This window comes from Neoarius graeffei, chromosome 18 (genome assembly GCF_027579695.1).
Source record: "Neoarius graeffei isolate fNeoGra1 chromosome 18, fNeoGra1.pri, whole genome shotgun sequence".
In the NCBI taxonomy this organism is placed as follows: Eukaryota; Metazoa; Chordata; class Actinopteri; order Siluriformes; family Ariidae; genus Neoarius; species Neoarius graeffei.
Window position 1 is genome coordinate 14,087,021 of NC_083586.1, and position 72,089 is coordinate 14,159,109.

General features: G+C 45.8%; 1 protein-coding gene across 1 annotated transcript; it reads right to left on the reverse strand.

The window, feature by feature from the left end:
* Window positions 1-2,678: 2,678 nt before the first annotated feature.
* Window positions 2,679-59,370, reverse strand: LOC132865947 (C-type mannose receptor 2-like). The gene is made up of 6 exons (XM_060898447.1): window positions 59,305-59,370; window positions 58,903-58,941; window positions 4,720-5,100; window positions 4,182-4,526; window positions 3,457-3,819; window positions 2,679-3,364 (listed from the first exon to the last, which is right to left on the reverse strand). The coding sequence occupies exons 2-6, from the start codon at window positions 58,937-58,939 to the stop codon at window positions 3,354-3,356; spliced, it is 1,137 nt and encodes a 378-aa protein (XP_060754430.1). The 5' UTR covers window positions 58,940-58,941; window positions 59,305-59,370; the 3' UTR covers window positions 2,679-3,353.
* Window positions 59,371-72,089: the final 12,719 nt, after the last annotated feature.

A 72,089-nucleotide genomic window follows, 5' to 3' on the forward strand; every position in this document is an offset into this window, starting at 1 on the left:
AGACCCATTAAATTAATTTATCAGTAATTTAATTGATAATTAAATTAACATATGACTGTTTATTCTCTGTTCTACTAACAATCTTGAAATTCGTGTCACATCCTCTTTTGATAATGTAGGTCATGCTCTCGCACGCCTCCTTAATTCTTGGGATGACACTTGGGATGACATTGATATTGGCTGTCTAAAAATTGTACCTGTACATACTACTAGTATCAGGTCTGATCTCTCTCCTCCAGCCCTCTAGGGATCTTTGTTGATGGTTCTTGTTCTAAACCTCAGACGGTGTATAATATTTATAATTTATAATATTTATAATACCTCTGTGGTTACTCTGTGTGTTCACTGCCTGATATTGTGCATGAGGCATACGCTCTTCCTTTCTCATTTGATTTTTGTCATCATGATTGTGGACAAATTCTCTGAATGGGTAGAAGCTTTTCCCTGTTCTCGAGAGAACACGAAGGTAGTTACTCGTATTCTGGCAAAAGAAATAATACCTAGTTATAATATAATAATAATAATACATTTTATTTATAAGCGCCTTGCAAGGTACCCAAGGACACTGAACAGTAAAACAAACAAACAATAAAAGCAGAACAATAAAATAACAACAATAAAATAATAAGAAATCAATAATAATAATTACCTCAAAAGTCACACATATTGTAAGTATCTCTCACTAAACTGGTGTTTTCACATTCCGTACCACCCTCAATCCTCCGGTATCGTAGAACGTACTAATCGAACATTGAAAGACAAACTAACTAAGGCCATGCAGGCCACAGGTTCGAAAAATTGGGTAGACTTATTGCCAGCCACTCTGGCTGAAATTCGTCTGACACTAAAAAATTATTTTGGAAGACTTTTCCCTCTCCCCTGGAAGAAGGGAACTCCGGCTCTGGGTACCTCTGATTTGAAAACACATATAGACGAGTATTCTGCAGCCCTTATAGATAAGTTGCATAAAATTTGTGTCAATATTATCTCCACCATCAGCACCCACACACCCCTTTCACGTGGGAGACAAGGTGCTGGTGCAACTTTTTAAACGATTTGGACAATTGGGAGAACCTATATATAGTGGGCCTGCAGACATAGTCGCCATTACTTTTACTGCTGTTTTAACTAATCTTTTTCCACAGTGGATCCATGCCATGCGATTGAAGAAGGCTCCATAACAAAGCTGTGTTACAATGACAAGTTTGCTATTAACGTTTTTTTCTATGTCCCTATCCAGTCTCTGTTTTCTCTTTCTCTCTCTCTCTGAGCTCTACACAGATTTGACGTGACCTGTGTGCAGCCCTGGCCGACTGAGAATCCTCAGATTACCTGCAAGACATTGTGAACAAAGACGCCCCATTTGGGACCAATCATCCTCACTACAACCATGACAGTCCTCATCACGAGTTTCATGACTACTCTACTGCTGCTCGGAGCAGGGTTACCCGCTCGAGCTGGACCTCAAGACAACATCTTCTGGCAATTCACTAACTGGACTGCATGAACACACACAAATGAAAGTTGTTATATCTGTCATCTGATGCCGTTTTCTACTATTATTACACGTCTCTATGCTCTGAAGCTCTGTATTCTTACAGGACTCTGTTCTCACTATAGGTCGATATGCCCTATAATTCCATTTTCCCTCACTGTTTTAGAACAAATTACTCTGAAGGAAGTAGCGTGTATTTGGGACAAATTAAGAGGTTTCTCTAAGCTCCGGTGAGGTGGGACGAGGGCTGATAGGGCATGCCCGCCCTCTGAGCACCAATACCTGTCAAGAAGAGCAAGGATTATCTCAAGCATATGAGTTGTATGTATGATCAGAATATTGGGGTGTGATACTAGATTACAATCTAGTATCGGGGGGGGGGGGGGTATTGTTAGATTTAAAGCCATGATTTAGGTTAGTTTTATAGCTACACATGATTTAGGATTGTTAAGACTTTATGATTTAATATTTTAGAGCTTTTTAAGATCCTTTATTATAACAGTGATTTTAAACTATCCCTGTGTAACCTGACCTTCCTCCAGTGGAGAAGACACACACTTCTTTGCTAAGACTAAACATAGTAGAATTGTCGTAAAAACATTTCGCGCTTTGACGTGCATAAATGCTGAAATTGCTGAATCGCTGATATGAATATTATTTTGCTTATGATTGAAGGTTTCATTCACACACACATATTGTAAGGTTTCATTCCTTTGTAAGGATAAATAATTGTAAATATTTATTTTTGACCAAGAAGGCAGTAATTCTTAATACTTATTCTTAATATTGTAGTTAGAATGCCAGCTAGAAGGCATTGAATTCTGTGTAACTTGTAAGTTACTGTGTGACCTTCTGTCTAAGCTAGACACATTGCTTGAGACGTGTTTTGGAACATTCTATCAGAACATGAGGTAAATGTTGATATCTGTTAGAACATCTGAAATGTATACAGGATATATTTTCACTTACACACATACATATTAATGGAATGAAGGAATTGGAATTAAGATGTGATTTGCTGACTTAGCACAAGATATCCACACACACACACACACACACACACACACACACACACACACACACACACACACCTTACACCCACCCCTCTCTGAGGTCATACACAAACACACACACATTTTACACACACACATATTCGATAGACAATACATAAACACAGCTGCCGTTTAGAGAGATTATAATTTATTATAAAAGGTTGTCTGTAAAATTTCATCTTTGGCGAGAAAACTGTGAATAAACAGCAGTGAAACCGATCTCTGGTTCTCTGTTTTTTTGCGGTGTTTTTTCGCCCCAGAATTCTGCAGGTGGCACAAGGGCATTGGTCTCGAGAAGCTGACCGTTCCAGCTCATTTGTCCAGATACACAAAAAATGCACAAAAAAAGAAACAATAAAAATGTATCACATGACACCTGTATACCCATCACCAATAATGAACATTTTAACATCACTGTATGCAGGGCGAGGTGTTCCAAACTTCCTTCATGGGTGTAAATGATCTGAATGTGGGATGTTTCCCAGATGAAAAAAATTAAAATGTCCAGAACAAACACACTGAAGAATAAAAATCCAAAGAGATTTCACCTTAATTGCCCATAAACCCTCTATTCGTAAGAAAAGCAAGCATATTATAGATAACGTTCTCTGATAATATGAAAAGATCATGCAGTATGGAGAGAGTGGAACTGACTGAGCATATTAAAAAGAAATTGTTGAAGCATCTGGATAAAGAGGATACATTTATATCAATAATGTATATAAGAGTATAAAATGAGACAGTACTGTAGATCTGATTTTGATACAGATGGTGGACCACAGCTTGTCTTCAGTCTTCATGTTCACTCAAAACATTTCTTCATCAATCATACAAAGAAAAGACAAATATTTTAATTATAATATAGAAAAAGCTTATGAGATCACATTCCGAAAAAACATTGTGACTGACCATCATAGGTAGAGCAGATGAAGTTGAGTTTGTAGCTCTGAGGCAGGTCGATCCACTGCTGCTGTCCTCCAGACTGAACTGCTCCGCTTCTCTTCTCATGGCTGCAGTCTTCATTCCATGTCCCGGTCCCCGGGGCCCAGTCCTGATAGCAGACCATGGTTCCAAAAACCCAGAACCAGATCCGCTGGGTGCAGTCGTGACGCAGGCCGAGCCACACGTGTTCAGTGGAGGCATCTTGAACCACCTCCTTCACCCAGAGCTGCATCTCCTCAGTGCGCACTGAGACCAGGTCATAATGATGATTCCTGCAGTAATTCAGAGCTTCCCGCCAGGTCAGATTCTGTTTGATCAAGATCAGTCTGTCTGGAAAAAGCAAACATTCAAGAAAAGATAAAGTGAATTTTTACAACGCAAGATAAAGTTTCACTGTTTTTTTTCCTCTCTGTGTTTAGCAGAGGAACATTAAACCAACAAATATATCTGGATATAAGAGCTTAAACGAAGGTTAATGGTATTTTTTTTCCATATCTCTGTTTTTATACAAACATTTTCATTGTTTTGTTTCTTGTAAGTTTTATCCACAGATTAATTTGCTATTGTATTTATAAAACAGAGAGTATTGAATACAGTTTATAACAATCCAATACAGCATTAGCCATCATTAAAAAACTCAAAATAAAACGAAACAAAAAAGCTCTTTGTTGAAACACCATCGTGTAACTCACTCTCATGACAGATGAATGGGAGTTTTTCTGTGCAGTTCGCATCACTCCAATAGTGTGGCTCAGACACAGACACTGCAGCACAGTTCAAACCTCCACTGGGTCCGGTAGAGCTCCAGTATCTGAATGAGGAATTACTCTGATCTGACCACTTCCAGGAGTCATAAAACAGACCAATCCAAGCAGGCTCATTTCTTGAACTTTGAATCTTTCCCCTGATCTCCTCATTCTCAGTTTGGTTCCTCACACTGACCAGGTCAGTGTGATTCTCTCGGCAGTAGGTTTGGGCATCACTCCAGGTCTTTATCTCATTAATCAATATGTATCTATCAGTATTTGTGTTCTTTTCTGAAAGACATTTAATTGACATCATGATTAACTCGTTCATGACTCAATCAGATTTCTGTCTTTTCTGCCATCAGATGAAAAATATCAAGGACAGGAAATAATACACACAGATCCTGTTTTTTTTTTTTTAATGTAAAGCCATAGATTGGCAATAAATAAATAAATGTATTAACATCTATTTGCAAGTTCTTACCTTCATAACACACAAAAGGGAATGAGAAGTTACAGGGGTAATCATGCCACTTGCCATTAGATTTGTACATTGGAACACAGAACTCAGTTCCCCCAGGTTGTCCACTTTCCCAGTTTCTGTACGTGTCTCTGTCTCTGTAGAAAGTTTGGTCTGCCAGAGACCACTGCCATTTCCCAGTGCCCCCTCTCTGTAGACCGATCCAAGCTTGCTTTGCAGTTTCCTTCTTCAGTGTGTGATCCAGCTTTATCATCTCTTCCATGTTATTGATGGAGGCCAAATCAGTGTATTTCTCTCTGCAGTAAGTCTGAGCTTCACTCCAGGTTTTATTCTCATTCACAAAGTGATAGCAGTGAGGAACATCTGCCCTGATACCACACACTACTGTGAGACACAAGAGAGACATGTTATGTGGTGCTGTACTTCTGCAGAAATGAAATATTTACGTCTGAACAATGTAATATATCATGCAAAATGAATGAATAAATAAATAAAAATGGTATTTGCTTTTCGATAAAACTTTACAATGTTCTCTTTACTTGTGATTAAGATATTTGCAAATAAAACATTTTTGTATCTTTCAAAATGTGTGAAATTGTCAGTTTCAATTTGTAAAATGGTTTTCACTTTCTCAATTTTTATTTATTTATTTTTTCTCCTAGAAGAATAGACCAACCTTCACTTTCTCTCTTTTCTCATGCTTTCAACGTTGGTAAATTTGCTCAGTAAAAATTCCACCAAAAAAACACTGTAAACTTGGCCAGACAATTTTTCCCCCTTTGCTATTGAAACAAACTAGTTTTTAAAGCCAAGATAATTTATTTGCACCTGCTCATTTTTATATTTTGAGGAACCAGAAACAGCATGTGCTGTTAAAATCTATTGACTGTAAGACAACATGAACTAACCAAACCACTAGATACCAGAGGTTTAAGCTGTGATACATGAAAGGTAGGGTGAACACATCATATGGTGAGTGGTAATGCCAGTCTAATGGAAGAAGGATTGTTCCTTCTTGATGAGGAAGGGTCCAAGGAACCTGGGTGCCAGCTTGCGAGAGATGGCCCTAAGTGGTAGGTGGCATGTGGAGAGCATAACTTGTTGACCCACTCAGTAGGTGGGTGCCTTGGAGCGATGTTTGTCAGCCTACTTCTTGGATGCGAGTGCGGAGCGAATGAGTCTTCTCCGGGCCAATGCCCACGTTCTCCTGCAGCGGTGTATAAAGGCCTGGGCTGATGGTACAGCGACCTCCTCCTCCTGGCTGGGGAACAGTGGTGGTTGGTAACCTAGTGAGCACTGGAACGGAGACAGACCTGTGGCAGAGGAAGGGACAGTGTGATGTGCATATTCGATCCACGATAGGTACTTGCTCCAAGAACTAGCATCCCTGGACACCATGCACCTGAGTGCAACCTCCAAAGCCTGGTTAGCCCATTCTGCCTGGCCATTGGTCTGTGGATGGAAGCCTGAGGAGAGACTACAGGTGGCCCCGATGAGTTTGCAGAAGGGTCTCCAGAACTGTGCAGTGAACTGAGGACCCCGGTCAGAAACTATGTCGGTAGGCAGACCATGTAGGTGGAAAATGTGGTGGATGAGTAGTTCTGCGGTCTCTTTGGCTGAGGGGAGCTTGGGCAGAGGAATGAAATGGACAGTCTTTGAAAAATGGTCAATGACAGTGAGGATGTATGTATTGCCACTTGAGTTGGGGAGTCCGGTGATGAAGTTCAGGGCGATGTGAGACCAAGGTTGATGTGGAGTAGGAAGGGGTCTGAGTAAGCTGGCAGGGGGTCAATTGGCTGTCTTGTTCCGGGAGCATGTGTTGCAGGCTGCCATGAACTCCTGGACGTCCTCCTTGATGGATGGCCACCAAAAGTGCTGCTGGATGAGAGCCAGGGTTCGGGCGGCTCCCAGATGATAGGCCAGCTTGGAACCGTGACCCCACTGCAGCACCTGAGTTCAAACATGACCAGGAACAAACAGATGGTTATGAGGAATATTCTTGGAGTTACCTTCACCGGGGTCCTGCTCCAGGGCCTTCTGCACGAGCATCTCAACTTCTAGAATAGCGGCTCCCAACAGGCAGCGTGGAGGAAGGATAGTCTTGGGTGGCTTGGACTCCTCTTGGTGGGAAGAGAACATCCTGGACAAGGTGTTGGGTTTGCTGTTCTTGGACCCTGGGTGGTAGGAGAGCATGAAGTTGAATCAGGAGAAGAAGAGAGACCAACGGGCTTGATGGGAGTTGAGACATTTGGCAGACTTGAGGTACTCCAGGTTTTTATGGTTGGTCCAGACTAGGAATGGGAGGTCAGACCCCTCGAGCCAGTGCCTCCACTCCTCCAAGGCTAGTTTCATGGCCAGTAGCTCTCAGTAGCCGATGTCGTAGTTTCGTTCAGCTGGGGATAGCCAGCAGGAAAAGAAGGAGCATGGATGGACCTTGCTGTCATTGGCCCTCTGGGATAGGATGGTTCTGACCCCTGACTCGGAGGCATCGACCTCAATGATAAACTGCTTGGTAGAATCAAGTATGGTGAGAATGGGAGCTGTGGTAAACCTGTGCTTGAGACTGGAAAAGGCTTTCTCTGCATCCTCCCCCCACTTGAACTTGGTCTTGGTCGAGGTCAGGGCTGAGAGAGGTCTGGCCACCGTGCTGAAGTTGCAGATGAAATGCCTGTAAAAGTTGGTGAACCCCAGGAAGCGCTGGAGCTCTCATCTCAAAGATGGGGTGGGCCAGTCAGCGACTGGCTCCAGCTGGAGGGGGTTCATCTGGATCTTGGCTGGTGAAATGATGAACCCCAGGAATGAGACAGAGCTTTGTTAGAACTCACTCTTCTCTGCCTTAACGAACAGTTTATTCTCCAGCAGGCCTTGAAGAACCTGCCGGACGTAACCCCAATGTTCCTCCAGGGAGCGAGAGAAAATCAAGATATTGTCCAGGTAAACAAAGACAAAAAGGTGTTAAGAAAGTCCCTCAAGACATCATTAACCAGTGCCTGGAATACCACAGGTGCATTAGTCAGGCCAAAAGGGACTACGAGGTACCCATAGTGGCCTGTGGTGGTGTTGAAGGCTGTCTTCCACTTGTCCCCTTCCCTGATCCTGACTAGGTGATAGGCATTGCGCAAGTCTAGTGTGGCAGCGGGGGCGTGGTCAAGCACCGGTCTGTGACAGGAGGGCGGAGTTGGGGAAGGTAAGTGGCAGAATCGCTTCACCTGAGTGTCATTAACCTGTGTTTTGTGTGTTCTCCCCAGTAAACCGCCCTATTTAAGGAGGGAGAGCGAGAGCAGAGGGAGAGCCGGACGAGATGCTGTGTGTGTCTCTCTCACGCTATTGAAACTGTGTTGCAACCCTGAAAAGTGTGGCAATAAAGCCGTAAAACCAACCTGATCTTTGTCCTGCCGTCCTCTGTGCTCCACCCACACGCGATTCACGCTACAGTGGTGCCGAAACCCGGGACCGTGGAGCACCTGTCCTGCAGCCCCATGGAATCCTCCCCGTTCGCGGACTTGGTCCACGCCCTCGCCACGGCCCAGCAGAGCCAGCACCAGGCGCTCGTCACACTCCGGAAGGAGCAGGAGCGCCGCTTCGAAGCCCTGGTACTGGCTCAACAAGAAGACCGTGAGGCGTTCCGGCGCCTTCTCGCGTCGGCAGGGTCCCCCAGCGCCCCGGCCGCGGGCCCATCTCCCATCACCTTGACTAAGATGGGCCCGCAGGACGACCCCGAGGCGTTCATCGCATTATTCGAACAGGTCGCCGAAGCCTCGGGGTGGCCGATGGAACAGCGCGCGGCGCGCCTCCTCCCCCTCCTGACGGGAGAGGCGCAGTTAGCCGCACTACAGCTCCCCGCCGACCACCGGCTGGCCTACGCCGACCTTCGCCGGGCTGTCCTCCAGCGCGTGGGGCGCACGCCGGAGCAGCAGCGCCAGCGCTTCCGCGCGCTGCGAATGGAGGAAGTCGGCAGCCCGTTTGCGTTCGGCCAGCAGCTCCGGGACGCCTGCTGGCGGTGGCTGAGGGCCGAAGATCACGACGCCGAGGGGATCATCGACCAGGTGGCGCTGGAGCAGTTCGTCGCCCGCCTACCCGCCGGAACCGCGGAGTGGGTCCAGTGCCACCGCCCGGCGTCGCTGGATCAGGCCGTAGGACTGGCGGAGGATCATCTGGCGGCTGTCCCGGCGGCAGGACAACGGATGTCTTCTTCTCTCTCCTCTTCTCTCTCTCTCTCTCTTCCCCCTCCTCCCGTGTCCCGTCCTCGCCCCATTCCCCCACCACGGAGGCGGGGGCCGGCCCCACCCCAGCCGGCCCGCCGCACCCGTGGTGCCCTCCCGTTTCTCCCTTCTATGTCTGTCTCTCCCCCCCCTCAGGTGAGTGACCCTCAGTCCACAGCTGCAGAGGGGAGGCCCGGGCCGGTTTGCTGGCGCTGCGGGGAACCGGGCCACCTGCAGCAACAGTGTGCCGCGATGGAGGTGGGGGCGGTGGTGCGGATCCCCGACGCGCCAGAGGCTGCCCTCGATCAGGCCGGAGCATATCGCATACCGGTAAGTGTACAAGGGGCGACCTATCAGGCGTTGGTGGATTCGGGTTGCAACCAGACCTCGAGCCGCCAAAGCCTGGTGCAAGACGAGGCATTGGGGGGAGCACAAGGGGTGAAGGTGTTGTGTGTGCACGGGGATGTTCACTGCTACCCGTTGGTGTCGGTCCACATACATTTCAGAGGGGACAAATCTATAGTGAAGGCGGCGGTTAATCCTCGCCTTACCCACTCTTTAATCTTGGGGACTGATTGGCCGGGATTCCGGGGGTTGATGGCACACCTAGTAAAGAGTGGGTCCTGCCGGTTAGCCGGGGGGGGTCCCGATGTCGTTTTGGCTGGAGCTGCGGTCGCAGGGCCGTCTACGTCATCTCCGCGACAGAGTGAGGGGCCCCCGGCTCCTCCTCTTTCTATTGGGGAATCCCTCGCGGATTTCCCACTGGAACAATCGCGAGACGAAACTCTGCGACACGCGTTTGACCAAGTGAGAGTAATCGATGGTCAAACGCTCCAGCCGAATGCCACCCCGACCTTCCCCTATTTCTCCATCTTAAAAGATAGGTTATACCGAGTGACTCAGGACACTCAGACGAAGGAGCGTGTCACCCAGTTGTTAATTCCAAAGAGCCGTCGGGAATTGGTATTCCAGGCGGCTCACTTTAATCCCATGGCGGGACACCTCGGGCAGGATAAAACACTCGCCCGGATAATGGCCCGATTCTATTGGCCGGGGATTCGCGGCGACGTCTGTAAGTGGTGTACGGCGTGCCGCGAATGCCAGTTAGTAAACCCAGCGGCTATTCCAAAAGCGCCCTTGCGCCCCCTACCATTAATCGAGACCCCGTTTGAACGAATTGGGATGGATCTCGTCGGGCCATTAGATCGGTCAACACGAGGGTACCGCTTTATATTGGTTCTGGTGGACTATGCAACGCGATACCCGGAAGCGGTGCCTCTTCGCAATATCTCCGCACGTAGTATTGCAGAGGCCCTCTTCCACGTCATCTCCCGGGTCGGAATCCCGAAAGAGATTCTGACTGATCAAGGCACCTCGTTTATGTCACGAACACTGGCCGAACTGTATGGGCTATTGGGTATTAAGCCGATCCGCACCAGCGTGTATCACCCACAAACGGACGGTTTAGTCGAACGGTTCAACCGCACCCTCAAGAATATTATCAAAAAATTCGTAAGTGAGGACGCACGTAACTGGGATAAGTGGCTCGAACCCTTGTTGTTTGCAGTGCGAGAGGTCCCCCAAGCCTCCACGGGGTTCTCCCCATTTGAATTACTGTATGGGCGTAAGCCGCGCGGCATCTTAGATGTACTGCGGGAAAATTGGGAGGAGGGACCTTCGCAGAGCAAAAATGAAATACGTTATGGATCTGCGCGCAAAACTCCACACGCTCACCCACTTAACTCAGGAGAATTTGCGGCAGGCCCAGGAACGGCAAACCCGCCTGTACAACAAGGGCACGCGCCTTAGAGAGTTCACTCCGGGAGATAAGGTACTCGTCCTGTTGCCCACGTCGAGCTCCAAATTAATCGCCAAGTGGCAAGGGCCCTTCGAGGTCACACGGCGAGTCGGGGATGTCGACTATGAGGTTAGGCGAACGGACAGGGAGGGGGCGCTACAGATCTACCACCTCAATCTGCTGAAGCTCTGGAATGAGGAGGTCCCCGTGGCGTTGGTGTCGGTAGTTCCAGAGAAGGCGGAGCTGGGGCCGGAGATCCAAAAAGGGTCATTGGCATCTCGCACCTCTCCGGTCCCCTGTGGAGACCACCTCTCCCCGACCCAACTCACGGAGGTTGCCCAGTTGCAGGCCGAGTTTTCGGATGTGTTCTCGCCCCGGCCCGGACGCACCAACCTCATAGAACACCACATAGAGACGCCCCCGGGGGTGGTAGTGCGTAGCCGACCCTATAGATTACCCGAACACAAAAAAAAGGTGGTTCGGGAAGAACTTCAGGCCATGCTCGAAATGGGCATCGTCGAGGAGTCCCACAGTGACTGGAGCAGCCCGGTGGTCTTGGTTCCTAAGGCCGACGGCTCGGTCCGGTTCTGTGTGGACTATAGAAAAGTCAATGCGGTGTCTAAATTCGACGCGTACCCAATGCCTCGTATTGATGAGCTGCTTGATCGACTAGGCACGGCTCGCTTTTACTCGACACTGGATTTGACGAAGGGATATTGGCAGATCCCCTTGACTCCATTATCCCGGGAGAAAACGGCCTTTTCCACACCGTTCGGCTTACACCAGTTCGTCACACTTCCGTTTGGGCTGTTTGGGGCGCCCGCTACGTTTCAGCGGCTGATGGACCGGATCCTCCGGCCCCACGCCACCTATGCGGCCGCTTACTTAGACGACATAATCATTTATAGTAATGACTGGCAGCGGCACCTGCAACACCTGAGGGCCGTCCTTAGGTTGCTGAGGCGGGCGGGGCTCACTGCCAACCCGAAGAAGTGTGCGATTGGGCGGGTGGAAGTACGGTATCTGGGCTTCCACTTGGGTAACGGGCAGGTGCGTCCCCAAATTAATAAGACAGCAGCGATTGCGGCCTGCCCGAGACCCAAGACCAAAAAGGGGGTGAGACAGTTCCTGGGGCTGGCTGGCTATTATCGTAGGTTCATACCTAATTATTCGGACGTCACCAGCCCGCTGACTGACCTCACTAAAAAAGGGGGCGCCAGATCCGGTCCAGTGGACGGAGCAGTGCCAGCGGGCTTTCTCTGAGGTAAAGGCTGCACTGTGTGGGGGGCCACTTTTGCACTCCCCTGACTTCTCTCTCCCCTTTGTGTTGCAGACGGATGCGTCGGACAGAGGGCTGGGGGCCGTTTTGTCCCAGCAGGTGGGGGGAGAGGACCGCCCAGTGTTGTACATCAGCCGGAAGCTGTCAGTGCGTGAGGGGCGCTACAGCACTATCGAGAAGGAGTGCCTGGCCATCAAGTGGGCGGTCCTCGCCCTCCGTTACTACCTGCTGGGGCGCTCTTTCACCCTCTGTTCGGACCACGCGCCCCTCCAGTGGCTCCACCGCATGAAGGATGCCAACGCGCGGATCACCCGTTGGTATCTGGCGCTCCAACCTTTCAACTTCAAGGTGGTCCACAGGCCGGGGGCGCAGATGGTCGTGGCGGACTTCCTCTCCCGTCAAGGGGGGGGGGAGTCGGCTGCGGGCCGGACGGGCGCCCGGCCTGAGTCGGGCGGTGGGGGTATGTGGCAGCGGGGGCGTGGTCAAGCACTGGTCTGTGACAGGAGGGCGGAGTTGGGGAAGGTAAGTGGCAGAATCGCTTCACCTGAGTGTCATTAACCTGTGTTTTGTGTGTTCTCCCCAGTAAACCGCCCTATTTAAGGAGGGAGAGCGAGAGCAGAGGGAGAGCCGGACGAGACGCTGTGTGTGTGTGTGTGTCTCTCTCACGCTATTGAAACTGTGTTGCAACCCTGAAAAGTGTGGCAATAAAGCCGTAAAACCAACCTGATCTTTGTCCTGCCGTCCTCTGTGCTCCACCCACACGCGATTCACGCTACATCTAGTTTATTGAACACCTCAGTTCCCTGGAGTAGTTCAAAGGCTGTAGTCATGAGCGGTAGTGGGTAGCGGTTCTTGACTATGATGGCGTTGAGACCTCGATAGTCAATGCAGGGGTCGAGTGACTTTCTTCTCCACGAAGAAGAATCCTGTCCCTGCTGGGGAGGAGGAAGGGCGGATGATCCCAGCTGGCAGAGACTCAGTGATGTATTTCTCCATGGCTTGTCTCTCGGTGGGGGAAAGAGAGTAGAGATGTCCCTTGGGTGGCACCATCCCTGGCAGGAGGTTGATACCATGGTCATAGGGCCTATGAGGGGGAAGGGACACTGCTCGGGTCTTACTGAAGACAGGCTTGAGGTCCAGATATTCCGGATGCACATGAGAAAGGTCGGGAAACTCACTGGCTGAGGGCTGAGGTGGTTTGGCAGGAGGCAGAGCAGAGTTCAGGTAGGAGGCCAGGCAGGAAGGACTCCAGCCTAAGATGGTGTGGTTAGTCCAGTTTAAGTGGGGGTTGTGCTGCATCAACCAGGGTAATCCAAGAATAACAGGAACGTGAGGGTTGTTCATGACATGAAGTTTTATAGTTTCGGAGTGATTGCCTGAAATCCTTAGGGTGAGCGGAGTGGTGAGGTGAGTGATGGTGGTCAAGCCAGTGCCATTGAGTGTCAGGACAGTGAGAGAGACCTCGAGGGCGAGTAACAGGATTCCGAGATCCTTGGCGGTGGTGGAGCAGATCAGGTTCCTGTCCACCCCCGAGTTGACAAGCGCCTGAAGATGGTGATGCTGGTTGTTGAGAGTGATAACAGGGAGCAACGGCCAGTCAGCAGGGGACTGGTTCAGAGCATTGCCCACCAGGGCCCCTCGATTCACTGGTGGGCTCGTCCTTTTAGCGGGCAGACTCAGCAGATGTGTCCCTGCTGACCGCAGTAGAAACAAGCCCCCGTGCACCATCGGCGCAGTTGTTCCTCAGCTGACACCCATACCTGATCTACTTGCATGGGTTCGACGGACGAGGCGGGTGGTGGAGAGGGGTTGAAGTTGTGGCAGCTCCTCTCTCTCCTCCATTGTGAACCCGCGCGTCAATACAATTGGCCAGGTCCATCAGGCTGGAGAGGTCTGACGGCAGTTCCTGCGAGACAAGTTCATCCTTGATGGCGTCAGATAAGCCATATAGGAACGCGTCAACCAGGGCACTCTCGTTCCAACCGCATGATGCTGCCAACATCCGGAACTTGATGGCATAATCCGAGGTAGATCGGGACCCCTGCCGCAGCTCCATGAGCACTCTTGCCGCCTCCCGGCCAGACAGAGAGCAGTCAAATGTTCAACTTATTTCCTCAGAGAATTCCTTGAAGCTGGAACAACAGGGCGCGTCGGCATCCCAGACCGCCGTCCCCCATTCCCTACCCGGGAGCGTTCTGTGGGGAAAGCCAGAGGTTAGAGCTCCAAGAGCAGCGAACACTGTGACAAAAAAGATCTGCAGGTACCTGGTTCTCCATTGTAGGGCTGAGGCAAAGGGAGTCTTGGTTTGTGGAGAGCGGCGGTGGCGGGAGGTGAAGAAAGAGATGGCTCAGCAGGGGTAGGCATGGCTTGGGAGTGCTGGAGTTGCGTGGCTAGGAGGTTGAGTGAGTCAGACAGGGTGGCCAGGTTCTGGGTGATCTGCCTTAGTTCCTGTTGGTGGGTCCTGAGGAGGGCTCCTTGCTGCTGCATAGCCATTCTCAAATGGTTAAGTTCCGCTGGATCCATGTTGGCCAGAACGTACTGTTAAGGGTGGCGAGATGTGGTGAGTTATGATCCAATAGCAGAACACAAACCAGAAAATCCAATGAATAAAAAAAATGATTTAGTTAAAGTAAAAAAAAAAGTCAACAAATAAAAATAGCAAAAATAATCCAGACAACAACAAGGTAGAAAAAGACCAAGTGCTAATATGAAAAAACATGAAAAAAATAGTTCAGACAACAACCATAGTGCAAAAAACAAGAAAAAAAAAGACAAAACATGAGTATAAAAAACTGTGGATAAGACTAGGCAAAACAGAGAGCAAAAATCAAGAAGCAAAAAATGGCACAGAGATGACATGAGAAACAGACAAGACATTCTGGCAAAGTCCCCTTCTGAGAATGGCCTATTTATACACAGCAGAGCAGACCAGGAAGTGAATGCCGGCAAAATGGAAGTCCCATCCCGGATCCGGATTGCGCTGAACTGGGAGATACAGTAGTAAATCTCCGGAGTGGAAGTCCAGGGCGGATCATGACAAGAACAGAATATGGCCAGGACTCTGCTGTCTACCTTCATCTTAACAACAAAGGACACTCATTTCAGGATTGCAACGTACGCATTTTAGCCAGAGAGGATCGTTGGTATGAGCGAGGAGTTAAAGAAGCCATTTTTGTCAACCTGGAATGGCCATCACTGAACAGAGGTGGGGGTCTAAGACATCATTTATCAGCCACCTACAATGCAGTCCTTGGCACCCTTCCCAGACAACTGAATGCACACCAAAACCCAGCTGTTTTCAGTGACTCACTGGAGGACAGAGAGAATCAGCATTCCATTGATCACCCTTACAGGCAATCCATTGATCATCCTAACGACTCTCAAGGCCGTTCACAACCAGCCCCCAGTGACCCACACCAACAGGATGACTCAATGACTCCTTAGGTGGGGTTTACATTAGACCGTATCAGCGGATCATCAGATTAACATTTTTAAAACGATTAGTGTGCACACAGCAACGCCAATACACGATTCGCGTGCACATAGCAACACCAATACACGGATACGCTCAGCTCCGCAGGCATCCTGCGCTCCAAATCACTCCGCCCTGAACAGCGAGTGCCCTCTGGAGGGTGCGCACTCCGGCCCTGCGCAGCTCACAGAGCGCGCGAGTATAGCGCACGAGCAGTGATTTGGGACTGAGCCGCTGTGTGTGTGATCTCAGTGCATGTCGGGCATGCGCGTCACTTACCACTTGCAAGTGGAAGGATGGCAAGCCTAAAGACAATCATAACTACACAATGGGCAGTATTTGCATCAGTATTTGCAGTATTTTCATACTTTTATATTCTTTAATGAAAGGTGATACAAGGCGGAAGTCCGCGCCGTTTTTCAGCAGTCGCATCACATGACCAACGCCAGCGAATCAGGAAGGTGGATGTCACAGTGACGTTGTCCAATGACGACGCCAGCTAGAGCTCAGCACAGCGTATCCGCGTATTCTCAATGTTTACACAGCACCGGACCAGACACGATTTGGATTGAATACGTGGACCCTGGCGGATTCCCGTTTCCCGGAGTTTCCAGGCGTTTTAATGTAAACGGACAGTGCATCCGCGAAGAAAATGAGACAGATACAGTCTAATGTAAACTTGGCCTTAGATGAGCTTTTCATCCATGAGAGGATAAATACCTGATGCTCCCTACCAGTCAGACAGAACTGAAGAAGCCTTTTGGATGAGAGGTGAAACGTCTTCAAGAATCTTCAAGCAAGTCCAGTTGCTCTCTTTTACCACCCACAGTTTACCATGACGGGCAGCAAGGTGATGTAGTGGTTAGCGCTGTCGCCTCACAGCAAGAAGGTCCGGGTTCGAGCCCCGTGGCCGGCGAGGGCCTTTCTGTGCAGAGTTTGCATGTTCTCCCCGTATTCATGTGGGTTTCCTCCGGGTGCTCCGTTTTCCCCCACAGTCCAAAGACATGCAGGTTAGGTTAACTGGTGACTCTAAATTGACCGTAGGTGTGAATGTGAGTGTGAATGGTTGTCTGTGTCTATGTGTCAGCCCTGTGATGACCTGGCGACTTGTCCAGGGTGTACCCCGCCTTTCGCCCGTAGTCAGCTGGGATAGGCTCCAGCTTGCCTGCGACCTTGTAGAACAGGATAAAGCGGCTAGAGATAATGAGTTTACCATGACCTGGATGACTGAGAATCTTCACAGACAACAGAACATGGCACTTGACCTATTTATATTTCATGCAGCTTGGAATAAATCATAGATGAGTTCATGAGAAATATTACAGTATAAGCCATGTAAAGGTGGATTGGAGACGGATGTAATTACTGATAGTGTGTTTATTATAAAAACAACAAGCAGGCATGCAAGTCGAAAACGTAAAGTAGAATCAAAAACCAGAAGACAGGCAAAAGTCATGCAAGGCACAAACAGACTAGATGAGACAGAGACAAAAGGCAGAATCCAAAATACAAACGCAAGCGGGAAACCAGAATAACAATGGAAGAGAAAGGCTTGGTAAGGTCAGACAAAAGAGTACCGAGTGCATTACTTCACAAAGTCTGTGAGAGTTCAGCGTCATTAGGCCTATTTATCAAAAGAGTTTCCTGCATTGCAAATGAGGAAAACATTTACTGCTGCTCAGAAATGATCGTGGCTATGGGGAAGCCATATTTGATGTACCACGTGACTACAGCGATAACATGCAGGACTTCAACATGATTCTAGCGGAAAACCAACTTCGTAAAATGGCGACAAACATAATGAAAACACATGGAATATTTAACCTCCACTTCACCTGCATGAAAAGTTTTCAGTCAAAGCCAATATAAAAAACCCTCAAAAAATATCAGAATTATACCACACTCATCATCTCTCCATACAAAACCCCTGTCAAAAATCATACATCAGCACTCGGGTCTGCCTGCAGTTATACCGCAACTGAAAAAGGCGCTCAAGTCAATGCAGTCATCTGACCTTAAGATCTGCTGGAAAGGTTTGTATATTAAGTCAATAAAACTGTCATGTAAGTGGCGGTAGATGGATGTAATTGCTGGAAGACTGTGTTTATTATAAAAACAATAAGCAGGCATACAAGTCCAAAGCATGAGGCAGAATCACAATTGGAAGACAAGCAAGGGTCATGTGATGTACAGAGAGGTGAGCAGAGGGAGAGAAAAAAGCCAAAATCCAACCGTTAGTCAAAACCCAGAGTAATAACACAAACAAAGGCTCGATAAGGTCAGACACGAGTGAATGGAGCGGTTACTTCCGAAAGCCTCGTTGTGTTCAGCATCCTTATGAGTGTGCGCTGATTGCACTTTAATCTGGAACAGGTGCATGGAATTAGTCCGTGAGGTGCACACTGAGTGATACAGTAGCTCACGGCTGGTGGGATGTGAGAAAAACATTATTTTAATGAATATTAAAATTAATCTATTCTGTGTAATTTGAGACACTGACACATTAAAAAGTGTTTAAAATTTATTGGATGCAATTATATTCGAGGGGTCACTGAATGTAAATATTCTCTCACTTCATGCTCATGCATTCATTGTAGAACTTATAAAGCAGAACACTTTCACCCCCCAACCTTTTTGCACAGCCGAATGTTGATTTGAATCCTTACACCTAGTTGGTACCTTGTTTTGTTGCACTGGTAATAACGCAACATTATGTGTCCTTCTGTCTCTTTATACATGAGTGAACTTATAATTGCAGAGTGTTCTCCCCAATAATTCACTTGTCTGTATAAACAGGAACAAGTAGAAAGTAGACGAGATGCCATCATTTGCTGCTTGATGGAGTTCTTTGGAAAGTCTGCAGAGGAGCTCATCAAAGACTACCAGGTAATTTTTTTACATCTTCTGATTACTCTTGTGTCCATGGTAAACATGTCTGTTCTTCAACTTATTAATCTAACCTTAATATTTGTACACAGATCTCTACAGGTCAGTAACTCATGCCATTGTGTGGGGGGAAAACTTGCCCTTTTTAATTGAGATTATCAAATGTGTAACACGGCTGTGACAAACCAGACACTCACAGATTGTGAATGAACTCAAGGTTTTAATGACAACAATGAAAAAAGACAATGTACAAAAGCCAGGCCAGGTCAATACCGAGAGATCCAAAACAGTAATGAGGGCTAGACAAATCATGGTCAGGAAACAGGCAATAGTCCAAGAACCAGGAATCAGTAGACATGGGCAATCAATATACAAGGGCTAGGCAAATCGGAATCAGGAAACAGGCGAGGATCGAAAAACCGGGAAGCAAGAGAAACAGGCAAACAAACACAAGGGCTAGGCGAAACGGGAAGAAAAAAAAACGGAAGGAAAAAAGGGTCATGAACAGGCAAACAATCAGAATAATAATGCTTAGTAGGCTCATGAAATGTAGAGGAAATACTGTGCAACAAACAAAACAAACAAAGGGGTATAAATACAGACAAACAAAAAGGTACAGGTGATGGTGATTAGAACTCAGGGGAACCATTCCTAGGAAGTGGTTCTGGGTTGGCTGATGGAGTGCACGTGGTAGTGACTGGTGTGTGAGGGGGATTGTGGGAAGTGGAGTCCTGAGTGTTGGGTGAGCCCGGAAGCGTGACAGTACACCCCCTCCAAGGAGTCCAAGAAGGCCGAGGGACTAGAACGACCACGACGACTGCCACCCACGCTGCCGGGAACACTCCTGAACGAGCCATCAGAACTGCCATGGTGCTGGACAGAGGGCTGTTGCCATGGACAACCTCTGGGACCACTGTTGAGCAGACTGCCAGGAGGGCTGGACCCATGGCACCTGGGAAGGCCCCAAGGCCGAGGTGTGGGCTTCTCTGGATGACACTGATGGAACTCCTCCACCAACACAGGATCCAGGATATCTCGTGCGGGAACCCAGCTACGCTCCTCGGGCCCATAGCCCTCCCAGTCCACTAGCTACTGCAGAATCCCTCCTCTCCTTCTGGAGTCCAGCAACCAGCAGACAGCATACCACTTCCACGTACACCGGAGGTGGGGGTGCGACATCAGGTGTGGCCTCATCCAACGGACCTGAGACAACAGGTTTCAAGAGAGATACATGAAACATGGTAATGCACAGGCAGATCTAATTTATAAGTAACCTCATTCATTCGCTGGAGAATTTTAAACAGACCAATGTATTTGGGCAATAATTTTCTACCTCCCTCCGGAAACCTGAAGTCCCGGGTCAACAGCCACACTCGGTTCCCAGGGAGGTAAGTAGGTGCATCACCTCTATGACAATCCGCCAGCCTCTTGTTTCAGCTGAGGATGTTCTCGATCCGCTGGTGGGTCTGTTCCCAGGTCTGCTCGCTCTGTTGCATCCAACCGTCAATGGTTAGGTTGTCAGAGGGCTTGGAAGATGCCATGGCATTAAGGGGGGTTGGTAATCCAGCATACATTGAAAGGGTGTGAGCCCCGTAGCAGAGCTGATTAATGAGTTTTGGGCCATTTCGGCCCAGGGCAAGTAGTTTGACCAGTCGGCTTGATTATCGTGACAGTACATTCTCAAAAACTTTCCCAGTTCTTGGTTGACCCTTTCACATTGACCATTAGACTGGGGATGGTAACCAGAGGTGAGACGAACATTAACTCCCAGTCTCTCAAAGAATGCTGACCATACATGAGGGGTGAATTGAGGCCCTCAGTCAGATACTATATCTCCTGGAATACCAAATATACAGAACACATAGTTAAAAAGGGCTACAGCAGTCTGAAAGGCAGTAGGTAGGCTAACGAAGGGAATAAATCTCACTTCTCATGAGAACCTATCAACAATGGTCAGAATGACCATGTAGTTCTGTGAGGGGGGCAAGTCAGTAACAAAGTCTACTGCTATATGTGACCATGGATGAGAAGGGACAGGCAAGGACATGAGTTTACTGGCAGGGAGAGTTTTGGGTGTTTTGCACTTTGAACAGGTAGTGCACGAGGAGACAAACCTATGGATATCTGATAGCATATTTTCCCACCAGTATCTGCCAGACAATAACTGGTGTGTATGTGTCTCTCCCGGATGGCCAGAAGTCAAAGAGGAGTGGGCCCACATAATTAATTTGTCCCTTGTTCTTGATGATTGTAGATCTGTGACAAAGGCTTGCCTTCTGCTCATGTGCTTTATTTATGCACTGAACTTACTGTAAGTTACCCACCAAAGATAAAATACACATTTGAAGTATTTCAGAAGCTCCTCCTGGAGCTTGATTTCCTGAAGTTGTCTCCCCAAGTCCAGTCTTTGTGCAACAAGCTTCTAGCATGAGTGTGTGCACAGGTGTTTCTGATCTGACTTTGTTTCACTTGAAGTTCAGAGGAAATGAAATAATTTGCTAGCGAGGCAAATCAACTCAATATTTGATACAGTCAGTTATTGCAAATGTTACTTCATATAAAGTAACAAAAATTACCAAATATGGGACACTACTGTAAATGTAAAAATTCACTTACAGTTTTATAGCTGACATATGTTGTATATTTAGCTTACTTTCCTTACATTTAGCTCATTTTTCTTTCATTTGAGATAGAAATTCGTGTAAAATATTCTATATATAATGGTTAATGTGTGTACATAAAAATAAATCTAAATGTTAAATCTAAATTGCTCACTGAGTGTAAAGCTAAATATTTAGAAAATATGCAAAAAATCTGCGTCAGTGTCATGAAGAGTGCCAATTTGTGGCAGCCTTCAAACATGGCCACCACAGACTACAATTCCCAAGCGCTACAGTGCCCTCAGTCTCTTGAGTTTTGATTAGCGATATAGGAGTGTCTGAGGTTGATAGCAGCTAATGTTAGATGGTCAGTCTATGATGGTCACATAGCACAGAGTGTTTTTGACATGAAACAATTAACCAAACCCGCACTTTAGTGAAGAGATGTGTCTCTTAGTGAACAATTGACTGGCTGTTGTGAATCTTCATGCTGAATAGTTATTATTTCTATTCTTCTCTTTCTAGAGAGCCAAAAACTAGCCGTGCAAAACAAGACACTCTGTCGGGAAAAAGTGTGGTTGAAGGTAATGCTAATGGTAATGCGAGTGGAGCGGTTACCATGGAGGGGGATGCCCTAAGCATTACTAAATTTACAGATGCCCTGCAAGCTTTAAAAAACAGACATATGTGACAAAATTGACTCTAAAGTGGACTCTCTGTCAGAGGTGAGCAAAGTACCTAACTTCATTACTTAAGTCAAAGTACAGATCCCACTGGTCAAATGTTACTCCAATACAAGTGAAAGTTGTACAGTGAGTTTTTTACTTAAAATACTGAAGTATTTGCTTTTAAAAATACTTAAGTATTCAAAGTACATTTTCTGTCAATGCATTGCTGTATTATTGCCACAGCGCTTACAAAACCTAATGCCTCGGAAGCAACCGACTGGATTTACTGACTAGCTTGTAGAACCTGGAGAATAAACGCCTGGTAGAATGTTACAAAATGAAACACAACTGAACTGAAAAAGAGCCATTGTCATTCATGTTTTTTGTTTGTTTTTATTTATTGTAACACTCCTCCCCACCCCCAAAAGGCAGCATTGTAGTGTTCTGACCCAGCTCTGGCAGAGTGTGCACACATGTATATGTATGTTAATCAGGAAAACAGTGGAATAGTTGTAAATACAGCTTGTTTAGTAAATAAAAAGGACAATCCAACCTGATTAAAACCCAGGTCCACACCTCTAGCTTAATAACTGCCCAACAGCAACACTGCTTTAAGCAAGACAAAGAAGTACAAGACCATCATCTGACATCAAAACAAAAAATTCCAGCGATTTGTTGTGACTGACAAGTACAATACTGTCCATCTCACATGTGAGCGTGCATGTGCACGCATGTATTCATACACATATGAATCTGCCTGTGGAAACATGGTGGTTTAACGTTAAGCTAGCTTGTCAGTGAAGCGCCACCTGCCATGCTAGCAAAATCTTTTCCAACTCAGAATCATATTGGGTAGCTGACATTACTAGAAACGAGATTTTTACATGTTGGTTATTTGGCAAGATTATGCTAAAACAATTCTGAAAGGACTTCAGATAAGTTAATGTTATTCATGTTCACGTAATTCCATTTTTACATGCTAACTAACAGTGTCCAAGTTAACTAGCTATGTGATAACGGACAAGGCTATGGCAACTTGGTGGGAAAATCCAGAGAAAGTCATTTGACTAACCAGACTGCATAGCTATTGCAACATTATCACTAGCTCTAAAAGCACAGACAACTTCATTGCAAGCTTTCTCTTGGAATAAAACGTTTACATACATCAATATGCTTCCGCAGGTCAGACGGCAAGTTTTTGTAGGCTGTGATGTGCTCTGTTTTAGGCAAACAAAGCAAACATTTAAAACAAAACAACTTTATTCCTTTCAGAAAACTGAAACATGGGTTCTAGCTATAGTCATGAGCGCATGCATTCCCCAGAAGAACCGTTTCCTTCCACTGTGCCATCAACTGATCGTGTTAAATAACACTGCAGAGAAATCATTGATCTTGAGTTTATCCAGTCTGTGGATGTGACCTGACCCTAAACTGGATAAAATCAAGATCAATGATTTCTCCGCAGTATTATTTAACATGATTAGTCAAGACTGATAGGCTGTCTCAGTGTCACCTGTGAAAAAAAAACAATAAGGTTTTAGAAAAGAAAAGAGCGTCCACTTTCAAAGCCACTTCATAGTAATGAGGACCTTGATAGAAATGTAGTGGAGTAAAAAGTACGATATTTGTCTTTCAAATGCAGTGAAGTTAAAGTCATAAGTTGCCAAAAAAATTAATACTCGAATAAAGTACAGATACTCAAAGCATGTACTTAAAGGTCTCATTGCATCGTTTTTTTCATTAATTGTGCGGTGGACTCTAGTATGAATGAATGCCCTGTGAGCCGGTTTTGGTAAAAAAAAATGCTGTGGTTCTCCTGTTTCAGGCTGTTCTAGTTTGGTGGAGGAGTGGGTGGCGGGAGAACGACAGGATTTCAGCTCTTATTAATATTCATGACATGTAAACGTGTTACCTCTGATTGGCTAACAGCACTGTGACGCTACCTCCAGTGGGTCAGAACAAGTGGATGTGGGTGTCTTTGTAAAAACTGTTTTGATTGGCTATTATGTTCTCGACATCAATGTTTTGACCAACAATGTAGATAACACAAATTTTACATCACATTCAACGAGATTTAAACGAGACTAAAGATAGCGGCTTACAAATAATGTGTAAACATTGTTGGAGTTAATAAAGTTTGAACAGCATGAAGGAACATACCCCAACCCCCCAAAATTAATAAAAAACACTCAACAGATTTGGCATAATATAAAAAGGTCGTTTTTTACTCAGAAAAAGCAGAAATCCGCCCGAAAAGCGGAAAACTCTCATCCCTGCCTAGCTTATGACCATGTCATACATGCTAACGTGGAGAATATGAACATGCTATTTTGTAACAAAAACCTTCGAACAAAAAGTTCATGTTTTACTTACAGCTTGTGAGCTGGTGGTCGATCGTCTTGACGGTACAGATCCTGGTATTAAAAACAACCTCGAAGCAAAACCACTACTGAAGGCACCAAAGTTTGAAAAGTCACTGTGGTTGAAATGATCAGAACACAGTACTAACATTGCATTATACTTCACTGGTGGTGTTCCAAAGATAAATTCCAACCATTTCTTCTTCAGCTCTTCTATCTTGGGCAAGAAATGCAACGTTGATGTGTTACTGCCACAAATAACACAGGCACGAACTTGTTCAGACATGTTTTCAACTTGCTGTTAGGTCCTTGTGGCAGCGGGGGAGTGGTCAAGCGCCGGTCTGTGACAGGAGGGCGGAGTCAGGGAAGGTAAGTGGCAGAATCACTACACCTGACGTCAATTAACCTGTGTTTGTGTGTCTTCCCAGTGACCACGCCCTATTTAAAGAGGGAGAGCAGAGAGCTCAGCCCGAACAAGACACCAGTCGTGTGTGTGTTTGTTGAGTGGGAAAAATTGTTAGACTGAAAAGTGTGGCAATAAAGCCCTATTTTGACCCTGATCTCTGTCCTGCCGTCTTCTGTGCTCCACCCTTCCACACGAACTGCTACAGTGGTGCTGAAATCCGGGAGTGGAGCACCCATGCCGAACTGCCCCATGGAGTCTTCCCCGTTCGCCGACCTGGTCCATGCCCTCGCCACAGGCCAGCAAAGCCAGCACCAGGCACTAGTCACGCTCCGTAAGGAACAGGAGCAGCGCTTCAAGGCCATGGTGTTGGCCCAGCAAGAGGACGGACAGGCGTTCTGGCACCTCCTCGCGTCGGCGGGGACAACTGACGCTTCCACCACGGGCCTGTCCTCCCTCACCCTGACAAAGATGGGCCCGCAGAATGACCCCGAGGCTTTCATCACACTCTTTGAGCAAGTCGCGGAGACCTCGGGGTGGCCAATGGACCGGTGTGCCTTCTCCCCCTGCTAACAGGAGAGGCACAGCTGGCCGCGCTACAGCTCCCCGCCGATTGCCGGCTGGCCTACGCAGACCTTCACTGGGCCATCCTCCAGCATGTGGGGTGCACACCCGAACAGCAGCGCCAACGCTTCTGCGCTCTGCGCTTGGAGGAAGTTGGCCGGCCATTCGCATTTGGCCAGCAACTCCGGGACGCCTGCTGGCGGTGGCTGAGGGCCAACAACCGCGACGCCAAGGGGATCATCGATCAGGTGGTGCTGGAGCAGTTCATTGCGTGCTTGCCGACAGGAACCGCGGAGTGGGTCCAGTGCCACCGCCCGGCGTCGCTGGATCAGGCCATTGAGCTGGCGGAGGACCATTTGGCAGCTGTTCCGGTGGTAGGACAGCAGACTGCCTCTTCTCTTCTCTCCTCTCTCTCTCTCTCTCTCCCCTTCCTCCTGTGTCCCATCCTCGCCCCATTCCCCCACCGCAGAGGCGGGGGCCGGCGCCACCCCAGCCAGCCTGCCGCACCTGCGGTGCCCTCCCGTTTCTCCCTTCTGTGTCTGTCTCTCCCCCCCCTCAGGTGAGTGAGTCCCAGAACACCGGTGCAGAGAGGAAGCCCGGGCTGGTTTGCTGGCGCTGCGGGGAACCAGGCCACCTCCAACAGCAGTGCACGGCAATGGAGGTGGGCGTGGTGGTTCAGATCCCCGACGCGCCAGAAGCCGCCCTCGATCGGGCCGGAGCGTATCGCATACCGGTGAGTATCCAAGGGGATACATATCAGGCTTTGGTGGATTCTGGTTGTAATCAGACCTCAATTCACCAAAGCCTGGTGCAAAATGAGGCATTGGGGGGAGCACAGGAGGTGAAGGTGTTGTGTGTGCACGGGGACATTCACAGCTACCCTTTGGTGTCAGTCCACATTTTTTTCCGAGGGGAAAAATTTATAGTGAAGGCCGCGGTTAATCCTCGCCTTACCCACTCTATAATTTTGGGGACTGATTGGCCGGGATTTCGGGGTTTAATGACACGCTTAGTAGAGAGTGGGTCCTGCCATTTAACAGGGGGAGGTCCCGGTGTCGCTTTGGCAGGAGCAGCTGTCACAGAGCCATCTACATCATCCCCGCGTCAGAGTGAGGAGCCGCCGGCCCCTCCTCTCTCTATTGGGGAATCCCTCACAGATTTCCCATTAGAGCAGTCGTGAGACGAGACTCTGCGGCATGCGTTTGACCAAGTGAGAGTAATCGATGGTCAAACGCTCCAGCCGAACACCACCCCGTCCTTCCCCTACTTCGCAATTATGAAGGATAGATTATACCGAGTGACACAGGACACTCAGACAAAAGAGCGAGTCACACAACTTTTAATTCCAAAGAGCCGCCGGGAATTAGTATTCCAGACGGCTCACTTTAATCCCATGGCTGGAAACTTAGGGCAGGATAAAACACTAGCCCGAATAATGGCCCGATTCTATTGGCCGGGGATTCGCGGCGATGTTCGTAGGTGGTGTACAGCGTGCCGCGAATGCCAATTAGTAAATCCAGCGGCCATTCCGAAAGCGCCTTTGCGCCCTCTACCTTGAATCGAGACCCAGTTTGAAAGAGTTGGGATGGATCTCATCGGGCCATTAGATCGGTCAGCATGAGGGTACCGCTTTATATTAGTTCTGGCAGACTATGCAACGCGATACCCGGAAGCAGTGCCTCTCCGCAATATCTCAGCACGCAGTATTGCAGAGGCGCTCTTCCGCATTATCTCCCGAGTTGGAATCCCGAAAGAGATTCTGACTGATCAAGGCACCACGTTTATGTCATGGACACTGCGCGAACTGTATGGGTTATTGGGGATTAAGCCAATCCGCACCAGCGTGTATCACCCACAAACGGACGGTTTAGTTGAACGGTTCAATCGCACCCTCAAGAATATCATTAAAAAATTCGTAAGTGAGGACGCACATAATTGGGATAAGTGGCTCGAGCCCTTGTTGTTTTCAGTGCGAGAGGTTCCCCAAGCCTCCACGGGGTTCTCCCCGTTCGAATTATTATATGGGCGTAAGCCGCGCGGCATTCTAGACGTGCTGCGGGAAAATTGGGAGGAGGGACCTTCACAAAGTGAGAATGAAATTCAATACGTTATGGACCTGTGCACAAAACTCCACACGATCACCCACCTAACCCAGGAGAATTTGCGGCAGGCCCAGGAATGGCAAGCCCACCTGTACAACAAGGGTATGCACCTTAGGGAGTTCACACCGGGAGATAAGGTACTCGTACTGTTGCCCACGTCGAGCTCCAAATTAATTGCCAAGTGTCAAGGACCCTTTGAGGTCACACGGCGAGTCAGGGACATCGACTACAAGGTGAGGCGAACGGACAGGGTTGGGGCGCTACAGATTTACCACCTCAATCTGCTTAAACTCTGGAATGAGGAGGTCCCCGTGGCGTTGGTGTCGGTGGCTCTGGAGAAGGCAGAGGTGGGGCCGGAGATTCAAAAAGGGACATTGGCATCACATACCTCTCCGGTCCCCTGTGGAGACCACCTCTACCCGACCCAACTCACGGAGGTCGCCCAGTTGCAGACCGAGTTTTCGGATGTGTTCTCGCCCCTGCCCAGTCGCACTAACCTCATAGAGCACCACACAGAGACACCCCCGGGGGGTGGTAGTGCATAGCCGCCCTTACAGGCTACCCGAACACAAAAAAAAAAGGTGGTTCGGGAAGAATTTGAGACCATGCTCGAAATGGGCATCGTCGAGGAGTCCCACAGTGACTGGAGCAGCCCGGTCGTCTTGGTACCCAAGGCCGACGGGTCGGTCCGGTTCTGTGTGGACTATCGAAAAGTCAACGTGGTGTCTAAATTTGACGCGTACCCAATGCCTTGTATTGATGAGTTGCTCGATCGACTCGGCACGGTTCACTTTTATTCGACACTGGATTTGACAAAGGGATATTGGCAGATCCTCTTGACTCCACTATCCCGAGAAAAAACGGCCTTTTCCACACCGTTTGGTTTACACCAATTCGTTACACTTCTGTTTGGGCTGTTTGGGGCACCCGCTACGTTTCAGCGGCTGATGGACAGGGTCCTCCGCCCCCACGCCACCTATGCGGGCGCTTATCTCGATGACATCATCGTCTACAGCAATGACTGTCCGAGGCACCTCGAACATCTAAGGGCCGTCCTTAGGTCGCTGAGGCGAGCGGGTCTCACAGCCAACCCGAAGAAGTGTGCGATTGGGCGGGTGGAAGTACGGTATCTGGGCTTCCACTTGGGCAACGGGCAGGTGCGTCCCCAAATTAACAAGACCGCAGCAATTGCGGCCTGCCCGAGGCCCAAGACCAAAAAGGGGGTGAGACAGTTCCTGGAGCTGGCTGGCTATTATCATAGGTTTATACCTAATTATTCAGACATCACCAGCCTGCTGACTGATCTCACTAAAAAGGGGGCACCAGATCTGGTCCAGTGGACGGAGCAATGCCAGCGGGCTTTTTCTGAGGTAAAGGCTGCACTATGTGGGGGGCCACTTTTACACTCCCCTGACTTTTCTCTCCCCTTTATGTTGCAGACCGATGCGTCAGACAGAGGGCTGGGGGTGGTTTTGTCCCAGGAGGTGGAGGGGGAGGACCGCCCCATCCTGTATATCAGCAGGAAGCTGTCTGTGCATGAGGGGCACTACAGCACCATAGAGAAAGAGTGTCTGGCCATCAAGTGGGCAGTCCTCGCCCTCCGGTACTACCTGCTGGGGCGCCCTTTTACCCTCTGTTCGGACCACGCACCCCTCCAGTGGCTCCACCGCATGAAGGATGCCAACGCGCGGATCACCCGTTGGGATCTGGCACTCCAACCCTTTAATTTCAAGGTAGTCCACAGGCCGGGGGTGCAGATGGTCGTGGCGGACTTCCTCTCCCGTCGGGGGGGGGGGGGGGGGGAGTCGGCTGCAGGCCGGACGGCCGGACAGCCGCCCGGCCTGAGTCTGGCGGTGGGGGTATGTGGCACCGGGGGTGTGGTCAAGCGTTGGTCTGTGACAGGAGGGCAGAGTCAGGGAAGGTAAGTGGCAGAATCACTACACCTGACGTCAATTAACCTGTGTTTGTGTGTCTTCCCAGTGACCATGCCCTATTTAAAGAGGGAGAGCAGAGAGCTCTGCCCGAACAAGACGCCAGTCGTGTGTGTGTGTTTGTTGAGTGGGAAAAATTGTTAGACTGAAAAGTGTGGCAATAAAGCCCTATTTTGACCCTGATCTCTGTCCTGCCGTCTTCTGTGCTCCACCCTTCCACACGAACCACTACAGTCCTCTTCGTTAGCTACTGACGAGATGGGCTCTGCTATCTCTCCTCACGCTTAAATCCGAACTTTCTTCCAGTGGGCGGTTGCAAGCCAAGGTAGGCGAGGCCATGACTACTAATTTTCGAACTTACGTAAGTTCATAGGGCGTTTTCTGATTCGCTCATTTTTCCGACTATTTTCTTTCATAAGCTAATACAGGGAATGGGAGTAGAAATACATTTTCACATGCAGTATGCATATGCAACTCGGAGTGAACTATGGTATTTCAAAAAGAGCCAGTATTAAACGTTTTTGGTGGAATGGCACATTTAAGTACAGTACTCAAGTAAATGTACTTCATTACTGTCCACCTCTGGTCTCTGTCCAGTAGCCTTTGAACAGAGATCACAGCTGTTAAAGAGGAGCTTAAAAACTCACTCTCTGGATTGCAATCCACCATGGATATGCACAGCACCACAATTAAGGAGCTAGAGCGCTTTGCTACAATGCAGAGCAAAACTGTGGCTAGCATAGAGTCTAAACTAAACAAATTGTCCACTAAAGCGTCTGCACTGAAAGCAAAAAGAGAGAATCTTGAGGGCAGACAGAGAAGGCACAACCTTCATATATTGGGCATACCCAAGGGACTTGAAGGACCCTGTCCAACTGAGTTCATTGCTCAACTTCTTTATGACATTCTGGGCTTGGACGAGAAACCTCTGCTGGATAGGGCACATCGCTCTCTACATCCAAAGCTGAAGGAGTGAAAACCACCGCAAGCATTCATCATCAGGGTGCATTACTACCACGTCCGCGACAAGATTCTGCGGCGGGTGGCTGAGGCAGCCCCGCTAATGCACTCTGGCAACAGGTTGTCTATCTTCACTGATTTTACAGTGGAGGTAGCAAAGAAACGTATTGCATTCATGTCAGTAAAGAAAGTTCTGCATGATCGCCCTGGAATCAAATTCGGAAGTTTTTCCCCCAGCAGAACTGAGAATTACTCTACAATAAGTGCTGTCTACAAATTCACTGATCCTGCCGCAGCCATGGCCATCGTCAACTCTGAACTGTGTGAAACAGTGTAATAGGAACAATGGTAACCTGTGTGGTATATTTCCTACTTTTATATTCCATAGTTTCCTTTCCAGACTCAGTCCTGAATAGGCTGCCAATTGATGCAGAGAACTGAGTGAAGTTTTCTTATCAGTCTGTCATTTGATGGTTTTCTAAGGTTCAGAGTATCCTCTTATTTGAGTAGCCCTCATCTCTTGTTGGGCTACACATTTATTACTATTATACTGATTCATGTGATTCTCATGTGAATTTAGTTAAAATGTTGTGCTTCTTGTTAACTTTACATATGCCACATTTATAACACTTGGCCCAGGGACTTCGTGATATGCTCTCAGGGAGGTTAGTGATGTATCCCTTGGGGGGTAGGTGCGCACGTTATGCTCATGGTGACACTTCAGCAGTTTGTGGTTTGTTTTTCTGTCTGTCTAACTGTTTTTTGTCTTCAGTTTTTGTATGGACCTTTTAAACTTTATCAAGGTATTTTCTGATATTTCTAATATGGTGGATCACACTCTGTGTAGATTCAATTACACTTGTACTGTTGTATCTTTTTCCTCCCCTGATGCATGACCTCACAGGGTAATCCTCCTCAGCAGTTTGGGGGACACTTGCTTAAATTTACTCACTGCAATGTAAAGGGATTGAATCAACCTGTTAAGAGAGGCAAAGTTCTTCATCTTCAGAGTCTAGGGACACATATTGCTTTCCTACAAGAAATCCACCTGAAAACTGTTCATCACTCTAGGCTGCATAAAAGGTGGGTTGGTCAATTGTATCGTTCACACTACAATTGTATGGTGAGGGGAACTGCAATTCTCATACATAAATCTGTGCCATTTATCCTATCAAAATGTCAAACCAGATCCTAATGGAAGATACATCACAGTGACCTTGGCGAATGTTTATGCTCCAAATTGGGATGATAAATTCTTTCAGTCCTTTTTGTCTTCCTTCCATGATATGCAATCTCATGGTCTCATTTTGGGAGTTGACTTTAACTGCTGGCCTAACCCCTCTCTAGATCGCTCCTCTATGAATATGAGACCTCAAACAAAGTCTGCAAAAAAGATAAAATCCTTTTTAAAAGAGTTTGCTGTAACAGATGTTTGGTGGTTTCTGAATCCTACCAGCAGAGCTTACTCCTTTTTCTCACATATGCACCACACTTTCACATGTATAGATTATTTCTTAGGAGACAATCGATTACTCCCTGCTGTACACTCCTCCACATATAACCCTACTGTCATATCTGATCATGGGCCTGTGACATTGGAACGGAGCTGGAAAGGTCATACAAAGCCATGCCCACCATGGCGTTTTAATATCAGGCTTCTGTCTGATGAAAACTTTGAATTTTCTATTCAATCAGATTGATCTATTTATTGATGATAAAATTGAGGGCATTATTCCTTCTACTTTATGGAAAACATTCAAAGCTTACATTAGAGGACAAATAATCTCCAACTCAAGCTATGAAAAAAGGATGAGGGACAAAATGTTAACTGATTTAGCAACTCAGATCTCACAACTTGATCGAAATTATGCCTCCTTTCTTTGTCCAAATACATATAAAAACAGACTTGTATTGCAAGCAGAGTTCAATAACTTGTCAAGCACTCTCGCCGAGGACCTTTTATCAGTCCCCCCAGGATTTCGCGGGCCTTTTTGTGATTGTTGCAGGCTAAAATGTCTGATGTTGCGGGGGTTTTCCAAAAAATTGCGATGAAAGTTGCGGTGGTTTTTTAGGTTTTTGTTGCGATTATATTGCGGGAGGAAGTGAAAGTTGCGAGAAATTGTTGTGATTTTCTCTTTTTGTGATTAAAATAGAGTGATATGTTAAATATTAAGTTATTACTGAGAAACTATTGATTAAAATAACAAAGACACTGAGAAATGGTCCTATAAACATCTTTACCAATATAAAAGATTACCAGGACTACAAAAATGCAGAAAAATAGGCTTTACTTATCCAAATGCACCTGTTGGTTCAAAAGTTAAAGTGCATAGAACCTCACAGCACAACATGAAGTTACCTTATAATATAAATGCCTCAGCTTTCACGTAAGAAAAAAAATATTAATACTAGTACTGTGTGCAGGCAGTCTCTCCTGAAGACTAAATTAAACAATAATTATAAACTAATAAAATAAATGGCTCAGGCTTCATAGAAGAAAAAAAAAAAAACAATTTGAACAGAATCTCACAAAATGATGCTGAAGCTGCCTAAACAATGGAAAATAAAATACCATTTTGGCAAAAATGTTGGCATCCATTAATTTCTTGTATTAAGTAAAAAAATAATGTAAAGTGCACACAGTCCTTCACTGTAAACATAACACTTTCAGTAACAGAATTTAAGCCTACATAAACACTGACTCGCACATGCAGTGTTGCCAGATACTGCTGACGTTTTCCAGCCCAAAATAAGTTCAAAATCCGCCAAAATGCACTTTAAACCGCTCAATTGGGTGGGAACCGCCCAATCTGGCAACATTGCGCACATGCTGCTTCTCTTGAACGTATACACGGAAGTAAGGCGGAAGGTAGTTTGTTGACGTCACCTCAAGATGATGCCAACGATTGGTCAAATTTGCGGGAAAGTTGCGGTGATTGGATATAATTGCAACACCGCCCTGAATTCGCGGGGATTGGTTGAATTTGCGTTGAAATTGCAAATTGCAACATCGCGAAATCCTGGATGGTCTGTTTTATTCAAATATAGATGTGCTCAGTATGAGCAAGGTGATAAGTCCAGTAAGTTGCTAGGACATCAGCTGTGCCAAAGATCCTCAGCTCACCAAATTTTACATGTTTGAACACATACAGACACCACAACTGACTCACAGCAAATACACAATCAGTTTAAAAACTTTTACAGTAACTTACACACCTTTGAGCAACAGTCAGCTATCAGATTTTGTCTTCTTTTTTAATAATCTCCCGATACCAAATGTAGACACAGCCTCAGCGTCAATCTTGGAGCAACCAATCTCAGCAGAGGAGTTTACTAAAGCAGCTTGTGCTATGCAGAGTGGCAAATGTCCTGGGCCAGATGGTTATCCTGTTGAATTCTACAAGAAATTCTCAGATAAACTAACCCCTCTCCTATCTGACATGTTTTATGAGTCTTTCCCATCCAAATGCTTACCTCAATCTTTGTGACAAACATCAATCTCCTTGATATTAAAAAAATAACAAAGACCCGCTTGACTGCAGGTCATACAGACCCATCTTATTGATCAATGTAGATGCAAAACTGTTAGCTAAAGTGTTGGCAATGTGTTTTGATTCAATCCTTCCTACATTAATTTCGAACAACCAAACTGGATTCATTAAAAATAGGCACTCCTTCAATGTCTGAAGTCTATTTAACATTATATATGCCCCCTCTTCGTCCACTAGTCCAGAAGCCATTAGTTCTTTAGATGCTGAGAAGGCCTTTGACCATGTGGAGTGGGAATACCTTTTCTATACTGTAGAGAAGTTTGGATTTGGACAAAACTTAATTTCATGGGTGAAACTTCTATATTACCTTCCTTCAGCTTCTGTTAGGACCAATAACAAATTCTGAATACTTTCCTCTCCAGCGTGGTACCAGACAGGGCTGTCCTTTATCTTCTTTACTCTTCATGATTGCCACTGAGCCCCTTCCCATAGCCTTACACTGCCATCCACAGATCTCAGGTGTCTTTCGAGGGGATGCTGAACAAAAAGTTTCACTATATGTCGATGATCTGCTTGTTTTTATCTCAAACCTCAGCTTGTCGCTGCCACATGTGTTATCCACACTGGAGACCTTTGGATCAATCTCTGGCTATAAACTCAATTATGACAAAAGTGAGCTGTTTCCTCTAAACGTAGCTGCTCATAACTCTCCACTACACAAGCTACTATTTAAAATAGTCCTTGATAAATTCACATATCTAGGTATCCAGGTTACAAATTCCTTTGAAAATCTTTTTAGGGTAAACTCTGAGCCTCTCCTTACTAGAACCAAACAAGATCTAAAGTGCTGGTTGCCATTTCCTTTATCTCTAGCTGGCTGTGTTAATTCAATTAAAATGAACATTCTTCCCAAATTTCCAAATCTATTTCAATGTATATCAGTTTATTTAACAAAATCATTTATCCGTAGATTAGATGGGGTAATATCAGAGTTCCTTTGGCAAGTATGGGCTCAAAGACTTTGTAAAGCATACTTAGAAAGACCAAAGAACCTAGGAGGACTTGCACTCCAACTTTCAGTACTACTACTGGGCTACAAATCTACGTGTATTACATCATTGGTTACAGGTTGACAACTGAAATGATACTGCTGCCTGGCTGGAGATTGAATCAGTCTCTTGTCAACCATCCTCCCTCCTAGCTCTCTTATATTCTTCAGGAAACTCTCCTACTATACACTACACTAAAATATTTTAGTTAAAGCTACCCTCAGAATCGGGATGCAATTTAAAAGACAACATTTTAGCATACAGTCTTGGTTGCCCTATGCCCCTATTCAACACAACCATTCTTTTCCTCCATCACTAATGGACAAGGCTTTCTCAGCATGGGCACAAACAGGCATCCCTTCTTTCAGTGATATGTACATTGGTGGAACTTTTGCCTCGTTTCAGCAACTAACAGATAGTTCCTTTGAATAAAATTAATGTTTAAGTATCTACAGCTTTGCCCATGCCAAAACTTCTAACTTTCCCTTTCAACCAGAAAATACACAAATAGATATATTTCTAAAACTAGTCCATAGTGAAAAGGGCATTATATCCTGTATGTACAGTAGAATTTGCTCTGAATACAACCATATGTATTAGAATACAGGCACTTACAGATGCATGTGTGAAGGAAGACAGATTGCAGAATATCAAAGCCAAATCGAGGAACTGGAATCAGTGTGGAAAACTAGACAGGGTCGGATGATCGGCGAACAACATAACGTAGGAAAGACAAAGAGCGAAAACAAGGAGGAAACAGTAAGAATCAGAATGGTAAGAAGCAGTCAGAAAAGATACAAGGCTTGGTATGAACTGAACTAGCAGGACAATATTTCACAATGGTGTGCTTGTTAAGGGAGCTTAAATAGAGGGACAGATGATGAAGGAGATGAGAGCCAGCTGAGATTCAGTAGGTGGGAGACAGAGGGCACTGTGTGTTTTGGGAGCTGTAGTCCAGAGTGTCCATGTTTGTAGTTTGCTCCTTTTCAGAGGGTTTACTGATAGACGCCCCTCACCCGAGGAGCTACCTCCGGGAGCTACCTACATTCTTTCTGGGATGACCCCTACCTCTGGGTGCTGGTTTATTAGGATACTGGGCATGGAATTCTTGCTTAAGAAGGGGATAGAGGATGTCCCTGGACTTGACACAGCTTTGTTCCTCTGGCCTGTATCCTTCCCAGTCGACCAGGTACTCGACTTGGCCTCCTCTTCGTCTCGAATTGAGGATCTTGTTGACCTGGTAGATGGGCTCTCCCTCTAGATTAAGTGAAGAGTGTTCTTGGGTTGGTGTGTTGCTGGCAAGGGGCCCCGGGATGGCAGGTTTTAGGCGTGAGACATGAAATATAGGTGATACTTGGCTGGAGTTCAAGACCATATAATACTTTATTGATGCGGCACAAGATTTCAAATGGCCTGAGGTAGTGTGGCTGGAGCTTTCTACAGGTGTTGGTTTCTCTCAGATTCTTCGTGGCCACCCATACTCTGTTGCCAGCGAGGAAGTTAGGAGTCTCGCCTCTATGTTTATCTACATATTCTTTGTACAACCCCGATTCCAAAAAAGTTGGGACAAAGTACAAATTGTAAATAAAAACGGAATGCAATAATTTACAAATCTCAAAAACTGATATTGTATTCACAATAGAACATAGACAACATATCAAATGTCGAAAGTGAGACATTTTGAAGTTTCATGCCAAATATTGGCTCATTTGAAATTTCATGACAGCAACACATCTCAAAAAAGTTGGGACAGGGGCAATAAGAGGCTGGAAAAGTTAAAATTACAAAAAAGGAACAGCTGGAGGACCAAATTGCAACTCATTAGGTCAATTGGCAATAGGTCATTAACATGACTGGGTATAAAAAGAGCATCTTGGAGTGGCAGCAGCTCTCAGAAGTAAAGATGGGAAGAGGATCACCAATCCCCCTACAGTGTTTCCCACAGACCAGGTAGCAATTTGTGGTGCTCCACTGTGTCGATGAGGGAATCGTGCACGGTGGTGTCGTGGCGGTCGGTGGAGTCAGTCATTGGGGTGTATGCAAAGTGTTTACAGCGGGCGGTGTTCTAACACAGTATTTTTCTTCAGAGTCACCTGCTGGGACTATTTTAAAGCTACAAGAAGCATTTGAGATTATTCAGTTCAATTTAAATTCTTTTAAGTTCTTTAAGAGAAGACAGCTAAAACAATTTTTACCAGAACCCTGCCTGGTTTCATTCCTTGAACCAACTTTACATTACAGGGCAGGCCATTAGTTTGCTGGGCTTGATGTTGGTGGAAAACCTGTCTTTTAAATTTATGAAAATTACTCACCAAAATTGAAGTTAAAGTTTAGTTTTTACTAGAGATGCACCGATTGCAATTTTTTGGTCCGATTCCGATTTTCCATGGAGCGTGACCTGCCGATACCGATTTTGTCCGATTCCGATTTCATTTTTTCAAACCACTTCACAGCACACACAAAGACTATTTTCTTTTTATCTTTTCTTTAATAGAACATTCTGCCAGATTTTCAGTAATACATTTTCAACACCTCAAAGGTTGAAAACAAACAAAAAGACATTGTTCTTTGTAAAATCTTTCTTGGTATTAACATATTAATTCCTGAAATAGGAAATTCACACAAACATTTTTTCTTTTCCCATCCAATATCTGGCACAAAAACAACTTCCCCCTCATATATTATTTGCCTACTGCTATGGAACACACTTTCATAAGCCTATTTAGATCTGAAAACTTATGCCTTATAGAACAACCCATTTCTTCATTCAGTATCAAAATACAAGAATAATTTCCAGTCATACTTATACCATAGCCATTCTATCATCTTTGTCAAATGTGTATTTGTAGAGTAATTTCCAATGGAATCAAGTGCAACCAAGGTCGTAAAACAAACAAAAAGACATTTTTTTTCTCGCTCTCTTTGTACAAATCTAACTAGATGTTTGGTAATAGGCTAACATATTAATTCCTGTAATGGGAAATTCACACAACCACAAACGTTTTCTTCTTTTCACATCCAATATCTGGCACACAAAAAAAAAATTCACTTTATTTGGATATCCAAATATAGTGAATTAACGGCGCACGCCGGAGCTCGTTAGGTGCGCAGGACTGACACTGTTCTGCGCAAGCGCAACACAATCGCACTAGAAAGCATGTTCAAGCTGCCAGTATAGCTGCAGTCTTTTTAGTTGCAAATTACGAATATTTCCACTTTCATCTCTATGTGATACACAAGTTTTGATCGGCAGAAAATCGGCATATTTTAATTTTGACCGGCCGGTCACCGGTCATGGCCGATCACGTGAAAATCGGCCGATTCTGATCGGCAGCCGGTCAATCGGTGCATCTCTGGTTTTTACCTTAGTTTTTTGCCTTTTTGGTGCCAATCTTTCAATCATTCTTTAGTTGACATTCAAGGAATAAATTGTAAAAAAACAAGCTGGAGGTTTTTATTTTAAATATTGAACTCAACACTTACCTCAACCAATACTAAAATGCAATAAATAGTAAAATGTAACAAAATAATAATAAAATAAAATATCATAATTAGATGTAAGAAACCACTTAAGGTAACACCAAGGCAACTAACAATAATGAAAAAGCATTATCCTAATTGGTGCAAAGCCTGCATGCCCTATCAGAACATTTCATTCTGCGTGGCTTCCTGAAAAAAAAACCTCAAGTGCCCTATCGTAAGGGAAGTCATTGCTGAAGCGGGATAAACGGGATAATGCAATAAGGCCGGTTCCTCACATCAAGCTGCTACTGTATGCATCAAAATTGGTTTATAGCCTGACTCAGGGATGTCCGTTTCCTGTAAGCCAAGAAGGCTATGATAAAACTCATCACGAGCATGACGTAGGCTACCTTTTAAAATAAGGGGTCGGAGGCGAATCGGGAAGGCTGCGTTATTTTTAATTAGCCTAACAGGCCTACTTGCAGTCTGGGTATATGCGCACCGGCAGGCCTGTGGACACGCCTCTCTCTCTCTGTCTCTGGGTGTGCGCGTGCACGTGAACAAGAAGAAAGAGCACTATGAATGAACGGAACGATACGCAACAGAATTTTTTTTTTCAAAATCGAGAGTCTGATTGTGTGGCGATAGGAATCCATTGTGTGGCGCTGCGCCACACAATGGTCTATGTATGGGAAACCCTGCCCTAATTCTGCGCCAACAAATAATGGAGCAATATCAGAAAGGAGTTTGACAGTGTAAAATTGCAAAGTGTTTGAACATATCATCATCTACAGTGCATAATATCAGCAAAAGATTCAGAGAATCTGGAAGAATCTCTGTGCCTAAGGGTCAAGGCTGGAAAACCATACTGGGTGCCTGTGATCTTTGGGCCGTTAGATGGCACTGCATCACATACAGGCATGCTTCTGTATTGGAAATCACAAAATGGGCTCAGGAATATTTCCAGAGAACATTATCTGTGAACACAATTCACTGTGCCATCCGCCGTTACCAGCTAAAACTCTATATTTCAAAGAAGAAGCTGTATCTAAACATGATCCAGAAGTGCAGATGTCTTTTCTGGGCCAAGGCTCATTTAAAATGGACTGTGGCAAAGTGGAAAACTGTTCTGTGGTCAGACGAATCAAAATTTGAAGTTCTTTATGGAAATCAGGGACGCCATGTCATTCGGACTAAAGAGGAGAAGGATGACCCAAGTTGTTATCAGTGCTCAGTTCAGAAGCCTGCATCTCTGATGGTATGGGGTTGCATTAGTATGAGTGGCATGGGCAGCTTACACATCTGGAAAGACACCATCGATGCTGAAAGGTATATCCAGGTTCTAGAGCAACATATGCTCCCATCCAGACGACATCTCTTTCAGGAAGACCTTGCATTTTCCAGCATGACAATGCCAAACCACATACTGCATCAATTACAGCATGATGGCTGCGTAGAAGAAGGGTCCAGGTACTGAACTGGCCAGCCTGCAGTCCAGATCTTTCACCCATAGAAAACATTTGGCACATCATAAAACGGAAGATACGACAAAAAAGACCTAACACAGTTGAGCAACCAGAATCCTATATTAGACAAGAATGGGTTAACATTCCTATCCCTAAACTTGAGCAACTTGCCTCCTCAGTCCCCAGACATTTACAGACTGTTGTGAAGAGAAAAGGGGATGTCTCACAGTGGTAAACATGGCCTTGTCCCAACTTTTTTGAGATGTGTTATCATGAAATTTAAAATCACCTAATTTTTCTCTTTAAATGATACATTTTCTCAGTTTAAACATTTGATATGTCATCTATGTTCTATTCTGAATAAAATATGGTATTTTGAAACTTCCACATCATTGCATTCCATTTTTATTTACAATTTGTACTTTGTCCCAACTTTTTTGGAATCGGGGTTGTACTTGGCGCAGACTGATTCTCGCCGCTGGTGGACCTCCTCCCAGATGGTTTGACTGTGCCTGAACCAGTCAGTCATCGATGGTTTGTACCTGGTTGGGTGTGTCGTATGCACTGAAATGGTGTCAGTTGGGTGGCAGAGCATTTAAGTGAGTTTTGTGCATACTCAGCCCAGGGCAGGAAGTGTGCCCAGTCCTCCTGGTTGCGCATGCAATAGATCCTTAGAAAGGAGCAAATCTCCTGGTTTGCTCTCACTACTTCGCCATTGGAATGTAGTGATAGCTGGACATGAGGCTCACGGATACTCCCAACCTCTCCATGAAGCTTGTCCAAAACCGTGAAATGAATTGGGGTCCCCAGTCGCGAACTATATCTTCAGGGATGCCATAGTACCTGAATCCTGCTGGAACAACAGCTCCGCGGTCTGAGAGGCTGTGGGGATGCCTGGCAATGGAATCAGTTTCAATGCTTTTGAAAATCGGTCAATGGTTACCATTATCGTGGTGTTGTCTTGGGAGGGGGGAGATCTGTGATAAAGTCGATTGCAAGGTGTGACTTTGGGGAATTGATAGAGGGCATAGTTTGCTGGGGGGGTGTTAGAACTTTTGCTTGAGTGCATTCGGAACAGGAGGTGATGAACTGGTTTATTTCAGAAAGCATATTTTCCCACCAGTACCTGTTCCTTAACATCTGGTGCGTGTGTTGGCTATTCGGATGTCCAGTGGCATGAGATGCATGTGCCCAGGTGATGAGCCTGCTGCAAAGATGCTTCAGCACATAGAGAAGGCCAGGTGGGAGGTGAATGTGCAGAGTTTGAGGCTGTGACTTGTTTATTTCCTTGTCCAGTTCCCAGGTGATTGATTGCACGAAACACTGTGGTGGGATGATGGGATGAGAAACTGCATCATGGTGGGAAGGCCCGAATGCCCTGGATATAGCATCTGCCTTGGTATTTTTGGAACCTGGATGGAACGAAATGGTGAATTCAAATTGTGTGAAGAATAATGCCCACCTGGCCTGACGTGGATTCAACCTTTTGGCTTTTCTGAGATATTCTAGGTTTTTATGATTTGTGAGGATTATGAAGGGGTGAGTGGCTCCCTCTTACCAATGCCGCCACTCTTCCAGAGCTAGTTTAATAGCAAGCAGTTCTCTGTTCCCCATGTCAGAATTCCTTTCTGCTGAAATTAGTTTCTTTGAAAAGAAGGCTACTGGGTGTAGCTTCTGTTTTTCCCTGAAACTTTGGGACAGGATGGCCCCTACTCCAGTGTCAGATGCATCCACCTCTACAATGAATGGCTTTGTAGGGTCAGGGTGCTGGAGTATGGGGGCTGAAGTGAAGGCTAGCTTAAGCCGATTGAAGACCTCCTTGGCCACTGGGTTCCAGTGTAGGCATTTGGGACCTTTCTTCAGCAAGGAGGTTAGAGGGGCTGCCAGAGTGCTGAAGCTTCACATGAACCGGCGGTAAAAGTTTGAAAAGCCTAAAAATCGTTGAAGATCCTTGATAGATCTGGGTGTTGGCCAGAATGTTACAGCTGAGACTTTAGATGAGTCCATGCTCATTCCTTTAGCACTGATAATATAGCCCAGGAAGGCGATCCTGCTTTGATGAAACACATTTCTCAGCCTTCACATAGAGGTTGTTCTCCAGTAATCACCTGAAAACTGCTCTGATGTGTTCCTGGTGACTTTGGACATCTGATATCAAGATGTCATCAATGTAAGTGATGACATATTTGCCCAGTATGTCCTGGAGCATGTCATTGATGAAGCATTGGAACACACTAGGTGTCGAAGAAAGGCCATAAGGCATGACCTGTTATTCGAAGTGTCCAGCGGTAGTGCTGAAAGCAGTTTTCCATTCATCACCCCTTTTTATCTAGATCAGATTGTAAGCACTGCACAGATCAAGCTTAGAAAATATTCTCGTGGATTGGAGTTGTTCCAGAGCTGCTGGAACCATGGGAGGAGGATAAGGATATTTGACAGTGACCTGGTTTAAACCTCTGTAATTGATGCAGGGCCTGAGTCCACCCCCTCATTTCTCCACAAAAAAAGAACCCAGCAGATGTGGGAGATTTGGACAGGTGGATATATCCCTGTTTGAGGGCCTCCTGGATATACTCCTCCATGGCAGTGTGTTCCTTTTGGGATAGGTGATAAAGATGACCTTGGGGCAGAGACATACCTAGCAGTAAGTCAATAGTACAGTTGTAAGGCCAGTGTGGTGGTAGCCCGCAGGCCTTCCCCTTACTGAAGACTTCTGAAAGATCCCAATAGCAGTCAGAAACATTGTCCATGGAGTCAGGTTGAGGAATTTCTACAAAGGTGGAGGATACCTTGACCTGGGGACAAGAGAGACAGTTCTGGAAACACATGGGTGACCATTGGAGGATTTCCTTGCTTTGCCAAGAAAGAGGGTCATGAAGTAGTAGCCAGGGATATCCAAGAATAAGATCATGATTAACGGTTGTCGTTACATAGACTGAGATGAGTTCCTTGTGTAATGCTCCTACTTGTATCTGTACTGGTTGGGTACATGAAGTGACCAGCCCGTCGCCTATGGGTCCTCCATTGATGGTCCTAATACTGAGTGCACTGTGCAGAGGGGTGATAGGCAGGTTGAGCTTCTGCATGATGGTATTACTGATAAAGTTCCTCTCTGCCCCTGAATCAACAAAAGCAGATAGGATGTGAGTGGAGGATGCAAACTTTAGTAAAACTGGTATCCTGAAGGATCGAGTTGAACTCTCTGACTGGACTCGTAGATCTGACTGGTTTTTCTGCTGGGGTTTCACAGGCTGGTTGGATCGGACAGTGCCGGATGTCATGTTCGGAGCTCCCGCAGTAGAAGCATAACCCCTCCTTGCGTCATCTAGCATGCTCAGCATGGGTTAACCTAGCATGCGAGACCTCCATGAGTGAGCTGTCCTCTGATGGCTGAACAGGCTTGGTACAATCGTGGATAGAGGGTTGGTGCTTTAACAGTTGGTTGAGACAAATAGCTAGGTCTATAAGGGAGTCTAGAGAGAGGTTCTCATCTCTACAAGCCAGTTTGCTGATGATTTCAGGACGTAAACCTTGGCGAAAGACTGCTTTCAGAGCTGGGTCGTTCAATCCACTAGAGGCTGCTCGCGTCCTGAAGTCCAGGACATATTCAGCGACACTTCAAGCACCTTGAGAACTGGCGAGTAGGCTCTCTCTAACCTCTATCCCAGGGGTGTCCAAACTGATCCATAAAGGGCCATGTGGCTGCAGGTTTTCATTCCAGCCATGCAGCAGCACACCTGATTTGGCTTATTGAATCAACTGACACACCCACCCTTTAATCAAGGGTGGGTGTGGCTGCAAGTATTTGACTGTGTGAAGACAGTTCAGTTGATTGAATGAGCCAAGTCAGGTGTGCTGCTGCATGGCTGGAATGAAAACCTGCAGCCACACGGCCCTTTATGGATCAGTTTGGACACCCCTGCTCTATCCCATCGGGTTTGTGGTCAAACACTCTCTTGAATAGAGAGAGGAACTGTTCATACGACTTTGTTTGTTTGTTCACCACCCCTGTTCCAAATGGCAGTGGCCCAGCAGAGTGCTTTGCCAGTGAGAAAAGACAGAAATTTGACGATTTTATGCTCCTCTGATAAGTTTGGCATGGTGGCAAAATACATAGAACATTACAGTAAAAAACCTTTACATGCGATGGCGTCTCCAGTGAACTTCACCAGAGTGGGGATGTCATGCTCCGCCCCGGACATCCACCCAGGAGATTATGGATCTCTCACATCAGCGCCGATCCGGATCCGGGACAGGAATTCCTTCTCACCTGCATTCACTTCCTGGTTTTCACCGCTGCTTATAAATATGCTGTTCTCAGACTCAGACCTTGCCAGAACATTTTGTTTCCTTCTCTAGCCGGTTCTGTGCCTCTCTTGCTTCTTATGTTTTTTCTCTCTTGTGCGATTTTCTCTTGTTCATGGTTTTTGCACTCGCATTTTTTCTGGTTCATGTTTTTTTTTTGCACTAAGGGTTATTTCTGATTCATGGTTTCTTGCACTAAGGGTCTTTTCTTGTTCAGGGTTTTTTTTTTTTTGTGCTAGCATTTTTGTCTTTGCCTGTCTCATGTTTTTGTCAAGTTGTTTGTTCTCATTTTGCCCAGACTATTTTTGCCATTTGTTTTTTGGTCCTGTTTGTTTACCTTTTGCCACACCCTTTCTTCCCTGTATTAAATCATCTTATTTATTGGATTAACATCTGTGTTCTGCATTTGGATCCAAACTTCACCATACCTCCAGCCACCCTAACAGGGGAGTTGCAACTCCAGGCTAGGAGGAGACAGGGCACACTAGGAGGGCCTGTGACATCACAGTTGCGAGCTGTCATCCGGGAGTTGAGATCGGTGAGCATCTGTTGATGTTCTCCCAGCAAACGCCCCTGTGCGTTGAGAGCAGTCTGTTTAGAGTCCTCCGCTACATCCATCGCTGAAGTATCCTGTTAGAATGCAGGCACTTACAGATGTATGGGTGGAGGAAGACAGATTGCAGAATATCAACAAAGCCAAATCGAGGAACTGGAATCAGTGTCAGAAAACGAGCGAGGGTCGGGCGATTGGCAAACAACGTAATGTAGGAAAGACAAAGAGCGAAAACAAGGAGGAAATAGCAAGAATCAGAATGGTAAGAAGGGCGGCACGGTGGTGTAGTGGTTAGTGCTGTCGCCTCACAGCAAGAAGGTCCTGGGTTCGAGCCCCGGGGCCAGTGAGGGCCTTTCTGTGTGGAGCTTGCATGTTCTCCCCGTGTCTGCGTGGGTTTCCTCCAGGTGCTCCGGTTTCCCCCACAGTCCAAAGACATGCAGGTTAGGTTAACTGGTGAATCTAAATTGACCGTAGGTGTGAGTGTGAATGGTTGTCTGTGTCTATGTGTCAGCCCTGTGATGACCTGGCAACTTGTCCAGGGTGTACCCCGCCTTTCGCCCGTAGTCAGCTGGGATAGGCTCCAGCTTGCCTGCGACCCTGTAGAAGGATAAAGTGGCTAGAGATAATGAGATGAGAATGGTAAGAAGCAATCAGAAAAGATACAAGGCTTGGTATAAACTGAACTAGCAGGACAATACTTCACAATGGTGTGTTTTTTAAGGGAGCTTAAATAGAGGTGAGATCGAAGGAAATGAGAGCCAGCTGAGATTCAGTAGGCGGGAGACAGAGGGCACTGTGTGTTCTGGGAGCTGTAGTCTGGAGTGCCCATGTTTGTAGTTCATGCCTTCTCAGAGGGTTTACTGACAATGTTATCTTCCATTAAGAACTTCTGGGAAAGGGATCTTGGAGAGGTGCTTGATGGACATTTGGGAGAAAATCTTGTATCGAGTACATTCCTCCTCTGTCTGTGCCAAAAATATCCTCCTACAGTTTAAGATTCTCCACCATATGCACTGGAGTAAGGAGAAGCTCTCTAAGGAGAAGTAAGGAGAAGCTCTCTAAGATATACCCCCATAACATAAGCCCCCTCTGTGACCAATGCCAGCAAGCCCCAGCCTCTTCAATACATATGTTCTATTGAACTGACATCTTCAGTATTCTATCTACTATATTAAATGTACCTTTTGATCCTATTTCAGTAACTATTTTTTTTTTTTGGTGTGCTACCCTCCACCCCACTGATACCTAAATATGTGGCTGACTTCATAGCATTTGCCACTCTATTAGCTAGGAGATTAATTTTACTGAGGTGGAAATCTTCTGCTCCACCAACAGTCTTTCACTGGTTAAGAGACCTTTTGTCCTATTCTCAGCTAGAGAAGATGAGGGCTATGTTGCATGGCTCCACCACAAAATTTTACAGGATATGGAATCCTCTTCTTGAATTTCTGGAATCAATTCGGTTCCCCTCTGCCACTTTATAATCCACTTCATATATCTATATATTTGTCATCTGCATAGTTTGAGTATTGTACATTAGTGGAGATAACACTGTACAAACCCACCTCCTTTCTACTGCCATTGTAAGCAAACCTTCCTTTACATAGGCCATAATATTATTCATAAAGGCCCTTGTGGCAGTTCGTATGAGTGGGAGGAGCACAGAAAGACGTCAGACAAGAATTAAGTACCAAACTCTTTTTATTTTCAGCTTTTCAGCTGCAACACTCTCCCAGCCATACATGCACACACACTCGTCCTCTGGTTGGGGAGAGAGCTCCCCTCTGCTCTCACTCTCTCCTTAAATAGGGCATGGTCACTGGGAAGACACACAAACACACGTTAATAGACCTCAGGGGCAGTGATTCTGCCACTTACCTTCCCTGACTCCGCCCTCCGGTCACAGACCAACGCTTGACCATGCCCCCGCTGCCACATACCCCCACCGCCTGACTCAGGCCGGGCGGCTGTCTGGCCTGCAGCCGAATCCCCCCCCCTTGATGGGAGAGGAAGTCCACCACGACCATCTGCGCCCCCGGCCTGTGGATCATCTTGAAGTAAAAGGGTTGGAGTGCCAGATACCAACAGGTGATCCATGCACTGGCATCCTTCATGCAGTGGAGCCACTGGAGGGGCACGTGGTCTGAACAGAGGGTGAAAGGGCATCCCAGCAGGTAGTACCGGAGGGCAAAGACCGCCCACTTGGTCACGAGGCAGTCTTTTTTGATGGTGCTGTAGCGCCCCTTACATACCGACAGCTTCCTGCTGATGTACAGCACTGGACGGTCCTCCCCCTCCACCTCCTGGGACAAAACAGCCCCCAGCCCCCTGTCCGACGCATCTGTCTGCAACATAAAGAAGAGAGAAAAGTCAGGGGAGTGTAACAGTGGCCCCCCACACAGTGCAGCCTTCACCTCAGAGAAAGCCCGCTGGCATTGCTCTGTCCACTGGACCGGATCTGGTGCCCCCTTTTTAATAAGATCAGTCAGCGGGCTAGTGACGGCCGAATAATTAGGTATAAACCTACGATAGTAGCCAGCCAGCCCCAGGAACTGTCTCACCCCCTTTTTGGTCTTGGGTCTCGGGCAGGCCGCAATTGCTGCTGTCTTGTTAATTTGGGGACGCACCTGCCCGTTGCCCAAGTGGAAGCCCAGATACCATACTTCCACCCACCCAATCACACACTTTGGGTTGGCTGTGAGACCCGCTTGCCTCAGCAACCTAAGGACGGCCCTCAGGTGTTGCAGGTGCCGTGGCCAGTCATTACTATAAATAATGATGTTGTCAAGGTATGCAGCCGCATAGGTGGCGTGGGGGCGGAGGACCCTATACATCCGCCGCTGGAATGTAGCGGGCGCCCCAAACAGCCCAAAAAGAAGTGTGACAAACTGGTGTAAGCCAAACGGTGTGGAAAAGGCCATTTTTTTCTCGGGATAATGGAGTCAAGGGGATATGCCAATAACCCTTTTTCAAATCCAGTGTCGAGTAAAAGCGAGCCGTGCCTAGTCGATCGAGCAACTCATCAATATGAGGCATTGGGTACGCATCGAATTTAGACACCGCACTGACTTTTCTATAGTCTACACAGAACCGGACCAACCCGTCGGCCTTGGGTACCAAGACCACCAGGCTGCTCCAGTCACTGTGGGACTCCTTGACGATGCCCATTTCAAGCATAGCTTTGAGTTCTTCCCGAACCACTTTTTTCTTGTGTTCTGGTAGCTTGTAAGGGTGGCTGCGCACTACCACCCCCGGGGGTGTCTCAATGTAGTGCTCTATGAGGTTGGTGCAGCCGGGCAGGGGCAAGAACACGTCTGAAAACTCGGTCTGCAACTGGGCAACCTCCGCAAGTTGGGTCGGGGAGAGGTGGTCTCCACAGGGGACCGGAGAGGTACGTGATACCAATGCTCCCTTTTGAACCTCTGGCCCCAGCTCTGGCTTCTCCGGAACCACCAACACCAATGCCACGGGGACCTCCTCGTTCCAGAGTTTGAGCAGATTGAGGTGGTAAATCTATAGCGCCCCACCCCTGTCCGTTCGCCTCACCTCATAGTCGACGTCTCCGACCAGCCATGTGACCTCAAAGGGTCCTTGCCACTTGGCGATCAATTTGGAGCTCGATGTGGGCAACAGTATGAGTACTTTATCTCCCGGTGCGAACTCCCTAAGGCAGGGGTGTCAAACCTGATCCATAAAGGGCCTTGTGGCTGCAGGTTTTCATTCCAGCCATGCAGCAGCACACCTGACTTGGCTCATTTAATCAACTGCACTGTCTTCACACAGTCAAATACTTGCAGCCACACCCACCCTTGATTAAAGGGTGGGTGTGTCAGTTGATTGAATAAGCCAAATCAGGGTGCTGCTGCATGGCTGGAATGAAAACCTGCAGCCACACGGCCCTTTATGGATCAGGTTTGACACCCCTGCCCTAAGGCGTGTACCCCTGTCGTACAGGCGGGTTTGCCGTTTTTGGGCCAGCCGCAAATTCTCCTGGGTTAGGCATGTGAGTGTGTGGAGTTCTGCATGCAGGTCAATAACGTATTGAATTTCATTTTTACTTGGTGAAGGTCCCTCCTCCCAGTTTTCTCGCAGCACATCTAGAATACTGCATGGCTTACGCCCATATAACAATTCGAATGGGGAGAACCCCGTGGAGGCTTGGGGGACGTCTTGCACTGCAAATAACAATGGTTCGAGCCATTTATCCCAATTATGTGCGTCCTCACTAACAAATTTTTTAATTATATTTTTGAGGGTGCGATTGAACCGTTCAACTAAACTGTCTGTTTGTGGGTGATACATGCTGGTGCGGATTGTCTTAATTCCCAATAACCCATACAGTTTGCTCAGTGTGTGTGACATAAACGAAGTGCCTTGGTCAGTCAGAATCTTTTGGGATTCCGACTCGGGAGATGACACAGAAGAACACTTCTGCAATTCTGCGTGCTGAGATATTATGAAGAGGCACTGCTTCCGGGTATCGCATTGCATAGTCCACCAGAACTCACATAAAGTGGTACCTTCGTGTTGACCGATCTAATGGCCCAACGAGATCCATCCCAATTCTTTCGAACGGGGTCTCGATTAATGGGAGAGGGCGCAAAGGTGCTTTTGGAATGGCCACTGGATTTACTAACTGGCATTCGTGGCATGCCGTACACCACCTATGGACATCACCGCAAATCCCTGGCCAATAGAACCGGGCCATTATTTGGGCTAGTGTTTTATCCTGCCCTAAGTGTCCAGCCATAGGATTAAAGTGAGCCGCCTGGAATACCAATTCCCGGTGGCTCTTTGGAATCAAAAGCTGCGTGACTTGCTCTTTAGTCTGAGTGTCTTGCGTCACTCGGTATAATCTATCCTTCATAACAGAAAAATAGGGGAAGGATGGGGTGGCATTTGGCTGGAGCATTTGACCATCGATTACTCTCACTTGGTCAAATGCATGCCGCAGAGTCTCGTCTCACGACTGCTCTAACGGAAAATCCGCGAGGGATTCCCCGAGAGAGGGAGGAGGAGCCTGCTGCTCCTCACTCTGACGCGGAGATGACGTAGACAGCTCTGTGACAGCTGCTCCCGCCAATGTGACACCGGGACCTCCCCCTGCTGAACTACGGCAGGACCCCCTCTTCACTAAATGGCTCATTAACTCCCTGAATCCCGGCCAATCAGTCCCCAAAATTATTGAGTGGGTGAGGCAAGGATTAACCGCAGCCTTTACTCTAAATTTTTCCCCTCGGAAAAGAATGTGGACCGACACTAAAGGGTAGCTGTGAACATCCCCGTGCACACACAACAACTTCACCCCCTGTGCTTCCCCCAATGCCTTGTCTTGCACCAGGCTTTGGTGAATTGAGGTCTGATTACAGCCAGAGTCCACCAAAGCCTAATATGTATCCCTTTGGATACTCACCAGTATGCGATACGCTCCGGCCCGATCGAGGGCAGCTCCTGGCGCGTCGGGGATCCGAACCACAGCACCCACTTCCATTACCGAGCACTGCTGTTGGAGGTGGCCCGGCTCCCCGCAGCGCCAGCAAACCGGCCCAGGCTTCTTCTCTGCACCGGTGCTCTGGGGCTCACTCACCAGAGGTGGGGAGGAGACAGACACAGAAGGGAAAAACGGGAGGGCACTGCGGGTGTGGCGGGCCGGCTGGGGTGGAGCCGGCCCCCATCTCCGCGGTGAGGGAATGGTGAGAGGACAAGACAGGAGGGGGGAGAGAGAGAGAGAGAGGGAAGAAGAGGATGTCCACTGTCCTGCTGTCGGAACAGCCACCAAATGGTCCTCCACTGACTCTATGGCCTGATCCAGCGATGCTGGGCGGTGGCACTGGACCCACTCTGCGGTCCCCTCTGGTAGGCGGGTGATGAACTGCTCCAGTACCACCTGATCAATGATTCCCTCGGGCGTCGCGGTTGTCAGCCCTCAACCACCGCCAGCAGGCATCCCGGAGCTGCTGGCCAAACGCGGCCGGCCAACTTCCTCCAGGCGCAGAGCATGGAAGCACTGTCACTGCTGTTTGGGGGTGCACCCCACCCGCTGGAGGACGGCCCGGCAAAGGTCCACGTAGACCAGCCAGCGGGGAGCTGTAGTGCGGTCAGCTGCGCTTCGCCCATTAACAGGGGGAGGAGGCGCGCCGCACGCTGTTCCACCGGCCAGCCAGAGGCCTCTGCTGCCTGCTTGAAGAGCGTGAGGAAGGCCTCGGGGTCGTCATGTGGGCCCATCTTAGTTAGGGTGAGGGGAGAAGGGCCCATGGCGGTGGAGGTGGTGGACCCCGCCGACGCGAGGAGGTGCCGGAACGCCTGTCGATCTTCCTGCTACGCCAACACCAGGGCCTCGAACCGGTGCTCTTGCTCTTTCCGGAGGGTGACTAGTGCCTGGTGCTGGCTCTGCTGGGCCATGGCGAGGGCGTGGACCAGGTCTGTGAAGGGGGAGGACTCCATGGGGCTATTCTTTTCCTGTGCTCCGTCCCGGGTTTCAGCACCACTGTGGCAGTTCGTATGAGTGGGAGGAGCACAGAAAGACAGCAGGCCAGAATTAACTTCCAAAATCTTTTTATTTTCAGCTTTTCAGCTGTAACACTCTCCCAGCCATACACGCGCACACACATGCGCACGCACACACACACACACACACACACACACACACACACACACACACACACGAGTCTTCTGGTTGGGGAGAGAGCTCCCCTCTGCTCTCACTCTCTCCTTAAATAGGGCGCAGTCACTGGGGAAGACACACAAACACATGTTAATAGACCTCAGGTGCAATGATTCTGCCACTTACCTTCCCTGACTCCACCCTCCGGTCACAGACCGACGCTTGACCACGCCCCCACTGCCACAGCCCTTTTTAATTATTTTATTTATTATTTTTTGTTTGTTGTTTTATGTGTATCTAATTTGTAGTTGTCAGTCCTGTGTGGCGGCTCGGTGGTGTAGTGGTTAGCGCTGTCACCTCACAGCAAGAAGGTCCAGGTTTGAGCCCCGTGGCTGGCGAGGGCCTTTCTGTGTGGAGTTTGCATATTCTCCCCGTGTCCGCGTGGGTTTCCTCCGGGTGCTCCGGTTTCCCCCACAGTCCAAAGACATGCAGGTTAGGTTAACTGGTGACTCTAAATTGACCGTAGGTGTGAATGTGAGTGTGAATGGTTGTCTGTGTCTATGTGTCAGCCCTGTGATGATCTGGTGACTTGTCCAGGGTGTACCCTGCCTTTCACCCGTAGTCAGCTGGGATAGGCTCCAGCTTGCCTGTGACCCTGTAGAACAGGATAAAGCGGCTAGAGATAATGAGATGAGATGAGTCCTGTGTGCTGTGATGTGTGCACCTAAAGGCACGCCTTGGGCTGCATGCGCTGAATGGACTCCAGCACATGCACCGTGAACAAGGCGCACCTGAGCTCAATTAATGAACTTTATGTTTGCCTATTTAAGGACAGTGCTGATGCATTTGCATTGCAAAGTATTATGCAACATTAAGTACACATTACCGAGCCTTTCTACCCATGTTCTTGTTTTCCTGGTTTCTTGATTCTTGTGCCTATTTCTCATTATTGTTCTCGCATAGCCTTTGATGTTACTGTTTGCACCTTGACCGACCCTTTTCCCTGTTTTCACGTTTCTGATCTAGCTTGCCGTTTTGGATTTTTTACCCATGTATACAACCCCGATTCCAAAAAAGTTGGGACAAAGTACAAATTGTAAATAAAAATGGACTGCAATAATTTACAAATCACAAAAACTGATATTGTATTCACAATAGAACATAGACAACATATCAAATGTCGAAAGTGAGCCATTTTGAAATTTCATGCCAAATATTGGCTTATTTGAAGTTTCATGACAGCAACACATCTCAAAAAAGTTGGGACAGGGGCAATAAGAGGCTGGAAAAGTTAAAGGTACAAAAAAGGTACAGCTGGAGGACCAAATTGCAACTCATTAGGTCAATTGGCAATAGGTCATTAACATGACTGGGTATAAAAAGAGCATCTTGGAGTGACAGCAGCTCTCAGAAGTAAAGATGGGAAGAGGATCACCAATCCCCCTAATTCTGCACCAACAAATAGTGCAGAATCCACACAGGTGATTCTCTCCATCGTAGGGTGAAGGAGGATAAGCATTGGTACACCGGTGGAAATATGAGGCTAGCGGCAGGGACGGGGGAAACGCAGAAACGGCATGGAATCGCGTACTGAAACACGTCCACTACATCCATTGTAAGACGAAGTATTCTGTCAGGTACGTGAGGGAGGCAGATGTAAATGCAGAAGTTTTCAGTTTAATAAAGTGCAGAATATATTTTCAGTGAAACAATATACAACCCTGATTCCAAAAAAGTTGGGACAAAGTCCAAATTGTAAATAAAAATGGAATGCAATGATGTGGAAGTTTCAAAATTCCGTATTTTATTCAGAATAGAACATAGAAGACATAACAAATGTTTAAACTGAGAAAATGTATCATTTAAAGAGAAAAATTAGGTGATTTTAAATTTAATGACAACAACACATCTCAAAAAAGTTGGGACAAGGCCATGTTTACCACTGTGAGACATCCCCTTTTCTCTTTACAACAGTCTGTAAACATCTGGGGCCTGAGGAGACAAGTTGCTCAAGTTTAGGGATAGGAATGTTAACCCATTCTTGTCTAATGTAGGATTCTAGTTGCTCAACTGTCTTAGGTCTTTTTTTGTCGTATCTTCCGTTTTATGATGCGCCAAATGTTTTCTGTGTGTGAAAGATCTGGACTGCAGGCTGGCCAGTTCAGTACCCGGACCCTTCTTCTATGCAGCCATGATGCTGTAATTGATGCAGTATGTGGTTTGGCATTTTCATGTTGGAAAATGCAAGGTCTTCCCTGAAAGAGACGTCGTCTGGATGGGAGCATATGTTGCTCTAGAACCTGGATATACCTTTCAGCATTGATGGTGTCTTTCCAGATGTGTAAGCTGCCCATGCCACACGCACTAATGCAACCCCATAAATCAAATCAAATCAAATCAAGTTTATTTGTACAGCGCTTTTAACAATAAACATTGTCGCAAAGCAGCTTTACAGAATACCATCAGAGATGCAGGCTTCTGAACTGAGTGCTGATAACAACTTGGGTCATCCTTCTCCTCTTTAGTCCGAATGACATGGCGTCCCTGATTTCCATAAAGAACTTCAAATTTTGATTCGTCTGACCACAGAACAGTTTTCCACTTTGCCACAGTCCATTTTAAACGAGCCTTGGCCCAGAGAAGACGTCTGCGCTTCTGGATCATGTTTAGATACGGCTTCTTCTTTGAACTATAGAGTTTTAGCTGGCAACGGCGGATTGCACGGTGAATTGTGTTGACAGATAATGTTCTCTGGAAATATTCCTGAGCCCATTTTGTGATTTCCAATACAGAAGCATGCCTGTATGTGATGCAGTGCCGTCTAAGGGCACTGAATCTTTTGATGATATTATGCACTGTAGATGATGATATGTGGCAGATCACAGAATCCAGGGACACATGTCGGCCTGGGGGCATTTTGAGTTATTGACAGATTCAGAAAGTACAGTTTCTAAGCTTTCCAATGATGCCTTCCATGTGGAGATCTGACAATATTTGAAGAATGTGTGGCCTTTTGAAAGTGTATACTTCTTAAAACAGAAAAGGGAGAAAATCGCCCTCATAGTTTTCCATCTCAGCTACTCTGGGTGTAGGGCGGGCACATAATGGTGCTCATTTGCATGACATTAAGGAAAGCCCTACCCCCTACGAGCTAGCACGATACTACTTTCATGTAAACAAAGATCACCACGTCAATTTTCCTTCCATGCAAAGTATGCCCAACACAATTATGAAGTACAAAAATAAGTCCTAAAGTATACTTTAACGTTTTGTGGTTGAAAAATTACTCACACCGTAAGAAAGAAAGATAGCACGATGATGACACAACTAACACAACACTAGTTTCATGTAAAGCCTCGGTCACAACCGGCCGTACAGTACGCGCTCCTACGGCTGGTCTACATGCAAAAAACGCAAGAAACACACAGACAGCGTGCATGAAACGCACGAGAGCGCGCGTGTGATGCGCTGATTTTCGAGCCGCAGACCGGCCGCAGAGGTTCTTTGTCATGTCAAACAAACTCTACGGGCGCTTATGTTTTTTTCAGGTTGCAAGACAAACTTATGACCAACGCGCGTCTTTCTCCGTGAACAAAAAAACAACGCAGCGATTTGGGAAACGCCAAAAATCACACGGCCAAAAAATCGTACGTCCGGTTGTGACCTAGGCTTAACCAAACCACAACACTCTCCGTTACATGCAAAAATAACCACACAGCCTTAGATTAATAAACTCACCCCATCAGAAAGAGAAACGGCGCCTTGCACACACCAATGCCTCCGATGGAATGTAATCCTAGAACGGTCCGTGTATCATCCAATCATTCAAGTATTCCATTCAATCTGGAAAATGAGGTTGCGGTTTTTTTTGCTAGAAATGGTGATCTCCGATGTAAATACCGAGTGTCTGTTTGCTTCGTGGTGTTTGCTCCTCTGTGCTCTGTATAGTAACTCATTCCATAGTGAAATCACACGCCTGTATGCAGGTTAAGTAGCCATGCGCTCAACTCGGATCATACAGCTGATTCACGGAAAAAAAAATGACTTAAATCTTCATGTGAATGGCCCATATGGTAATTTACCCACACCCCCCAGCAGGCTACAGTCCTGACAAAAACGAGACAATTTGCAACAAAAAATGTATGCTTTTCCAACAAAACAATCTATTATCTGAAATACTGATTGCATTCTTCAAGATCTCAACTTGCACATGATGGAAAAAAACAAAAATCACAAATTTAAAAAAAAAATCCTTCTTTTGCGATTATCTCGGATTCGTTTCGGCCGACATGTGTCCCTGGATTCTGAGATCTGCCACATATGTTCAAACTCTTTGCAATTTTACAGTGTCGAACTCCTTTCTGATATTGCTCCACTATTTGTCGGCGCAGAATTAGGGGGATTGGTGATCCTCTTCCCATCTTTACTTCTGAGAGCCGCTGTCACTCCAAGATGCTCTTTTTATACCCAGCCATGTTAATGACTTCTTGCCAGTTGACCTAATGAGTTGCAGTTTGGTCCTCCAGCTGTTCCTTTTTTGTACCTTTAACTTTTCCAGCCTCTTATTGCCCCTGTCCCAACTTTTTTGAGATGTGTTGCTGTCATGAAATTTCAAATGAGCCAATATTTGGCATGAAATTTCAAAATGTCTCACTTTCGACATTTGATATGTTGTCTATGTTCTATTGTGAATAAAATATCAGTTTTTGAGATTTGTAAATTATTGCATTCCATTTTTATTTACAATTTGGACTTTGTCCCAACTTTTTTGGAATCGGGGTTGTATCAAAAGACACATACACATTACTTAATCAACACATATACCAACTTTCAAGACCATACCTCTCATAGTTTTCAAGTTCTGCTCCAGTAACAAAACCTACCACTAAGACTAACCTGAGAGACTACGTCTGAAATTGTTTCCATGGAAACATGAAAAATTTAAATTTCTCAAATTTCTTAGTTTGAAAAGGCACATCGACATCACCTTGTTAACATGTATACCAAGTTTCAAATCCGTATAAATTTATAGCTTTGGATATATGCTCCGGAAATGAATATTGCTTTTAGAAACTAAGTCAAAATCTCATCTCATCTCATTATCTCTAGCCGCTTTGTCCTTCTACAGGGTCGCAGGCAAGCTGGAGCCTATCCCAGCTGACTACGGGCGAAAGGCGGGGTACACCCTGGACAAGTCGCCAGGTTAAGTCAAAATCATTTTTAAATTTTTTTTTAATGTAAAAAATTTAATTTTTTTTTTCAAAAATCCAAAATAGCAAAAGGCACCACTTCAAATGTTGCTTGATCTGTATACAAAGTTTCATGAAGTTATCTTCAGTAGTTTTAAAGATTTGGCCCGGAAACAAAAACTTGACCAGACGGACGGAACCCATTTCTATATTCCCTGCCAAACATTGTTTGGGTGGGGGATAATGAGCTAAATGTGAGGAAAGTGAGCTAAATATATAAAATTTCAGCTATAAAACTGTAAGTGATTTTTTTTTTCACATTCGGCACTCCATAGCCAAAGAGTGTATAAAAATGAAGTTATGAAGTAATGAAAGTCACTGAACTGATATAACTTTCATTATTTCACTATAACTTCATTTTTATACTCAATTTAACCATTTTTCTTACTTTTGATAATGAAGGAACATTTGATTGTGCATCAGGTATTGTGGTGAAGAAAGTAAATTTCTTTGTTTTACTAATTTTCAATCATGTCAACATAAGGGGATGCAAACCTTTACACCCAACTGGACATTTGCTTGTGTTTTATCTATTTTCTGTTTTGTAAAGTTGCAGTGCTACTTGTGAACTCTTACATGTTGTTTAAGTGTTCTTTAAGACCTAAAAGAAAATACACTGCGTTTTGTGCAAAGCTATTGCACTTTAAAATGAGACTCTTGAAAATGTCACTGGACAATTTAGCTGAGATGTACTCAGGTTGAAATGTTTTCTTGTTAAAATGTTCTTAAAAAGGGTTCTGAGATAAAAGGGATCAGCCAGAGGTCAAGTGCCTTATTTGAAAAAATGTTAACACCTTTACTCAGACTAAGGCTCTTAATAAGAATGTTAAGAAAGTATTTTTGTCAGCACCGATGTAGGTGCAGAGTTTTCTTTCAAAGCACCAGACTGTACTGTATTATGGAAAACATTATAATGGCGCTGTTGTTTAAGAGGATGTTTTGTTTTGTAGTAACCTTATTTGAAGACAATTTTATTGCATTAAAAAAACTACATAAAACAAATGCATATTAGAACAATAGTGTTAAAAAATTGGATGAAGAATTATGTGAATATTACTGAATATTTCTCAAATAAAAGTACAGAAAATTAAAAATAAATAAATAAATGAAAACCCATGCATGTTTAGCAGAGATCTGTAATTTGATGAAAAGGTAGTTCAAGTAAAAATTATTATTGATTATTGAGTAAAATTTAGTGACAAAGACATAATTCCAGGTAAAGGTTACTTGAGTATTTTGATAGCAGCAATTCCTACCTGCGAGTCGACTTTACTTGAGAATATCCAGAGTAAAAATGTACTAAGAATTTCTGTGTGGAAAATGTTACTCAAGTTTTTCGAAGTAAATGTCACTCCAGATGTTTTTCAGTGTAGTGTTTCTGTTTGGGCTTTTCCAAAATAATAAAAAATAATGAGCAGCCACAAAACTGTGTTGGAAAAGGAGGACAGGAGCTTTAAGGCTGCTTCAGAAAAATACAGTTTATCCCTGTGTTTGTGCTCAGAGGGAATTTCCGGAAGTCAAGCAAAAATCACAGAGCAAAATGGGTTTGAAAAGCCTGCTGCATCAGTGGATTCTGAATTTTACACCTGATTTAAAGCGGCTCACTAGTTCAACATGAACAGTTTCATTTAACTTTACAAAAATAGCAACAGATCACAAATAGAAAAAAAATATTTACATGCTGAAATTAAACAGTAAATTCCTGCATTGGCATATAAATCGAAGTCGAGCAAAAATTACAGAGCAAAATGTGTTTCAAAAGCCTGCTGCATCAGTGGATTCTGAATTTTACACCTGATTTAAAACGTCTCACTAGTTCAGCATGAACAGTTTCATTTATCTTTACTTTCTGAGGAGGCTGAGGAAGTTTGGTATGTCACCCAAGATCCTCAGCAACTTATACAGCTGCTTGATTGAGAGCATCCTGACCAACTGCATCACTGTGTGGTACGGCAGCACTACAGCAATGGACCACAAACGCCTGCAGAGGGTGGTGAAGACTGTTGAGAGGATCACCAAAACTCCACTCCCCTCTCTGCAGAGCATCTACCACCGCAGAGTCCACAGGAGAGCTGCCTCCATCCTCAAAGACCCCACCCACCCCCAGCAAGGACTGTTCACACTCCTACCCTCAGGCCAGAGGTACAGAAGTCTGAAATGTAAAACTGTCAGACTAAAGAACTCTTTCTTTCCCACCGCCATCAGACTCCTGAACAGCTGACAGGAGTCTATAGACTACCTCCCTGTAAACTGTCCTCTACCATGGACTACCTCCCTGTAAACTCTCCTTGACTGTTTACATCTGTTTACATTTGTTTGCACATTACTACCCTTTTTGCTGCTGTTCCTTGACTGTTTACATCTGATGACATTGTTTTGCACATATTTGCACATTACTGCCATTTTCCTGCTGTTTCCTTGACTGTTTACGTCTGGTTACATTGTTTGCACATTCGCACATTACTGCCCTTCTGCTGCTACATCTGATCATTGCCTTATTTTGTATTACACTAGCTATTTTGCACTACATTTAACCTTTATTTTGTACTACACTGGGTGTTTTTGTTGCTTTCCTTTGCTTTTATTTTTGCACAATATTGCCTTACTTTGTATTACTTCTTCTGCCTATTTATTTATTTGTAATTGGCATTCATGGTGGACAGCAAATTAAGAATTTCATTGTGCAAGTGGACATGTCCTGACTGTGCATATGACAACAAACACTTTGAAACACTTGAAAATAGAATGAAAACACACACACACATGATCCTTGTGCACTGACCTGAGAAGAGCAGGGTCACTGACATAAGATGAACCATATCTGGAGGGAAAAAAAAAATCCAATATTATTTTTTATGAATTAACAATATGACTCTCTCTGTCTCTCTATGTCCTGTTATCACTTACATCTCTCTTTCTCTCTCTCTCTCAAAAAAACACAACTTCACAATTTTGCCAGGAAACTGGAAAGAGTGAACTCCTCTGTCTAAAGCACCATTAATAACATGCATTAATATAAACCTTTTGTCCAGGTTACAGCCGGAGCTACTGTCCGAGATGTGCTGTTATACAGAAATAATATACACCTTCTGACCAATAATATTCAAGAATTCAACCATGCAGTGCTATAAATATATCCATGTATACATCCATCCATACATACAGAATAAGTAGATATCCCTACCTGATGTATGTCCTGTACTCCACACAGGGTGTGTGTTGAGAGTTTGTGGTAATGTGTTCACCTGTTTGTCTTCGCACATTATGCACCTGAACATAACGAACCTCATATTATACAGTATCACAGTCCTCTTTTAACCCCTCCCATCCCATTACTTTCAGCGTCAGAGCTGCTGGTTCTGATAAACGGGAAATTTCAGTGGTATGACTTTGCATGAGTTTCAATACACCAGTCACTGTGACAACATAAAATAGAACTTCACCCCCTTTTACTTTTTCACAAATTTCATTGTTTCTACCTTGGATTTGAAGTTATTTGTGATTTTAGCATGTAATTTACACAATGAAGATGATAAATGAAGACCACTAATAAACAGCGATTTTCAGTTCTTGCCACAAACCTGACGACCTTCCAGTTCCTGCTGATGACGAGGATCCCCACAATATGATCCTACCACCACTGTGCTTCACTGTGGGGATGGTCTTCTCAGAGTGATGAGCAGTGTTGTGATTGTCAAATGTGATGCTTTAAGCCAAGCCTAGAGTTAATAATGGATTTCTTCCTACAACTCTTGCATAAATCCCAGCTTTCTGGAGTTTCTCTGGTTATCCTGTGAACACCTTCCCACATCTGAGCTGTGGATCTCTCCAGCTAGACCAGTTATTTGGCCTCTTGCTTGTTTCTCTGATTAAGCTGCATATGAAGTGATTTTTTTTATGTACAGTGCCTTGAAAAAGTATTCATACCCCTTGAACTTTTTCACATTTTTCCACCTTACAACCATGAACTTAAAGGTCCCATGGCATCGTTTTTTCATTAATTGTGCGGTGGTCTCTAGTATGAATGAATGCCCTGTGAGCCGGTTTTGGTGAAAAAAATGCTGTGGTTCTCCTGTTTCAGGCTGTTCTAGTTTGGTGGAGGAGCGGGTGGCGGGAGAGCGACAGGATTTCAGCTCTTATCATTAATATTCATGACATGTAAATGTGTTACCTCTGATTGGCTAACAGCACTGTGACGCTACCTCCAGTGGGTCAGAACAAGCGGATGTGGGTGTCTTACTATGGTGAGCGAGAAGGAACAAACTGCGAAGGGAAAAATACCGTGCGCTGACGTCATTAAGGTGCGACGTGAGGAAATAAAATAAATTCAACAAATGTTTTGGTTTTTACTGAACAAACAAACAAATAAAATGAATGAGTGACTTAAAAAAAAGAATGTGGGTGTCTTTGTAAAAACTGTTTTGATTGGCTATTATAACAGAGCATGCTGCATGCTTTTTGGTTTTGTAGCGCAGACTACCTGGCTAACTGCAGGAAGTGGTTAGCTGCACAGCTAATGTAGCCATTGCAAGGCTAACGCACCGATTTTAAAACACGGCAAAACATAAGCTCATAAGTTGCAGTCAATTTCCAGACTAAACTCAGTTTAACAGAGCATGCTGCATGCTTTTTGGTTTTGTAGCGCAGAGTACCTGGCTAACTGCAGGAAGCAGTTAGCTGCACAGCTAATGTAGCCATTGCAAGGCTAACGCACCGATTTTAAAACACGGCAAAACGACTTAACAGTTATACACTTACTTGTTCGCTGTTTGTGGCTGATGCGGCAGGGATGCTTGGTACAGACCCAGGCTTCAGTGACAGTTGATGTGCAAAACCTGCCCTGTACTGTCCCAAGTTGTGGAAACATTCATCAGGAAAATGCTTCCGACAAACATACACCGTCTTAGGTAGACTCGACGGCGTATTATTGGAGTAAATAAAATTAAGCCACTGCGTCTTCAGGGGCTCTCCCGTCGGCAGTAAAAACAGACTCCTTTCTGTGTTGTCACATCCATGTACAGCGCAACTTCCATGTTTGGTGGCAACTTTTGAGCTGGGCGGGCAATCCATACAGTGGGTGGGAATCCAGAGGGGGGGCATGGGGATCATCTCCCTTGCTGACGTAGTAAAGGGAAGAGCCTATCAACGCGCCATTTTGACGCGCCATTCTCAAATGTTGACAAAGGGTGGGCATAGTTTGGTTTACACATTATGAAATTTCTAGCCACTGGGGTGACTTAAGAAGGTCAGAGGAACTCATTTTAACGTTAAAAAACCTCAGAAAGTGAAAATTTCATGCCATGGGACCTTTAAAAGTTTTTTTTATTGAGATTTTATGTGATAGACCAGGGGTGGGCAATTATTTTTTCCATGGGGCCACATGAGAAACAGAAAATTTTGTGGAGGGCCGGACCAAAAGGCTGAACTAAAAATTCTGCGTAATATTAATTGTATTTCTTTATATAAAGCAGTAAATAACATTGTTTTTACAAGCTGCTAAGACTGGTAAGAGTATGGAAAAAACGAGGTTGCCTTACAAAAAAAAAGGTAATTTATTCAATCAAATTTCCCAAAACAATGGTTAACAAAACGTGAACGTTTGTACCATTTTTTTTTTCAGTTACATTCACCCCAAAACACAATAAAGACATCACAATATTGTCTTTCTACTCCAAATATCAAGCAAGATACGTCATATTATAATAATGATGCCGTGTCGATTCGGTGTAGGGATCAGATCTACAGATTGGCTCTGGCGCTTGCTGGTGATGTCACACTATGTGATTGGCTGGACCATCTGAAGGATGACGTACAAGTTTGTGGTTGGTCTGGACAAATTACGGAAGTAGTTATCGCGGGATTAGGTTTCGTGGGATTTCATGTCATGATCATGTCGCGCGCATTGCGTTTTTGTTGAACACAACTTCAAAATAAAAGCAATGCACATTCAGTCCATGCATGAGGTAAAATTAGAAAATACGTTTATTTTGTAATTTCTAATTAACCTTACGAGGGCCGGACAGAATGAACCAAAGGGCTGGATGCGGCCCGCGGGCCGTAAAATGCCTAGGTCTACCTTAACAGATGACCTCTATCTCTCTCATCATCAAATCATTTCGTCTTTAAAATTATACCTTCTTTAGCGTGAATGAAAAAAAAAACGACTTATGGGAAATGTTATATCACTCGCGGGCACGCGAGGGCCACTATCTAAATAAGGGAGACTCCCAGAGCGTCCGGGAGACTACGGATGTCTGAATTGTTTAATTTTGTTATTTAGTCTCGTCTTAGTGCCCCACAGCAACCTCATAACTTTGGCCGACCAAAGCAGCATTGGATTGGGAGTGGAGCGCGTGAGCCAATGGAAAAGTCCAGGCTGCTAGTTCTCACTATCACGAGGGAGGTTTGCTAGCGTTCCCTGCGCAAAGACAGGTTAGCGGGCATCCATTAAATTAGCTAACTCAATTTTCTGATATTTACCTAAAAGCTAAAAACACAAAAAACAGCTACAACTTAGTAAATGAAGATAAAATATGACAGAACTACAGACAAAAAGATCTGAACTTCAGCAAATGGAGGCATGAATTTTTCGACTAGCATCCTGTCAGTCAGTGTTAGCTAACGCTACTGCTGCCATCTGCTGCACGAGTATATTTTGCCTGAGAAAGTTTCTCAACTAAAGACAAAATAAACAAAAGAACCATGACTTACCTCTGTCTAATTTGCTAAGGCATCGTGTTTAGCAGATAGTTACAACTTCGTATGACATAAATCCTCATAAAATATAAAGTATGACGGACTGATAGAAAACAGTGGCACCAATTTCTCGAGCTTAAGTCCACTAACGCAGGGGTTCCCAAACTTTTCCATGCCAAGGACCCCCAAACAGCATTAGCTTCTGGCCGGGGACCCCCTTTGCAAACCCACAGACAATGCTACAAAATATGTAAAGAAACATCAACTTTTAGAATGTTTTCTCTTACTTTTATTCAATATTCAATAATTGTTACATTTGTTTAGCGTAAGAATATTATTAACTAACATGTTTTCAACACAAATATTTTCGCACTGAACAATAAACTTTTCAATAAACTGTTGATAAGAACAGCACAAAAGAAATCAAACCACTCTCAATTGTGTGTGTGTGTGTGTGTGTCTGGGAGTGACAGATGGTTTACACTAGTGGGAGGGATGGGCTTGGTGGCTCCTACATAGTTTGTCAACCCTGGGCTTAATCTCCGTCAGTGCCATACGCATGTCATTGTCAACATGTAGACGTGCTCTATGTTTGGTTTTGAGTACCTTTAAATTTGAAAAGCCAGACTCACACAAGTAGGTTGTTGCAAAAGGGAGAAGGCATTTCAATGCCCTGTCAGCCAAGCTGGGATAGTCCTTTCTTACATGTAGCCAGTAGTTAGACAGGGGAAGAGCCTCAAAGTCTATTTTTAAATCCCCTGAGTTTGTCATCTCAATCAGCTCCCTCTGTGACTTTAAGTCCAGACTAGAACCGACACTGGGTGCAAAGGGGTTCCTAACCCAGTTTAAATGTGTGTTTTCGAGGTCAGGGAAATAGTCTTTGAAATATCCTTGGAGGTGCTCCAGGTGCGACTGGATCAATGGAGAGATGGAACCCAAATCATCACATGACAGCAGCTCCTGGTGAAGTAGTGGGAACATTTCTGTAACTCCCTCCTGGAGCTTGTTTGACCACAGCATGATCTTTTTGGAAAAAGCACGCACTTTGTCTTGCACCTGGAGTATGTACGTGTCACGTCCTTGCATGCTTTGATTCAGTACATTTAGATGCTGGAAAATGTCTGACATGTATGCAAATTTGCGGATCCAGGTTGCATCGGTGAACCGATCTGCCAGCTGATGCTTTTCAGATGAGAGGAACTCTGTAACCTCCCTCCACAGCTCATAGACACGGTTCAAAACTGCGCCCCGTGACAGCCAGCGCACGTTCGAGTGAAGCAGCAGCCCCTCAAAATGAGCACCCATCTCATTACAAAGCAGGGTAAACAGTCTGTGTTTCATGGGACGGGCTTTAATAAAATTCACTACTTGTATAACCTCCTGTAGTACCTGATTCAACTCGTTATCCATCCTTTTTGTGACCAGTGCCTCGCGATGGAGCATGCAGTGTGTGGCCACTACATGCAGGGCCTTCTGCTTAATGAGAGCGGTCACTCCACTGATCTTCCTGGTCATTGCCGCGGCTCCATCCGAACACCCCCCCACACAACTGGTCCAGTCCAATCCGTTAGACTCTATGTAATCGTCCAAAACTTGAAAAATGTCTTTCCCAGTAGTTCTTCTTTCAAGTGCTTTACAAAATAGTATTTCCTCCACAATACGCTAGCTTGAGGAGCAAAGCAGCTTGATAAATGGCGCAAACCGCAACGTCACAGGCAATCGGAGAGATGAGCATGGCAAACAACGTTTCGATATGAAGTACTATTATTAATAATTATATTTTGTAATAGGACGGCATGGTGGTGTAGTGGTTAGCGCTGTCACCTCACAGCAAGAAGGTCTGGGTTCGAGCCCCGTGGCCGATGAGGGCCTTTCTGTGTGGAGTTTGCATGTTCTCCCCGTGTCCGTGTGGGTTTCCTCCGGGTGCTCTGGTTTCCCCCACAGTCCAAAGACATGCAGGTTAGGTTAACTGGTGACTCTAAATTGACCGTAGGTGTGAATGTGAGTGTGAATGGTTGTCTGTGTCTATGTGTCAGCCCTGTGATGACCTGGCGACTTGTCCAGGGTGTACCCCGCCTTTCGCCCACAGTCAGCTGGGATAGGCTCCAGCTTGCCTGTGACCCTGTAGAACAGGATAAAGCGGCTAGAGATGATGAGATGAGATATTTTATAATAATGATTAAAAAACTAATTACAATATATTTAATAATAATTATTTAAAAAATATTTTTTTTCGCAATTTTTTTGTTATCGTCCCTCCAACTTTCTGAGGCCCCCCTAGCGCCCCCTGGCAGACCCCACTTTGAAAACCACTGCACTTACGTTAACATCAAACGTATGATGATGCTGTGTGATGTCACGCATTCTCGCAGCGCATGCGCATTCAATGATAATTCCAATGAAAATGTTTTTGTAATTCACTTTAGCTTATTTTTTTGTTGTCTAAATCATTGACGAACTCTCATATTGATGTTGGTTTTAGAATAGATGAAAATGAATAAAAGTATTATATTATTATAAACACTGAAGCAGAGGGAGCTCAGCTCCTGCTGGCTGTACTGCCGAGGCGAGGAGGCGAAGCTGAGCTCCGGAGGGCTCCGGCCCAATTTAATCTCTGGTGAGAAGTATATGTCTGGCATGTGGCAGTGACTGAGGCAGAATTTCCCAGATATCCCTGAGGCACAATCTCCTCAGTGGCAGAGCTCTACATTCCCATATCATACTTTTATTTCCATCTCACATACATACATACACATAAGGAGGTCAATTCAACCTCCTTTGGTACACACAGATCAAAACGTCTCTCGGCACGTGCACACACACGCAATGTTAGAGGTGCAGAAATTTGCCTCATTTAGATTCAAAGTTTTTTTTTTTTATTGTCAATTCAGAATATATCCAGGACATATACTGTAGGAGAATCGAAATGCCATTTCTCTCTCACCTTACTTGTAAAATCAGATAAAAAATATTTATCTAAAGAAAAAATATATAGATAGATAGACAGACAGACAGATATCGGTAAAATACACTCTAAAATCAATGTACAAAATAGCACTACTGCAAATACAGCACAATATCTGTAACGGAGAAGGTGCTTAGAAGAGTAGCTTATGAGGTGGATATGAACAGTAGTGCAAATGAGCAAGAGCAGCAGATACAACAGTAATGCAAATGATTGTAGTGTGATGTGCAAACAGATGAGATAGAGTTTTTTGTGTGAATGAATGTGTTACACTGGTGCTTGAAAGTTTGTGAACCCTTTAGAATTCTGCATAAATATGACCTAAAACATCATCAGATTTTCACACAAGTTCTAGTTCTAAAAGTAGATAAAGAGAACCCAGTTAAACAAATGAGACAAAAATATATACTTAGTCAGTTATTTATTGAGGAAAATGATCCAATATTACATATCTGTGAGTGGCAAAAGTATGTGAACCTTTGTTTTCAGTGTCTGGTGTGACCGCCTTGTGCAGCAATAACTGCAACTGAACATTTCCGGTAACTGTTGATCAGTCCTGCACACCAGCTTGGAGGAATTTTAGCCCATTCCTGCGGACAGAACAGCTTCAATTCTGGGATGTTCGTGGGTTTCCTCAAATGAACTGTTCGCTTCAGGTCTTTCCACAACATTTTGATTGGGTTAAGGTCAGGACTTTGACTTGGACATTCCAAAACATTAACTTTATTCTTCTTTAACCATTCTTTGGTAAAACAACTTGTGTGCTTAGGGTCGTTGTCTTGCTGCATGACCCACCTTCTCTTGAGATTCAGTTCATGGACAGATGTCCTGACATTTTCCTTTAGAATTTGCTGGTATAATTCAGAATTCATTGTTCCATCAGTGATGGCAAGCTGTCCTGGCCCAGATGCAGCAAAACAGGCTCAAACCATTATACTACCATCACCACAGGTGGGATAAGGTTTTTATGTTGGAATGTTTTCCTTTCTTCAAACATTGCTTCTCATTTCAACCAAAAAGTTCTATTTTGGTCTCATCCGTCCCAAAACATTTTTCCAATAGCCTTCTGGCTTGTCCATGTGATCTTTAGCAAACTGCAGACGAGCAGCAATGTTCTTTTTTGCGAGCAGTGGCTTTGTCCTTGCAACCCTGCCATGCACACCATTGTTGTTCAGTGTTCTCCTGATGGTGGACTCATGAACATTAGCCAATGTGAGAGAGGCCTTCAGTTGCTGATAAGTTACCCTGGGGTCCTTTGTGACCTCACCGACTATTACACACCTTGCTCTTGGAGTGATCTTTGTTGGTCAACCACTTCTGGGGAGGGTAACAATGGTCTTGAATTTCCTCCATTCATACACAATCTGTCTGACAGTGGACTGGTGGAGTCCAAACTCTTTAGAGATGGTTTTGTAACCTTTTCCAGCCTGATGAGCATCAACAGTGCTTTTTCAGAGGTCCTCAGAAATCTCCTTTGTTCATCCCATGGTACACTTCCACAAACGTGCTGTGAAGATCAGACATTGATAGATCCCCGTTCTTTAAATAAAACAGGGTGCCCACTCACACCTGATTGTCATCCCATTAACTGAAAACGCCTGACTCTAATTTCACCTTCAAATTAACTGCTAATCCTAGAGGTTCACGTACTTTTGCCACTCACAGATATGTAATATTGGATCATTTTCCTCAATAAATAAATGACCAAGTATAATATTTTGTCTCATTTGTTTAACTGGGTTCTCTTTATCTACTTTTAGGACTTGTGTGAAAATCTGATGATGTTTTAGGTCACATTTATGCAGAAAAATAGAAAATTCTAAAGGTTTCACAAACTTTCAAGCACCACTGGATGAGTTTAACTTCACTACATTTGAAAGCCAAATATTGTACTTTTCACTCCACTACATGTCTATCAAGGTCCTTTTACTCATTACTGTGAAGTGGCTCTGAAAGTGGATGCGCTTTTCTCTTCTTTTCTAAAACATGTTTGGTTTATCATTAATCTCTGCCAGTGTGGGCTCGACGTAGTCTTGATCAAAACAAAGTTCTCCAAAGTATTCGTTCAAACCACATTTAAATTCCTGATCTAGATTGGAGTTTTTCTTGTCTTTCCTTAGCATCAGTAGACCGGCTCTTCTGCACCAGGCCCACGAGCCAAGCTTCCCACATGCCAAAGCTCAGCGATTCTCAGCAATAATTCATCCAGTCTTCTCTGACAAATCATTCATGTTCCTTCATTTGTGATCTAGCTTTTTTCTTTAAAACAATTTCACCAAAGGACTCATCCATAGGGGATCTCTCAAAGACATCTGCACAGTTTTACTGGGAAAACATTACTCCATTAAACATTCGATGGCCGAATGCAGAAAGTTCACTCAAGTTTCCAAATCAGTACTACGAACGGCATGATGCCAGTTTTGTTCAAGAAGCTTCCGATGGAATGCAATTTTACAGTGTTCCCTTTAATCACACATTGTATATTTCAGTCTCAAGGGTTTTAATTTTAAACCAGCAGGTAAAATGAAGCCTTTATTATCTGTTTTCATTTGTGCATTAAAAGGGTAGCACTTACAGAAAAGGCCTTCATTGTTTTTGGTAAACAGTTATTTAAAACTGAATTGCCTCAAGTTGGAAAATCAGCCAGGACCTTTAAACCTGACAAAGTTGATCATTTTTGTAGATTAAGTCAATTCCGGTCTCTGCCACATACCACTAATCCATCAGGATGGTGTTCAAGGAACACATCCATCCAATCAGTCACATATTCTATTAAATCACTGTAGCAGTTCTATATGAGTGGGTGGAGCACAGAGGATGGCAGAACAGAGATCAGGTTTATAAATAGGCTTTATTGCCACACTTTTCAGTCTAACAATATCTTGCACCAATAGACACACACACAACCGGCGTCTGGTTCCGGGATGAGCTCCTCTGCTCTCCCTCTTTAAATAGGGCGCGGTCACTGGGAAGACACACACAAACACAGGTTAATTGACGTCAGGTGTAGTGATTCTGCCACTTACCTTCCCTGACTCCGCCCTCCTGTCACAGACCGGCGCTTGACCACGCCCCCACTGCCACATACCCCCACCGCCCGATTCAGGCCGGGCGGCTGTCCGGCCTGCAGCCGACTCCCCCCCCTTGACGGGAGAGGAAGTCCGCCACGACCATCTGCGCCCCCGGCCTGAGGACCACGTTGAAATTAAAGGGTTGGAGTGCCAGATACCAATGGGTGATCCGTGCGTTGGCATCCTTCATGCGGTGGAGCCACTGGAGGGGCGCGTGGTCCGAACAGAGGGTGAAAGGGCACCCCAGCAGGTAGTACTGGAGGGCGAGGACCGCCCACTTGATGGCCAGACACTCTTTCTCTATGGTGCTGTCGCGCCCCTCACGCACCGACAGCTTCCTGCTGATGTACCGGATAGGGCGGTCCTCCCCCTCCACCTCCTGGGACAAAACCGCCCCCAGCCCTCTGTCCGACGTGTCGGTCTGCAAAATAAAGGGGAGAGAAAAGTCAGGGGAGTGTAAAAGTGGCCCCCCACACAGTGCAGCCTTTACCTCAGAAAAAGCCTGCTGGCATTGCTCCGTCCACTGGACCGGATCTGGTGCTCCCTTTTTAGTGAGATCAGTCAGCGGGCTGGTGACGTCCGAATAATTAGGTATAAACCTACGATAATAGCCAACCAGCCCCAGGAACTGTCTCACCTCCTTTTTGGTCTTGGGCCTTGGGCAGGCTGCAATTGCTGCGATCTTGTTAATTTGGGGACGCACCTGCCCGTTGCCCAAGTGGAAGCCCAGATACCATACTTCCACCCGCCCAATTGCACACTTCTTTGGGTTGGCCGTGAGACCCGCTCGCCTCAGCGACTTAAGGACGGCCCTTAGATGTTCGAGGTGCCTCGGCCAGTCATTACTATATACGATGATGTCGTCGAGATAGGCGGCCGCATAGGTGGCGTGGGGGCGGAGGACCCTGTCCATCAGCCGCTGAAACGTAGCGGGCGCCCCAAACAGCCCAAACGGAAGTGTGACGAATTGGTATAAACCAAACGGTGTGGAAAAGGCCGTTTTTTCTCGGGATAGTGGAGTCAAGGGGATCTGCCAATATCCCTTCGTCAAATCCAGTGTCGAATAAAAGCGAGCCGTGCAGAGTCGATCGAGCAACTCATCAATACGAGGCATTGGGTACGCGTCGAATTTAGACACCACGTTGACTTTTCTATAGTCCACACAGAACCGGACCGACCCGTCGGCCTTGGGTACCAAGACCACTGGACTGCTCCAGTCACTGTGGGACTCCTCGACGATGCCCATTTCGAGCATGGTCTCAAGTTCTTCCCGAACTACCTTTTTTTTGTGTTCGGGTAGCCTGTAAGGGCGGCTACGCACTACCACCCCCGGGGGCGTCTCTATGTGGTGCTCTATGAGGTTAGTGCGACTGGGCAGGGGCGAGAACACATCCGAAAACTCGGTCTGCAACTGGGCGACCTCTGTGAGTTGGGTCGGGCAGAGGTGGTCTCCACAGGGGACCGGAGAGGTATGTGATGCCAATGCCCCTTTTTGAACCTCCGGCCCCAGCTCCGCCTTCTCCGGAACCACTGACACCAACGCCACGGGGACCTCCTCATTCCAGAGTTTAAGCAGACTGAGGTGGTAAATCTGTTGTGCCCCCTCCCTGTCCGTCCGCCTCACCTCATAGTCGACGTCCCCGACTTGCCATGTGACCTCAAAGGGTCCTTGCCACTTGGCGATCAATTTGGAGCTCGATGTGGGCAACAGTATGAGTACCTTATCTCCTGGTGTGAACTCCCTCAGGCGCGTACCCTTGTTGTACAGGCGGGCTTGCCGTTCCTGGGCCTGCCGCAAATTCTCCTGGGTTAGGTGGGTGAGCGTGTGGAGTTTTGCGTGCAGGTCCATAACGTATTGAATTTCGTTCTTACTTTGTGAAGGTCCCTCCTCCCAATTTTCCTGCAGCACGTCTAGAATGCCGCGCGGCTTACGCCCATATAATAATTCGAACGGGGAGAACCCCGTGGAGGCTTGGGGGACCTCTCGCACTGAAAACAACAAGGGCTCGAGCCACTTATCCCAATTACGTGTGTCCTCACTTACGAATTTTTTAATGATATTCTTGAGGGTGCGATTGAACCGTTCCACTAAACCATCCGTTTGTGTGTGATACACGCTGGTGTGGATTGGCTTAATCCCCAATAACCCATACAGTTCGCGCAGTGTCCGTGACATAAATGTGGTGCCTTGATCAGTCAGAATCTCTTTCGGGATTCCAACTCGGGAGATAACGCGGAAGAGTGCCTCCGCAATACTGCGTGCTGAGATATTGCGCAGAGGCACTGCTTCCGGGTATCGCGTTGCATAGTCCACCAGAACTAATATAAAGCGGTACCCTCGTGCTGACCGATCTAATGGCCCAACCAGATCCATCCCGATTCTTTCAAACGGGGTCTCGATTAATGGAAGAGGGCGCAAAGGCGCTTTTGGAATGGCCACTGGATTTACTAACTGGCATTCGCGGCATGCCGTACAGCACCTACGAACATCGCCACGAATCCCCGGCCAATAGAATCGGGCCATTATTTGGGCTAGTGTTTTATCCTGCCCTAAGTGTCCAGCCATGGGATTAAAGTGAGCTGCCTGGAATACCAATTCCCGGCGGCTCTTCGGAATTAAAAGTTGCGTGACTCGCTCTTTAGTTTGAGTGTCCTGCGTCACTTGGTATAACCTATCCTTCATAATCACGAAGTAGGGGAAGGACGGGGTGGCGTTCGGCTGGAGCGTTTGACCATCGATTACTCTCACTTGGTCAAACGCATGTCACAGAGTCTCGTCTCGTGACTGCTCAAATGGGAAATCTGCAAGGGATTCCCCAAGAGAGAGAGGAGGGGCCGGCGGCTCCTCACTCTGACGCGGAGATGACGTAGACGGCTCTGTGACAGCTGCTCCCTCCAAAGCGACACCAGGACCTCCCCCCGTTAAGTGGCAGGACCCACTCTTGACCAAGTGTGTCATTAAATCCCGAAATCCCGGCCAATCAGTCCCCAAAATTAAAGAGTGGGTAAGGCGAGGATTAACCGCCGCCTTCACTATAAATTTTTCCCCTCTGAAAAAAATGTGGACCGACACCAAAGGGTAGCTGTGAACGTCCCCGTGCACACACAACACCTTCACCCCCTGTGCTCCCCCCAATGCCTCGTCTTGAACCAGGCTTTGGTGGATGGAGGTCTGATTACAACCAGAATCCACCAACGCCTGATATGTATCCCCTTGAATACTCACCGGTATGCGAT

Excerpts from the sequence above, each read along its gene's own strand:
- LOC132865947 (XM_060898447.1), bottom strand. The coding sequence starts at position 58,939 with ATGGTTCATCTTATGTCAGTGACCCTGCTCTTCTCAG. Across the intron at positions 5,101-58,902 it reads AGTGACCCTGCTCTTCTCAG|TAGTGTGTGGTATCAGGGCA; the intron begins GTCAGTGCACAA and ends TGTGTCTCACAG. Across the intron at positions 4,527-4,719 it reads CCCTTTTGTGTGTTATGAAG|AAAAGAACACAAATACTGAT; the intron begins GTAAGAACTTGC and ends AATGTCTTTCAG.